This window comes from Thalia democratica, chromosome 4 (genome assembly GCF_965202585.1).
Source record: "Thalia democratica chromosome 4, ktThaDemo2.hap1.1, whole genome shotgun sequence".
Lineage (NCBI taxonomy): Eukaryota > Metazoa > Chordata > Thaliacea > Salpida > Salpidae > Thalia > Thalia democratica.
In genome coordinates this window covers 29,466,102-29,538,130 of record NC_139168.1, presented here as the reverse complement: position 1 = coordinate 29,538,130, position 72,029 = coordinate 29,466,102, and the positions used below count along the sequence as shown (strand labels likewise).

The window sequence follows — 72,029 nt, the reverse complement described above, 5'->3', positions numbered from 1 at the left end:
TTATTTTTAGTATTAGTACATAGTATTTAAGAAACTTTCAATAAAATATTTATCATTCTAAAAAAATAATAGCTACTATTAATAAAATAGATAAATGGTATTTTTAAAAATGATAACATTATTTTTTAATACAGTGTTTATCAATTTATCAAGTAAGCTTATGCTGAAAATGTTTAAATACATAAGTTCTTATATATGATTAAAAACTGTTAGGCTAACTGTAAAACAGTTTCTGTTAATTAAATATCAGCTATATCTTAACACTTGTAGAACACTAAATCATTTGTAACACATTTTTGTAAAATCTATAATTATCTTCAGAAATAACAGATTTTTTGTGCATTAAAGGGTGTTTGAAAAAAAAAAGGGATGTGTTGATAAGTGAAGCAAATCATTAATTATCTGATTTTTCCTTTAAGAACATTTTTTTGATAAAATAAATTTTTTACAGGGTTGCCACTCCTTGAGTCAAAAAACTGTCTTGACTCATCCATGGCTTTTTTAAATCCTATCACAAAATCATAAACTGTAAAAAATTATCAAACTTCTTAGAGCAAAAAGTGTAGTTTTTTAACAAAATTAGTTATAAAATATCAAAACATCATTCAAGATTTATTTAAAAAATTAGACTTAGATTTTCAAAAAGTATTAAACCATCCAAGTTTTTATAAAAAAAAAAATAACTGGCCTGAGTCATCAGAGTTTTTATTTAAAACCAACCTGAGTTGTCCTGAGGTTTAAAAAAAAACTGTTTATTGAGTATCCTTTATTCATGAGTTATTTTGAGTATCCTGAAAGTGTGACAATTCTATTTTTGTTTTATATACTTTAATATAATGTACATTAACTTGGGTGCATGACTATTAAAACTCAGACAATTCAAATTCTTAAAAAAAAAATTGAAAGGGTTACAACTTAAAAAGTAATGTATATTTGTCAAATATAAAATATACATATGTAGATCCTATTAATATCTAAGGATGTTTTTTTTTATTTTGCAACAAAATAAATATTTATTGAGATATGGCTGATATAAAGTAAAAAACATAGTTATTTTTAGTTATTTTGAAATATCTTCAAAAATATTAAGGATTTTGCAAAAAACAAAAAGTTGCTTGTAGAATTTAATAAGATCTACATTCTTTCAAATATTTTATTTTTAAGTTTGAATTATTGGAATTTGAGTTGTCCGAATTTGAATTGTCATGTAACCCATTAACTTAAATCTTAAACGAAAAATCTTTTATAAATGCTTAAAACTTCAAAGTTTAAAAAAGATGTTTGGTTAGCAAAAATTTAGTGGCAACATTGACATCAGCAATGTTACAGGTTTTAAGTAAACTTAATTTATAAATAACTGCCTAAATTTTTTACATAATATATACAATGTGTACAGCATAAATAAAAACTTAATAAATTGCTCTTTTATTTTTTTATCTTAAACTTTTCTTACCATAATTTACTGCATTTTCAATATACAAAAGTAAATATTCTCAAAACTTGATTTAACTGTCCAAGTTACTATTACAAATTAATTAAAAGATTCTATTTGAATAAGATTTTATTTAACTGATGATCTTGTATGATATAGTTTAAACGAGTGAAACATTATTTTGTTAATAAATTTTAAAATTTGAATTGGTAGATATTTTATACAAAATTTAATTTCAATAATTAAAATCCAAATTTAAAAATAACTGTAAGCCATAAATAATGAAGCAGGTATAAATATATTTTGAAATACTTAAACATAATAAAATAAAAATTTTGAGTGACTTATTAAATATACAAGGAATTTCCTAAAAAAATAACTTGATTAAACATAATGAAGTTATAATTAAATATGTTTCCAAACATTACTTTTAAACATTTTTAGTACCTCAAATACTCCAAATAATATTATTAAATTAAGTAAACTAAAACTTATTTGACTATATAAATGTTAGTAAATTCCTTGTACATTTAGCAATGAAATGCACAAACATAATTTATATACATTTATAAATATAGACACTTTTATTTAAACAATTGATGAACTTATGTACAATGACACCTAAACTTATAATGGTATGCATGAAAAATCATATCTCTATACAGTATTCACAGTATACAGAGTTCTCTTATTTTCCTAGATAATTGCTATTTTATAAAAGATATTTCATTTTCTCTAGATTCTTACATAGTGTTGGAGCAACTTTTTTAACTATAAATACAACTGTTTATGAGAATTTCAAATAAACTTATTATTGACTAACTGTAATTGATATAGCACCTTTTACATGTTATTCCATTTGTTTGAGCATCATTGGAGAATGTATTGTTGATGAAATTTTATGTAAGAAGTTATGGAGAAAGTTATGAGCAAAATCAGTCAGCCAGTAATAAAATTAAAACAAAGCTAATACAAATGGCATATGATACTATAATCCTATTTTATTGAAATATTACAAAGCTACACTTACACTAAGCTTAGTGGTGTTTTTAGCAACCTTTTTGTTGTTATAGATACTAAAACCTACAAAATAGTCAACAAAGCCTTTAAAAGCAAAGTTTAAAAGTAAACTTAATACTAATGGAGAATAAATTACAATAATATGAACAAATAAATCTAGCCTTATTTTTTGAAAACAAGAAAATAAAACTCAACATCTCTTTAAAGTTAAATTTTACTGTGCTATTTTTAATTTCAGGAATGCTTAGAATGCAACTTTTGTCTAAAAATATGAAATTAGTTAAGTCAAAAAAAAATTCTTTATTGTGTATGTACATGCATAAATGTGTGTTACAATACAATGTCTTTGTTATCTTAGGCTGTTTTACATTTCTTTAAAAAAAAGTTTTAAAACTATTGGTCAATATTATTCTTAAACCTAGATAGCTTACTTATTAGGATCAACTGGTGAACAGACAAAAACTCTAAAATGTTTAGATTGTTCATTCTTATCAAACAGTTAATCAATTCAATAATTTTAAAAAAAATACTAAGAGATTTTGTTATAGAGAATTAGAACTTATCTTATACTATTTAATAAATGCATTTATACCCCTATCCAAAACTTACCTTGCCTAAGCTTTTGCTTATATTATTTACCTATTCCAAACTATTCTTATTCAGCTGTTATTTTAGTAGCAGGGTAGCCACTCTTTGAGTCAAAACAACTGTCCTGGATGACCTTAAACTGTCTTAGTCATTGTGATTTTTTTAATCTTTAAAAAAAGGTCTTATATTTTAAATTAAGGGCAAAGGGGGGGTAAACACCCTTTTTTGGTTTTTGATCTTATTTTATATAGTTTTTACTAAGCTACAAGATGCTTTTTATAGATTTAAAAAAATCAAAATAGTTTTTGAGATATAGCCGGTCAAAGTCAAAGCCGACAATAGGATCCTTATGGGAGGCGCAAACTAAAATGGCAAAAATAGACTATTTCACTAAAAATCTATCTTCTCCTACGTTTTTTGAGATAACTACCTCAAACTTTCAGGAAATGTTCCTTGATATATTTAGAAAATTCTGTCGGAAGGAATTTTTTTAAAAATAAAAAATAAAAATTTTATATAAAAAATAAACAAAAAAAACAGTTTTTTTTTTGTTTTTTTGTTATAAAATTTTTATTTTTTAATTTTTTTAAATTCTGTTCCGACAGAATTTTCTAAATACTGCAAGGAACATATCCTAAAAATTTGAGGTAGTTATCTTAAAAAACGTAGGAGGAGATAGATTTTTAGTGATTTCTAGTTATTTGACGTTTTAGTTTGCGCCTTCCATAAGGATCCTATTGTTGCCTCTGACTTTAACCGGCTATATCTCAAAATTTATTTTGAATTTTTTAAATCTGTAAAAAGCATCTTGTAGCTTAGTAAAAACTTTATAAAATAAGATCAAAAACCAAAAAAGGGTGTTTACCCCCCCCTATGCCCTTAATACAAATCAAGTTTTTCAACAAAATTGGTTATAAAATAACAAAATATTAAAACTAAATCAAGTAAATTTCATTAAAAATCTATAAAAAACTGTCCTGAAATTTCCAAAAAATCATAAAATTCAGCTTAGCTTTTTATAAAAAAAAAACAACTATCCTGAGGGGAACAAGTCAAAATTGCACAAAGACAATTTTGCACCAAGGGTCAATTTTGCGCGAGTTACAATTTTTCACAGAGGGTCATTTTTGCACAAGAGTAAAAATAAAATAAAAAGTTACTGACTAAGGGTAAGGGTGAAATTTATAGTAAAAATAAATAAATAAAATATACTAAAGGAGAAAAATTAAAAAGAAAAAAAAGATATCGACCAAGGGTAAGGGGTAACAGTGATAGTAAAATTTAAACAAATAATAATAAAAAATCTACCAACCTGGGGTAAGGGTTAGTGGTAACAGTGATATTAAAAAAAGATAAATAAAAAAACTAAATTAATTAAAAAACAAAATAAAAAATTTAACCAGAGCAAAAATGTCACCTTGTGAAAAAGTATCTTTGTACAAAAGTGACCCTTTGTGAAAAGTGTTTTGTGCAATTTTGTCTTTGTGAAATTTTTTCCGCTCATGCAAACTTGACACCTACCCATCTTGAGTCAGTCTAAAAATCAAGCATTATTGAGTTATACTAAGCTGTCCTAAGTCATCTTGAGATTTTCAAAAACTTCAAAATATCCTGAGTTTAACCTGAGTGTATGGCAACCCTGTCAAATACCATGAATAATTTTCAAATTATACTGCGTGGCTTGAGTGTGTGGCAACAAAGAAGTGAGTAATAGGTAAGAATATAAATGTCAACATTGAGATAAAGTAAAAAAAAGTATTGACAGTTAGTTTTTGAGTAAGGTCAGTTAAAGATTGATTTTTGGTAATATTTAGGCAGATTCCCATTTAAAGTGCCCTCATATAAGCACTTTTTAAACACATTCAAGTTTTCATTCTTATAGTTCACTAAAAACTGATCATGTCTAGGTTAACCATTAGTTTATGAGAATTTTTTTCCAGATCTTTTAAATAAAGTCAGGGTTGCAACTTTTAAGTTTTTTCCTGATTTCTAAGTAAAATAGCCAACGTATTATTTCATTCTATTAAAATATAACAAACTACCATTAACTCTTTTTTAAAAACAAACAAAAATATTTCTCAGGAAAACTGAAATTATTGTTATATTTGTTGTCTTTGTATAACTTTATCAAAACTAAGTTTCAATTAAAAAATCATTTAAGTTAAGAAGAAAGTTTACTGAGACTGAACAACTTTAAAAAATTAAAAGAGAACATCCAAATAAGATACCAGTGATAATTGAAAGATACAAGAGAAAAAATCTCTACCTGTGCTTGATAAGACAAAGTTTCTTGTTCCTGAACATGTGCTTATGTGTAATCTTATTGAAATTAAAGGAACGGGTTGCGTCTGTCACCATCTCAGGCATTTTTCTTAATAGCTGGCAACAGGACAATGGTTTTGGTGACCACTCCCATCTCTCAAGTTTATCAGGACAAAGATAGATTCCTATACATGACCTATGCATCAGAAAATATCTTCAGACAAAAGCTTAAGATGACTCTTTCAAGACCTGGACATAACATTAAACTGTATCCATGGTGTACGACTCCATAATGAGTTTTTTTTTTGTATACCAGGTCCCTAGACCAAATTTTTAGAGTGCTATTTTTCTTGTTCAATAAATAACAACTATTTGCACTTATTGAATAATGACAACATTATAATTAGATTTTAAGTTTTATGTAGATTTAACTCGACATTGCATTAAACTAAAACTGTTGCTCCATCTTTTTTAATTAGTTTAATAGTACCAGTACTTTATCATTGCGACATTTTAAGTTTTTTTCTTAAACTTTATAAATAGAAATACTAAGTGAATGTTGTTTGATCATTGAAGATACCTTATTACAACCATGGTTTAAGTATTTAAATTCTATCTTATTTTCATTTCATCTTCTACATTTTAAAATTTCAACTAAACACATTATTCTCTATATAAAATATCTAAAAATTGTTCATAGAGAAATATACTTGCTGTTATAAAGTTAACACATCAGTCCTAAATATATTTATAGAAAATTTAGTTATACTAAAGACCAAGTAAGTTTTTCAAAAGTTTTATACATATTTCTAACTTGATATAACATCAGATGCTTACAAAAACTACATTTACAGTAGATTCAGAGTTGCCATTGACTTTAGGAAAATTTTATACAGGTTTCAGAATTTCTTCCAGGTTTTTAAAAGTACTTGTTTTTCGGTCTATTTTTAGTTTAAACTTAAGTTTAAAGTAAAAACTAAATAGAATAAAAGACATTGAAAAGTAGCTACTTCAAATGTAGTTTTTAATAAAATAATTTTAGGTTATGAAAAAAAAATATCTATATGGTAGATTTTTTGTGTCTAATCAACATTTTTCTACTGAACATGTAAAATTAGCTTAAAACTCCAGTTTTTTCAGTTTTTTTTACCTAAAATGTCAAATTCAAGGTAAAGTGGTAACCCTGTAGATATTGATTGTAGATATTGACTGGTGTACGTAATTTGTTTTGGGCTGATTGCTGTTGGTCTCGTAAACTTGATGTAAGTAGAGCTGGATTAGAATAAGTTGGTTTTATTATTATTATATTTATTTTATTTTATTTGTTTCTTGTATATAAAATTTAATAGTGTTGTTTTGTCCTCATTGAAGGTGTGATTAACCAAGTAGGTGTTTTTTTTTTTTGTTTCACTATATATTAAGTGTTTATCTGTTTAAGAAGATAAACATTCTAAATTTAGGTTTATAAACTTCATATTTTTTAGATATTCTGACTATTTAATTTTATTTGTATAAATTTAGTTTTTTGTTTACAAACAGTTTATAACTCACTTTAAATACTTTTATTATTACTTTATTTTTTCAGAATATTTCTTAAGTTTTATTATTTTATTTTTTAAGTTTAGCTGTTCAGTATTAAGAGTGATTTTATTTTAATTATTTTAAACAAATTTAACTATAGAGTTTAGAACAAATAAATAGGACACAGTAATCTATCCACTAATAGGAGATTGATAAATAATAATTTATTAGTTTTGAGAATAAACAATTACTCAGTTTCACAGCAGAGCGGATTTTCAAATTGTAAATTTTCTTCTTTAATTCTATTTGAATAACAGATTTACAATTAGAAAAATTTTCTCAAGTACATAGTTAAACATCCTACTTTTATCAAGGTCAATTAAATTTGATCAATGAAACTTTAAGTGATGGAAATTTTACAATAAATAAACTTAAAACACACTTGAACTGATCAAGGTGAAAATACAAAGTTTGATATAAGTAGTTGAATAATGGTTTGTTTAGCTAAGTATTACTATTTTGCCCAGGCAGATAGTTACATCATTTTGCATTGTTTTGACATATATTGGAACTTTTGGCTTTTCATTAAGTGAAGGCTATAACAGTATTATAGATATGTATTAGCAAAATGCGTAGTACCTAAACTAGTTGTATAAATAAACTTTTACTACTTAAAATTTTTACTTCAAATTTTAAACATATTTGCCATTTGAGAATCCAAACTGAATCCAGATGATTTTTTCGTAAGCAGAACCATTACAAATTATTTTTTTTTATGTACAGCGGCTTCAAGTTTTTTTTGTATTTAAGCCAACAAGACTATTAAATTAAGAATATAAAAGGGTTATGGATAAAGTTGTTAAATAAAAACAATAAGTTTTTTTATTTTAAACGTTACTAGTATGAATAATTGTACTACTGAACTATTTTATAATTCGAAATATACTTCAATATAGTTTTCATTTGATTTCAATTTTATTCTCATATATTTTCATAATCTTTAGGTATTAGAATATTTATTTTTGAGTTTTATATAAGACAAACCTTTGGTTTAACAACAAAATCGACTATAAGTTGGGCTAGGCTAATTTAAGTTAAAAATAAAAGTTTGTTTATTATTAATTTAGATTTGTTTTTTTAATACCAAGACATCTAACTTACTAGTTTGTTGAACAAAAAAAGCGCTTAAAGTATTTGGTCCTGGGAACTGGTGCACGAAAAGTTGCACTACTTAGTAGGTGCACTACTTAGTTTTTCTTGATTTTTATATATCTTCTACTAGACAATAATTCATTTTGCTAAAATCATTTTGTTAGTTTTTTTTATTATTCATTGTTGATTAACTTTTTTTCACTTCTTACTTAGTCTGGCGGGCCAAGCGCGTACTGACTTCTAGTACAAGGCATCTAACTTACAAGCGTAGTAAATAATAATTAAATACATATAAAAGTTTGGGAATAGTTAGTAACCTTTAAACTAACAAACTCAAAACAACTGTAAATAATTTATAAGAAATACAAAATATCACTTGTTTGTTTTTGTAGACAGTCAAGTTTTTTTTAATAAGTTACTAAACTAGTTAAAAATGTTTATTTAAGCCGGATGTAGCAAGTTTGGTCAGTTTGTCAAAACTCAAACTCCAGCTAGTTTTAAACATTTTTCAAACTATTTAACATTCTAGCTGACTTTAGCGTTTCAAGTTTTATCTTTTTAAATTCTAGGTTAAATTATTTTTGTTATGAACTTCGTGCTAGTTTTTTTATGTAAAAAAGTTTATAATAAAATCAGATGAGGAGTAAACTATTCAAGTTTTTAATAAGCGATTTGAGTGTTGCTTAATTCCTGATTAAGTTTTCAATTTTCTAAGCGCAATTAGTAAAAATTAAGTCTAATCAAAAGTGATTAGCAGTAGTTATAAATACTTTGTTAGTGTAAATTAAGTGTGTTTAGTTCATTAATTAAAAAATAGATAAAAGTTGTATTGTTTTAATTTACCCTCTATTTAATCATAACTTTTCTTTAGACTGGTTTGACTTATTAAAAAAGTCATTTGGCCGTTTACTTTTGGAAATTTGCTTCATAATTGAAGAAAAATCTCTACTAAAGAATTAGCAGTACTCGTTAAGAGTAGTAACTTTTGATATCTCTCTACACCAGTCTTTCTGAAAGTTGTTCATGTGACCCTCTTGGACCATAAACTACAAAAGTACCGAAGGGGTCTAAGACTAATGAAGAGGTCATTAAAGGGATTTAACATTTAGCGAGATATTCGAAACTTACACTAGATACTCTAGGGATTGTAATGATTTGGGGCATTATCATTATTAATTTTGTTTATAAATATAAGTTTTGAAACCCTGTACTAGATACTAAGTCTTTTTATCATAAATGTTATGAAATTATTGGGTAATCAATTTAAATTTAAACTACTTATTTTAGTTTTTAGCTCTTACAAAGTTTTTAATTTGTCTGATAAACAAAGGCTATTTTAATGTAGATCCGACAAGGTTTTAGTCACTCAGGATCTTAAGGATTTTTACTCAAGCTGGCTTTTTTGATTAGAACAATGGAAATTTTTATGTAGTGAAATTAAAACTTGTTATAAATATTAAAACAATTAAATTATGTTATAACTTTAACCAGGATGATTTTGAAGTTAAAACGGTAATCAAACATTAACCATTCAATGCAATTAGTTGTAGGCTACAACTTGTAGCTAAGAGAAGTAGGAGCAACATCTTTGGATGTAAAATCGATTAAGTATGCTTTTTATTTGTAAATTTAATATAGTCCTATGTTCTAAAAAGTTTTTAGCGATATTTTTAGTTGTAAATTATAAAAGTATGTATGTTAAGTTTAGTTTAGTGAAGGGTACTGATAATTTCACATCAGAAAACGACTGGTATCTTTATAAATTTTGTTTTTCTAAAAATGTTGTGTGTTTTAAGTTTTCATCTTAATTTAATAAAACGGATATTTCATTAAATCAGTTAGGTTGAAAACTACAAATTAACTTGTATGAAACATAACTTGTTTTATTTTTTCAAGATAAACATAGGCTATAATAGATGTTTTACTAAATAATGCTGGTTTTAATATCTCTATTTCTTATTTTTTATTTATTAACACTTAATACAAACAAAAAACAGGTTATTTAAAATTTCTTTAAAAGAATGGCCGTTCTGATGTAACATTATAAGACCAAGTATTATTAATTGGTTTTCAGTTTAACAGTAAGTATCAGTTCTGACCCGTTATTTTTGTCTATACTAGTATAAAAACTTCCGTTTAACACTTTTAAAATTTTAATATTTAAAGTTAGATTTATAACAGTGATGTTTTTCATTGCAAAATACTCTTTACTTTCATAAAACTCGAAAAATATTCCTCTTTTTTATTTTTTTGCTTCTTGGCTTTTTGTTTTATTATTTGGCTAGGCTTAAACGCATGCCTCAAAATTTTGGAAATAAGAACCTCACTACCTGAAATGTATAAAGAGTTTCTAAGATCTCTATTCTTATCTAATTTTAATTATTTTATTTATCGATTTTTCAAATTAAAATTTTATTAACATAACCTAAATAAGTTACTAATGCGTTAAGTTTTTTAACCTCATCAGAATTAGTGATGTACCGGACTCACTATCCGGATCCGGTTCCGGCCGGATTCTAATTTGAAAAAAAAGTCCGGGTCCGGTTCCGGCCGGATTCTAATTTGAAAAAAAGTCCGGGTCCGGTTCCGGCCGGATTCTAATTTGAAAAAAAAAGTTCGGATCCGGTTCCGGCCGGATCCTAACAGAGATCCGACCGGACCCGGATCTAGTTAGTAAAAAAGAGCATACTGAAAAGTATTTTTTCAAAAACAAACCCTGTGTAAATTGTTAAGAGTCATTTTCGTCAGTTAAAATTAAACACCTACCGTGATTGGCTCATTTTATACACGTGACTAATTTACATTTGTTTACACTTAAACTATGAAATAAACATTTCATAAAATGCAACTCTTTACGTATGTTGTAAAATTGAAAACTTTGGAATGAATACTTGCATTATTTATTGTTTAAAGTTGAGCTCAGAGAATATTTAGAGTTAATACAGTTGAATGTACGAGCCAATGAGAATCATATGACGAAATGTTTCAAACTAAATACTGATGCAACAAAACATCAGAACATGACAGGCAATTTATATGTAAGCAGTTAGTTAGTTTGGTGTGTAGCTTGAAGCAAAAAAATATCTTGAACGTTTTTGTGAATGCTTATTGTAAGTAGTGTTTTGTTTTAAAAGTGAATACTTCAACAGGTGTTTAAATGTTTTAACTTTTAAGCTAGGTTTTTAGTCTAATAGTTTATTAAAAATTTTACAGTTTCTTGTTTACTAAAAGTTTTATTTAATTTTTAGTTTTTTGTTTTAAGTGTTTTGATATAGATTTTTATAGCTTCCAGTTTTTAAAGTGTTACCAAAGTAATTAATAATTTTGTATATGCTAGTATTTCTTGTTGTGTTTTATATAAAAGGTTCATCACTCAAAACTGTCGTGTCTGATTATAGAAAGTAGTCTCAGTTAGAATTGAATATTTGTTAGATATTGATTAAATAAGGTAGGATTTAATTATGATGGGTAGTACTAATAAGTTAAGTGCACCACAATCAGTCCACAATTTTACTACCAAGTTGTCAACCCTTGCTAGCTGTTCTACTGATTATTAGATTAAAGTATTTTTTCCAGATTTTAAAAACCTCATTCTGACTCAGGCTTGTTTATACTCACTCTAGCTAGTTTTATTGACTTAAACAGTGGCAACCCTGCTAGTTAGAAAATTTTGAACTGCCTCAGGCTAGTTTAGTTTTTTATAAAAACTCAAGCTAGTTTTCTTTTAGACTTTGAATGAGTTTGAGCTGATCCAATTTTCAATATTTTGTAATTTTCTAGTGTATTTTGTTCAAGAACTTGATTTCAGATTTTTAATTGTAAATAACACCTAAATTTAGAAACCTTGTGGCTAGCTGTTCTACTTATTATTAGATTAAAGTTTTTTTTTTATCAGTTTTAAAAAACCTCATTCTGACTCAGGCTAGTTTATTCTAGTGATGTACCGGACTCACTATCCGGGTCCGGCCGGATATTGCCATTTTTGTCTAATATCCGGATCCGGCCGGATTCTAATTTGAAAAAAAGTCCGGATCCGGTTCCGGCCGGACTCTAATTTAAAAAAAAAGTCCGGGTCCGGTTCCGGCCGGATTCTAATCTGAAAAAAAGTCCGGATCCGGTTCCGGCCGGATTCTAATTTGAAAAATAAGTCCGGATCCGGGTCTGGCCGGACCCGAAATTGTGGGTCCGGTACATCACTAATCAGAATCTAAATTCAATTTCGACAAAACCCATCAAAATAAGAGTTCGAAAATATTCAATAACTTTTTATTTCAAATAAGCAGTCAAGAAAGTAAATTCTCCTTCTACAACATCCCAATCTAAAGCTGATTTAAAAGTCTGCAAGTTATTTATAAAACTAAGACACACTCTTGGTTGTTTCAATTTATTTTTATCAGGGTAAAGTGTTATAATATGAATCTTAGGCTAGTTTTTAGGAACTTAAATTTATTTTTGTCGGATTATAAGGTATATTCCACTAAAAAAAATTTCTTTCAATAAAATTACTTTTTTTGATACATTTATATTTAAGGTTTTAATTGAACAAAAATTAGTTCACAACTTATTTAAAAATAAGGAGACAAATATACAAGATTAGTTATCCAAGATTTCTATTTGCAGAACCCATTTCCAAATTTCACCCTTTAAGGGATCTTCAGTCCGGACAGTTACAATCTAAACCTTATTCAAATTTTGAGTATTAAAGACTGGCTAACAATAATTTTTTCAATTTAATTTAGTTTTGCGGGTCAAAAGTTTACTGACTCCTTGTTTAAGGTATCTAATTTACCGAGGCGTTAATTAATTACTAAATATACTTTGAAGCAATTAGAACTAGTTATTAATCTTTATTAAAATTTATTGATAAGAAATGATAAAATATTTCAAAGAAAATACCATAAATAAATATATTTTGCTCCTATAAGAATAAAAAAGATTTAAGTATTTCATCTACTTCAATATTTGAAATAGTTCAAACAAGCCGGATGTTGCAAGTATAATCATTTTTTAATACTTAACTCAAGCTTATTTGAACATTTTAATAGGTTATTTACTAGATTTAGGCTGACTCTAGCCTATTCAAAATTTTTATTTTTAAAAGACTAAATTTTTTTGTTATAAAATTTCTACCAGTTTTAATTATTTAAAATGTATTTAGTAACAAACTAGTTTTTAAGTACATCCTTTAAGTTTTTATTTGTTGTTGACTGAAACCTTATTAAGGTTTCATTATTATAAGCGCAGTTAGTTAAAATCTATTATTATTGATTAGAAGTAACTAAAATGATTTATTAATACTATTTAAACTGCGTTCACTGACTAAAAATTATCTAATAATCTTACCCTTGAACAATTTTAATTTAGCACTTATCTATACCTTACTAATAACTTTTCGACTGGTTAGATTATGCAGGCCGTTTACTATTGAAAATTTGTATCATAAATTAAGAAAAATCTTTAAAAGTAAAAATTTTCAATATCCCTCTACAACTGTATTTTCCAAATTAATCCATGCAGTTCCTAGACATTCCTAGTTTTAAATTTAAATTTTCTGATAAAGGGTAAAAATTCTGAATTTGAATTTTGAAAAATTTGTTCTATATTTAAGACTTTTAAATATCATTATGATTTTATTAGAATTTCAAGTTAAACTCAGAGTACTTTTGTTTAGTTTTCAACCCTTACTTTTTTCTAATAAACACAAGCTAGTTTGATTTAACTCAGACAAGGTTTCGGTCACTCAGCGTTTTAAAGGTGTTTACGCAGGCTGGCTTTTTTACTTCAAAGAATAGCATTCTTAATTAAGTGAAATTAAAACCATTTTTAAATATAGATAAGTTATTTTATATATTATTATTTATTAGTTGGAACTAGCTAAGAACTTAAATCAGGAAATTAAAAAAAAAACGGTAATTTAGCATAAACCACCCAATAGAATAAGTTGTAGCTAAAAGAGCTAGAACTAAATCTATTATGTAAAACTGATTTAATGTAATTTTTTTTTTCAAGTATACTCCTAGAGTCTAGATAATTTTTAGTGATACTTTTAACTGTAAATTGTATGTTAAGACAAGCTTAGTAAACTTACTGATAATTTCACGTTAGAAAAAAACTGGTATCTTTTTATTAACTTTTCTTTGGATAAAATATGGTGTTTTATGTTTTCTTCTGGATTTTAGAATACAGATATTTCATTTAGTCAGTTAAGATTAAATTTAGGTACTAAACTTTAAGAAATATTAAAATTGCCTATACTTATCTTGAGTCCTTCAACAGAAAATATTCAATATCCTAGGTTCATTCTAAGCAAAAAATTTTGGGCACGTTGGAATAACCTAAACTTTACTGACCAAAGCTTGCCAGTTAAAACATTTTCTGGCCATTTTGAAAAGCTTGATTGATTTTTCAATAAAGACTTAAGCTATGTTGGATATCTTGCTAAATAATGCTGGTTTTAATAACTCTGTTTCTTATTTTTTAAAGTATTCAAGCTTGGTTAACATTATTTTTGATAATTATTAACACATTATTCAAAAAAACATTTCTTTTAAATATAAGCAATACTGATGTAACATTATAAATTTACTAAGTACTATTAAAATATCATTTTTATTAAGTATTAATTTTAATTAATAATCAAGCTCTAGTCAGCAGATTTTTAGAATTGAAACTCAATTTTAACAGTAAGTTTTCTATTAAATCAGCTGTAGTTAAGAGAGCTAACGGTTTTAGATTAAAGTTTAAAACTATTTAAAGGGTAGGACAAAACGAAGGTATCAGAAAAGCATAGCGTCAATTTAGCACAGAGTGACACTTTGGCACGGCGTCACTTTAGCATGAAGTGACATTTTAGCTCGTATAAAATGTTCATTTAAATTATGTTCAATTATTTTATAGTTATTAAGTTTACAAACAAACAAAATTTTGCAAATAATAGTTCTAATACTATTAAAAGTATCGTCTTAAAAAAAAAAAATTATTACTAATTTCTAAAAGTTTCAAAACAATAAAAATAATGAAAAAGCTGAACAGATAGAAAAACTGTTGAATTAAACCTATATACCCTTGTAGTAGTCTATACATAATTTTTAAAACAAGTTGAAAAAATAACGAGACTCGTGCATTATAAATAAGAGGAACTTAAGATCTTTATGTATAATTATATTCAAAGCTATATGTATTTTTAAAATGAAATAAGTAAATTTTTCTCAGGCTGTAAAGTTATCAGAGGTTTATGAAAATAGTTTTAAGTCGAAAATATGAAACTAAAAGTGTCATTCAGTAAAAGTTATTTATTAAAATAAATTAACAAATATTGTAAAAATTTTTTTATTTTATCATTAATAAAATCTTAAAGTTGTAAAACATTTAACAACTTAAAAGACATATAATTTAAGCATAGAAAAAAAGGAAAATAAATTCCGTGCTAAAATGACGACAGGCTAAAGTGTCACACTGTGCTAAAGTGTCGCACCGTGCTAAAGTGTCACTCTGTGCTAAAGTGACGCCGCGCTTTTCTGACCCGTTCCTCTTTTTCAATTCTTTTAGAGTATGATATAAATAAAAGCAAAAGTGTCCGTACCTGCAAAAAAGAACAACTTGATTTAAGAGGATGACGAACCATTTTAACTATATAGAGAAAAGACAGTTGTTTGTTTTTTAAACAAAAATGCTGTTTAGTAGTTTGTACATACAGCTACTTATTTCTGATGTATACAATACAAAAATTTCAATATAGTAATTAGCTAAATATATTAGATAACAACAATAAAGTATTTCAAGACTGAAAAGTTTCTTAAAAATGATTAAAAAAAAATATTTTTTTCACGTTCAAAACTTACCAAGAAGCCTGATGAAAAAAGCAAATTTGCCGAAGGTCAGAAGAAGGATGTATAGAGCAATGAAGTAAAAGTAGGAAATTCTAAAACTGCCGCCGCTGATGTTAAAAAACTCTGAAGCATAAAAGGTACATAGTTTAGCTTTGTAGGGAAGACCTTTAATATCCAGAAGGACAAAATTAAAGTATAAAAACAACTATGTAAGGAAAATTTATTAAACTATGATAAAAAGTTATTTCAAGGATTTTGATGAGGTGGAAAAAATATCTTTTTCAACAAATTACATAAGAAAACAAACAAAGTTAAATAACTTGTACTAAAATCTAATAGTTTTTATATAGAACAAAAAAAACATTTGCTTTATCAAAAATTTACTTTTCAATTTTATGTATTTGTTTTATTTTTCCTTAAAATTATGATAATCATTTAGAACAAGAAGATACAACAGATAAAGAGGTGAAAAAAGAGCGTCAGTTTACTTTAGACAAGAACAAAAAATGCAAGCAGAAAAGAATAAGCACCAATTTGCAACAAGATAATCGAATGAGGGCGTTAAAGGTGATTAATGGGGCAACAACATGATGCGTTTAGAAAAATTGAAACTCAAAACTCTGATAATGAAGAAAAAGCTTTTTGGGTGTATTAAATTTCTTAAACACTCATGATAATAAAAAGTAGTTAAAACTAAACTATTTTGAAAAAAAAAAACTTTCTTTCGTGCTTTCCTCTGACCAAAATTTTTTTGAGTACCTTTGATATTCGTTTTTGTTCAGCAATCATAATATTTTAAATATTCAGGTTCCGGACCAGGGCAACAATAAATTTATAAAAATGTAAGATTTAGGAAGAATTTTGCTCCAGATCAGGAAAAAGGTAACTTACGTGATGGTGGAAAAATCAAGTACAATAGCAATAAAATCATACCATTTATGATTTTTTTTTAAGTAGCAAGCTACGTGTTGGTTATATCAACTAGCTCTTAAAGATTTTAGTCAAATTCTTATCTTCGAGTTTCTCATGTAGAATTAATTGTATTAAATCTAAGTAGTATTTACTTCATGTATGTTAATTACATCTTGATTATTAAATTTTTCCTATTGCTTCATAGGAGTTGCTAAACAACGAAGACGAATTTCCATCACTTGGATAAATACATAATTTGTATCAAATCTAATTTTATTATTCAGTAAGATAGTATACATCGTAAATAGTGTTATTTTGTATGTTATTTAGTTCAAGGTTTTAGTTGCTTAAAAAACATGTGAAGCCTTTTTGCTTTTATTTCAGTAAATCTATATTAATAATAAAAACAATTTTTATTGTTTTATTGTTTATGTAGTTATAAAGTTGACCTCAAAAAATATTTTTACCAAAACAATGTGAAAATTTTTTTACTTTAAATAGTAAAAATCATACTTTTACCAGTTTTTAAGAAGTTGTATTATTTTCAAATGTAAAGTAACTACCAATTTGAAAATACAATTACCAGCAATGCAAAGTATTTTTTTAATTAAAACTTAAGATCTCTTTTTCCAAATAAATCATAAAATTTATTTTAATTTTCAAATATACTTCACCAATTTTCATCAGAAAAAAGTCCAACTAAAACGATACAAAAAAAAAACAAAACCTAAAAAATACAAACTATACATAAAAAAATAATTAACAACATGTTTAATAAACAAAAGTACAAGTTAAACTAATATAAAACAACTTTAAATAAATGTCAAACAAAAGATTTTTTTAATGTTTAAAGGGCCACAACTACAAAAATTTTATACATTTGAAAAAAAAAAAACGATTGTAAATCTACCAATTTATGAGATATGATGTTTAAAAATAACATAGACAATTCATTTTAATGTTAATTATGGTTACCTTCTGTTCAAAAAGTACACACTCACCTATCATACTTTTCATTTTTTCCTTGCAGTATTTGTATTTTTTACAGAACTTCTTTAAGATATGTTAACTCGTTTAACACACATAAACATAGTCAGTTTAAACAAAATAAAGTAGTGCACAAACTGTTTTTATTGTATTAAATAAGGAATTTTAGAAAAAAAAAATACTATTTGTAAAGCGTGTTTAAGTTATATCACCACATAAAAAAAATAGTTTGTATAAATTAATTTGGCCTACCATCCCTTTCTAAAGTTTTTTAAATATCTATTATTTTGAGTTGTGGTCCTAACTTGTTTTTTTAGAATTCAAATTTTTCGAATAGTCGTGCACTCGAAAGCAATTAGCCTTACGTAAAACTAATGTGGAAAAGGAAACTAATACTTTATTTACATATACAAGTTTTAATTTTAATTTTGAAAACAACCAGCTACCAAAAATAAATACTAGTTTAAACTAAAGCCAGAAAACTTGACATTTTTCAACTTTAGTTCAACAAACTTATGTCCTTGTTATTAAATTCATCTCAAACAAGTATGTTAGTTTTAATCAGGTTTTCCAAAAGGGGAAAAATAAACCTCATTCAGGCAATTTGAGTAAATTGAAGGACGAAACAAGTGATTAAAGGGGCAAAAAGGAAGGCGGTTTTTAAAAAGTGGGCAGTAAGAGCCGAAAATTAGTAAGACAGTAATTTACACTAGAAATTCTTGGAGTTGAACAATAAAAAAAAGATAAACATTTTTAGGAATAAATTACAGCAGATAACTACACTAGATTTCATGAGGTTATAGAATGTTGGCGATTATTTTAATTTTTTTATCAAAGGTGCAGATACGAAAAGTAGTTTGTGAAACCTTAGTTTGTATCAACAAAATTTTATTTTTGATTACAAAGATGTGCTGATTTTTGAAGTTATTAAATAAAACATTTAAGACTAGTTTAAATAAATATAATTGATATTTGAATAAAAAAATTACAGATACAAGCATTAAAAACCAAAGAAGAAAAAGTTTGTTTAATTATGTTTTTTTGTAAATACTACAATATTTATAATACTATACTAAAATAATATCTTTAACAAAGAAAAAAAAAAGTTATATTAAAAATAGTAAAACCAATGAACAAGTTGTGTCGACAGCAAAAGTGCGTGATTTTACGAGAGAACGTTAGTAAACGATAGATTTATTTTTGCTTTCGTAGGTTTTTGAGTGTTTTTTTGAATTTTTCGAGAATTTTAAATGAGTAACTAAACTAGATTGTGTAACCAAACGAGTGCGTAGATCCACAATTAGTGACTGTATTTTAAAATTGTATTGCTGAAAAATCTTTTAAAAATATAGTTAAGGAAATTTATATTAATCAGGATTAGATAAATATTGATAATAGAATTCAAACTTAATACCTTTTAAATACCAAAGTTAAACCAGATTAATTTTTCTCTGTATTGAGTTTTTTCTGGTTACAGTTCAAAGCTTTAATGGTTGAATTTTAGTCTGTTTTGCCATCGATAGTTATTGATTAGTTTCAGTGCCAAATGACTTAGTGACAAACATGAACAATTTATTGTTTTTAAGTTTCTATATTTTTAATAGAACTAAAGTAAATTATTAAATTAGTGTAGCAATTTTATTTAGATATGGAACATAGATTTTCTATTTTTACACATAACTAAAAAAGTTTTTACAACAATAATCTTTTTAAATAGTCTCAAATGAGCCTTTTGTTATTATTATCTTTTAATATGGAACTTTTTTAGCAATTTAATAAAATTAGAAACTGTGCTAAAATAATATAAATCAATGTAGAAATACTTAAAGCAGCATTAATCGCAACCAACCATTGAACATTAATGTTTTTACATTGAAATCACAAAGTTTCTTGTTAGGGAAATTAAAACTTATTAGAGTTGTTCAAAAAAGCAAATAATGCATAACAAGTGTTTTCTGTTACTTTCTATTTACTTTCTATTTACTTTCTATATACTTTCTAATTACTTTCTAAATTAAGTGCTTGAACTCAGCTTGACAGAGTTTTTTAAAAATGTCCAAACTTTAGACCCAATTATTTTTTTTATCTTAATAGCTAATTAAAACTTTTTTTTTCTAGAGAATGGTCTTTTTTCTTTAGTTAAAAAATCCATTGAATTGGAGTTTGACTTTTTGAGTGAGGCCCCTTTAAAAATTTTGAGTTTTTTTCTATTTCTTTCTTATACAAGCTTTTATCTAAAAATAATAATATTTTTTTTTTTTTTAACATACTAATTTAAATGAGTTTAAAGATATCTTGATTTTGTTTTCAAATTTATATTTTATACTATATGCCTAAATTAATTTTTTAGAAAAGTTCCAATTTTGCACAATTTTTTTTTTTAGATATACAGCTTTTAATGAAAGAATAGAATATTTTTTTAATAGTTTATATTTTTAACATTCTTCTATGTTAAGTTTTGTGATGTTGTTATATATTTTTCTAATTAGTTATTGTTTTTAAAATATTTGACCCATACAAGTTTACCTAAATTTTTAGCCACATTGTTTGAGGGATTTCTGTCTCAAGTGCTAAGAGTTTGTAACTTGTATGGTTCATATATTTTAAAAACAATAATTAATTTAGAAAAAATGTAACAACATCATAAAACTTAACTATAGAAGTCTCTTAAAAATAAAAAGTATTTAAAAAAATATCTTATTATTGCATAAAAAGCTGAATATCTAAGAAAGGAAAATCATGCAAATTTAAAATTTTCTGAAATATTTACTTAGGCTTATGGTATAAAAAATTGAAAAAAACAAACTAATGACATCTTTAAACTCATTTAATAAGTATGTTTAAAAAAAAAATTCATTAATTCATTGATAAATTCTGGAGAAAAGCTTGTATAAATAAAAAAATAGAAAAAAACTCAAAATTTTAAAGGGGCCCCACTCAAAAAGTCAAACCCCAATCCTATGAATAAAAAAAAAAAATAAAAAAAAAAAACTGTTCTGTAGAATAAAAAAAAAGTTTTTAATTAGCTATTAAGATAAGGAAAATAATTGGATCTAAAGTTTGGACATTGAAAAAAAATCCTTAAAAATGCTGTTAGGCTAAGTTCATGCTTGTACTCAAATATTGATGATTATTGAAGCTTTTTCTCAATTTTCAATCCAAAAAAAAATACATACTATTAATTGTTGACTTTTATATATAATTGCTTTTATGTTTTTCATTAACTTCAAAAGTTTATATTTCACTGTTATTGATTATTTACTTAGTTTAAAAAATTTTACTTATCAGTGACATGTCAAAAACTAAAAAGCTTCAACTACTTAAAAGATTATTTTCAACACTTTGGTCTTCAACAGGGTTTCCAAAACTAAACAAAACCCTTCTTTATTGAAAGAAAGAAATAAAAGTGTGAGCGCTCACAACTATGGTCAATGGATTGGTGTGGAGAAAGAACTTTCGGTCATCAAGCTTCACACCAACTATTTTATAACTATATTTGAGCAGTTTTAATTGAAACAATAAAAATGAAACTTAAGATAAAAAAAAAATCAATAATACTATTAATCAATTTTTTTTAAGTATCATTTTTTAAATAAACTCAAAACAAAAATATTTTTAAAAGAAAAAATTGTATGCACTCTTTTTTTATACCCATTTCTGCCAATATTCACCTTGGAAACCATAGTCTACCATGGGCACTACACCGTCTCCTCCCACTAGATTTCAATTTTTACGATCATGTACGTTCACATTTTTTTGTTGCTCTTTTTACAAGAACAACCACAAAAAATGCAATATAAAGTTCCATAATAACATAAAAAGGGAGAAGTCATAGAAATGCAGTGAAAAAAAAACATATATTATATCTCTAAGTATAAAAATAAGAATTAGCACAGTATAAAACAAAAATTATAAATCATACTGTACTTAAATAATATCTGTAAGTTTTCTTAGTATGTGCTTAATTTTATTTAAAGAAAAAAAAAAGTAAAAAAAAAAAAGAGTACTTTTAGTATATGTTAATGCTCAATTATGATTGCTAATTTTCTTAACTATAATTGCTGTAAAAACTTAAGGCAATGTAAATATCTACCTTAGATGAAATCATACTTTTTAATGTACAAATATATTTTAAAGAAAACTTAACAATTATCTAATAAACTTTACATAAAAACAACTTAACAAGTATCTAATAAACTTAACGAAAAAAACAAGTAATAAAGTAAAATATAACTTATATAGTAAACTTGATAATGGATCAAGAAACTTTAAAAAAAATATATATTAAAAAAAAATCTCAATAAAAAAAATAATAGATACACTATCAAATATTACTGTACGTACTTAAAACATTTATTACTTGTATAGTGGACATCAGCTGTTTTTTTCTAAATAATAATATTAATAGACTAACAAGTAAATAAATTCTAAAATTATTAAAGAAAGTTAATATTATATTGTACCTCTGTAAAAAATCGCTTTTCATCTAACTCATGAATCAATATTAGAATTTAGTAAAGTAAAATAAAAACTAAGAAAACCTTTTTTTTGCCACATAGTCAATGGAGACAAAACAGTAACACTAAATCCCAAATTAAAAAAAAAAACAAAACCAAGCCAATATTGCCCACACCCAGTCAAACCACCATCAATTAGCCTAAGAATAGATTACAAATATACCAATAACAAAAAATTATCTTAATTGTTAAAAAATATAGAGAAAATTAAGCTTGCATTCTATCTGATTGATTTTTAAGTAAAAAAAATTTTAGTCCAGATTGAAAAGCTCCAAGGTAGCTCTGATCTTTTAGTTTTCTTGGAATTTCCTACCATACTTTACATCCAAGATAGGATAAGGTGACATTGATTACTAAGGCAGCATAAAAGTAAATTAACTAGTAAAGGTGCTGTATCTGATAAATGGTGGCAACTATTTTTAAATTTTGGTGATAACTAGGATTATGTTGCACTAATAGCAAGCTGAAATTATATTACATTTGATGTTACTTTTCAACCATAATTTTAGACCAAAAAACAATGTTTTAAGCCTAATGTGTTTAATCTAAAAAGATACTTTGTTTTAAATAAGTTATATAAGTATATCATAAGTACTAAATTTATCAATAATAAACTAAGATATTAAACAACTTTGTTTTATAGTATTGTAATCAATATAAATTATTGTTTTTTATAATTGCATTATATTGTAAATAAAAGCGATCAAATGTTTATTTTATTTTATAAATTTTAATTAGTTTATGATAAATAAGTTTAATTTTATTTATATGTTTATTAAATATAGATTTTTAGCCTAAAATTATAGTTAAAAAAGATATCAAGTATAATTTAATTTCAGCTTGATACAGATTAGACAACATCCTAGGTAATTACAAAAAATTCTGCAAAGGGGTTGTTTACAAAAACAAATTTGGAACCCTAATCTACAAACATTTATACACTGTCAGACCAAATTATTTATAATGTAAATACATTAATTTTATGTGATCATTATATCCTATAAACAATAAAAACTTAAATATTTTTTGTTCTCATAAACCGTCAAAAATATTTTCTTCAATATTTATGTAGCAAACATAAACCTAAGATTTTTAAAATGAAATATATTGAATTAATATAACCTTTAAGAAGTTTTACTGTAAGTAAACCATAGTTATTTTTTTAAACAAAATATTGACAAAAAAGTAAAAATTTGTTTAAGAATAGGAATCTAAACAATTACTTGTTTTAAATTTTAAGGCATAGGCAGACTTTTTTAGAAATTGTCTTTTTTACTTAAATAATTCTTATTACCATTTAAATAAGTTCTGAGTAACTCTTGATATATAAGAAATCAAATTTAGAGGGCTCAAACGGCTTTGTCGGAAGCACAAAAAAAAAAAAAGCTGTTTCATAAAATTTAATCTTTTTCTTTAGATTTTGAGCAAATGTTTAAAAACTTTCTCAGAATAATCTTCAGTAAATTTTGAATAACTTAATGTAAACATGGTTCTAAACTGTTTTGTAAGTTTATTTTTTGTAAAATATAAACAAAATAATTGTTTTTCTATTAAATTTTGTCTTAAAATTTTCTTTTGTCTTTCTATTTTCTCAAAAGTCTGCTTTCTACAAGTTGATTTAATCAGGGTCAAAACCTGGAATCCTGGAAAAACCTAGAATTTGACAATTAAGGCAAAAAAAAAACTGGAAAAACCTGGAATTTTAAACTATGTTTACATGTAAAGTAACAAAGTTCTGATTAGATACCAAAAATATTTCATAAAGAAAAAAATTATATCATTGTTTTCATAAAAGAAAACATATTTAAAGTAGCCCTACAATATCTTTTCAATGTTTTTAGACTATTTAGCACAGTTTTCTTTTAACTGAAGTTAAGTTTTATATTAGAAATGAAATAAAAAAATTGTTTTTAAAAACCTTTAAGAAGTTAACAAAAAAACCTTTATCAACCCTTTTAGATGTTGAAACAATATTAACAAGTCCTTAAAATTTGAAGTAAACAGATTTCAGTAAGATATTCAAAATTCTGCAAATACAGAGCTTATTCACTTATTCGGACATGTTGAACAAGATTTTTCTGTATACATGCTTGGATAATCATTTTTCTGGATAGCAGGGTTGCCAAATGTTTTTGGAAAATTTTCTGCAGATTTTCAAAGTTACACGTTTTAGGGTTAATTTTAGTTTGAAATTAAGTTTAAGGTAAACAAATCTGTTAAATAGTATAACAACATTTAAAAAATATCTTAAAGCTTCTCTAAATGTGTTTTTTTAAAAATTTTGATGATGACAAATATTTTTTATTTATACAACAGTTTTTTTGTATCAAATTAAAACTTTACTACTTAATATATAAAAATGGTTCAAAATTCTATGTTTTTCCAGGACACGGTTTTTTAACAATTCTGGGATAGGTACAAAAATTCATTTTTCTATGAAATAATATAACTGCTGTATATTATGAAAATAATTAAATTAAAGGAAACATGCCACACCTAAAAAAAATAGTTTTTATTGGAAGTTTTACTAAATTAGGAAACAATAGATGTTTGTTTTATAGTATTTTCACATTTTTTAGCAGAAAACTCACAGAATTTAACAATCTGTAAAACTTTTTCCGGCTGACACTGATACAGGGTTGCCACAAGGTCAGGAAAAGTCAGAAAACTAAAAAAATGACAAAAGTCAGGAAAGAAGATTAGGACAAAAGTCGGTAAATTTGACAAAATTAAAAAAAGTAAGATTTTGTCAGTATAAATTTACAAAATTCCTTATTTTCCAAAGCCTTCAAATGGTAAAAAAATTATTAAAAATCCTTTAAAGTCAGAAAAAATTGCAAAATTTTCGTAGAAATTTAGAAATTATTTAATTTCTAATGCCTTCATCTGGAAAAGATTAGTAAACTATCCTTTCTAAACTTGTAAAGTTTTTCTATTACATATTAGACAGATACTTGACCAAGCAATTTTTTGTATGCTTTTTAGCATTGATGATCTGTGGCAAGGACACTTTCATAGTGAAACTGTGATATATACACAAAATTTTATCTAGCATAATTTTAGAATCAAAGTGTTTTTTGTATAAGTAAATAGTTGTCTTCTTTGTAATTAAGCAGTTAGTTTAGTATTTTATGTAACAAGTAGATGTGTATACTTTATATCTTTATAATTTTTTAAAGTTGTTTAAATTTGTAAAATAAGTTATAAGAGAGGTGTACACCATATCTTCATTAGGTGAAGAGGTTAAAGTGCTATTAACAAAACGGAGAAAATAAATTTTAGTACGTATTTTAAAAGAAAATAGTGTTTGATTAAGTTCTTTATTTTTTATAGGTTTGAGTTGTTAAAGTTCCTTATATGTCGTTTTGTTTATTCAAATACATTTATATCAAGAAACGCTAAAAAATTATGTCTTTTTTCAGACAAGCTGTGTTTATAAGGTAATAAAACAAGTATTTTGCTGATAGAGCTGTTTATTGCAAGTACATCAATTGTACACAGATGGTTAATGTGATGTAATCAAAGTTTGATGATTGAATTCAGCAAAAAAAATAGTTATTTTAACCTGTATTAAAATTAGATTGAAAGTGTTATATAATTTTAAAAATTTAAATTGTGTATTTTAGAATAAGTTTAAATTGAGAGTTTTATTTAGAAAATTCAGGAAAAAGTCAGGAAAAGTCAAGAAATTTTTCTTAGCTTGATCTGTGGCAACCCTGCTTATAATAAGCTAAATAATCATCTATTTTCTACAAATTGCAACATTCAAATTCTTTTAAACTATAAAATGAAAGTTAACTGAAAATTTCAGATCTCTAGCTTGAAATAGAAGGAGAAGATAGATTTTTAGTAATTTTTTGAATTTCCAAGAAAATTTGCCCCAAAAAATTTGCAGTCCATACGTTTGTATCAGTAACTTTTTAGAAAAATTACAATATCTCAAAAGTAAAATAAAATTTTTCAATTCTTTAAAAACTAGCTTGTAGTTTGTACTTAAAGCTTTCATATTGTAATGTTATTTTAAGTAAAAAAGTATGGACCCCATGCCCTTAATAAGGTCTACAACCTCTTTCTTTATTTAAAAAATATGTATATTACTTTTTGAGATATATCCTTTTGAATAAATTTTTAAGAATTTTAACTGTCCAAGTTTGAATTGTCATGTAACAGTACAGTATGATTACAACATCTTAAAATAAATTGAATCAATGGAAAAATCCTTGAATATTCTTATATTTAATTTTTCAATAGTTTTTTTTGCAATAAAAACTTTAGTATTACATTTAGTATACAGTTCATAAAGTTTCTGATAATTTAGTTTTATTGATACTTTTATTGTGATTATTAAAGATATTTGCAACCATAAAAAGTTAATTTTTTTGATTCCTTAATGAAAAAAAAAAAAAAACTGTTTCAAAATTTTTTGTTCTACTGAAACTATTCACTTCAGTCATGTGTAAATTAAATTTGCTATGGACAATTATTGCCTATAAATAGAATAACAAATGAGAGATTGTTTTAAAAAACAGTTTAAATCTCAGGTTATAAGGTAGTAGTTATTCAGGGTTGCCATGGATTAGGCTAAGTCACTTATTTTGGATAAACTAAAAATTCAGTCTAAGTCAGTTTTTTGGGGTCAAAATGATCAAAAGTCAGTTTTTTAGGTGAAAATGGCAAAATGTCTCAAAAATGCTGACATTAAGATTGTTTATTTTTAATTTAAGATAAGACATAAAAACTTTGAGATCAACTGCTTGAGAACTGTAAGAGAAAATAGATTTTCAGGAAATAAGTATTTTGCACTCTAATTTGGTTCTTACATAGTTCTCTTTGACTCTGCACCCCTTTGTCTCAAAGTCTTATTTCAATTTATAAAAAGCAACTAAAGTTAAAAAGATCTTTAAAATAAGACCAATTTCTAAAATATGTGCCTTATCCCATGTTGAATATTCTTAAGATGAGCTTTTAAGCTACAAGGAAATAAATTTTGACTTAGCTATTGGTTTATATTATGGCCACATAGTAAATCACTTTTTACAGTAATTAAGTCTTATTTTTTACTTTTAGAACTAGGCTACTATTTTTTTTTACTGTGTTTTAAAGTTCAAAGTAACTTTTGAGGTATCAAAAATCAATGTAGAAATATCAATAGGTTTTTTTTTATTGGTGGGGCAAACTAAAAAGACAAAAATTGACTATTTCACTAAAAATTTACTTTTTCTTTCAGTTTTTGAGCAATTATTTCAAAACTTTCTCAGTCTAATCTTTAATAAATTTTAAATAATTTTTAGGAAACAAATTTTTAAATTAGTTTTAAGTTAAAAATTTTTGTTTTATAGCTTTGGTCATTTAAATGATTTTTTTTAAATCAGCTTCTTAAGATATATTTGTTTTATTTAAAAAATCATAACTTTTGTAATCTATACTCTTCTACAGTTTTAAGCAATAGTTCTCAAACTTCCTCAGTTTTATCTTAGCTTAAGGACATAAGATAAACAAAATTTTTACAAAATGATCTCATTTTGTAGAGTTTTAATAAGACAAAGTTGCTTTTTACAGATTAAAAAACTTTAACTAACTTTTAAGATTCAGACAGATTTAAAGTCAAAGAGTATATTAGGTTCTTTATTTAAAGGAAAAACTAAAACAGTGAATAAGTAGAAATTACAAAAAATCTATCTCCCTAATTTTTTGAGATAAATACCTTGAATTTTCAGGAAATGTTCTTTGAAATATTAAAAAAATCTCTTGTAAGCAATTTTTGAACTTAGGTCTCAATTTTTTTTTAAACAATCTTTTTTTTGATTGTAATATTTTAAATAAAAAGAAATATACTACATATTTTAATTTTCCCCTTCCACAAGGAACCTATTGTAATTTTAACTTTATCTGGCTATATCTCAAAAATTAGTTTGAGTAATAAAAATCTGTAAAAATTTAAAAACTTTGTAAATACTCTACAAAATATGATCAAATTAAAAAATTTTTATCCCCTTGTAGCCTAAATAGTATACAACTGTGTTGTAAAACTAAAAAAAAATGAATGAAAAAAAGGTTTTTTTTTGGTTTTAGAATTCTTAAATGTAAATTTTTTAACAACTATCACATATGATTTTTTTTTAATGCAAAGAGCATTTTCAGAAAATTTAAGGTTAGTTTTATATTGAATAACAATTGAGAGAAAAATTTTAGTCAAAAATCTGCTATGATGGTAAGTAATATTTCTAACATTTTTACTATATGAAAAAGTTAGCAAAATATCAGGTTTATGTTAATAGCATTAAGATTGCAGAAGTAAAAATAAAAAGTTAAATTATTGCTTCAGTATACGGTTAATGATTCAGATACAAAGTCTATTCATAAATATATTTCTCTGCAAAGAAAAAAAAAACTACATAATTAGTTTAACTAACTGAATAGTATTACAGAAAACAAAAAAAATCTAGTTAGTTTTACTTTCAAAGTTTCACCAGTATTATGAACTTATTGTTACAAAGTTTTATCAGTTAAACTATTTTATTGATTGTGTTATATATTTATTTTGTTTTTAGTTTACAAAATGTTTAAAATGAAGGCAAGCAACTTTGATTACAAAGCTTTGAGTAGTTATTCTAAAATAATAGTTGTCTGAAATAGTAGCAGTCTTGTGTAAAACTGAAAACTTAGATCTTCATAAACTCTAATTTGAGCTAAGAAACAAACTGTAAATGTTTTCTATTTACATAAAATGCAATTTTACTTGACTAACATCTGTTAAAAAATATATAAATTTGTTCAAGTGATATCTTAAAATTTAGAACACTCATATACTTGAATGTTTTAGCTGAAAATTTTTTAATTAAACTTCTTTTTAACTTCTTATTGTTAAAGTCAGATCACTAAATTTAAAAAAGTGTTTACTTTTTTATCAAAATAAAGAGTAAAAAAGTTTTTATACTATGGTTCAAGTTTATAAACATTATGAGGTATTTCAGATTACAAAACCCTGTTTCAATCTTACAATATTAAATATTTTATCATTAGTTTAAAATAACCATCACATGTAATTTATAATGTATTTTGAAAAAGCTCTAATTAAACAAAATCAAATATTCTAATAAAAAATATTAGAAATCTTAGGTTCAATATATAAATTACTTACATTACAATTTTGATGCTTTTATCAAGTTTCGTGATATTTATCATAGAAATCTAACTTTCTTTACTACATGTGTTAACTATTAAACCTTGATAAAAACAGTTGTGTATCTCTTATTCACCAAAAATTTAACTTCCAGATACTTTTGGTAGTATAAACTTCAAAGCAGCCATGAATCAGTTCATCACTAAAGAAGCCACCGCCGAATCCGAATACGGAGTAAAGTGCTCGATGAAGAAGGGGCTCCATCAAGACGACAAAGTCAGGAGGTTCGTCCACCCGCTTGAGAGCAGACCGGCCAAGCTCAACGCTCATCAGAAGCAGATGCAGAACTTGAGAGCCACACAAGGTGCGGCCGGCCCGATGAAGCTGAGCATGGAGAAGTTCGCGGTCAACCAGGCCATGCTCAGGCTTCCCTGCTTCCACGCCAACAACCTGGCCCGCGACATTTTGAACGGCGAGGACTGTGACGTGACGCCGGAGCACGTTTTCAGCGATCAGGCGAACAGCGAGGTGATGGGAAACCCCCACGTGATGATGGAGCACAAGCTGGGGTTGAAGCGCTTGTAAGCGTTTTGTTTGAACACTCAGTTTGGCTTTTTACAGTGTTGATTTATGATTTAAGTTGTATAAAGTTTAATTAAACTATTCCGTTAACAACTGTTGTTTTCTGTTTGTTGTTGATCGAGTATGGTAATTTAGTATTAAATTTCAATTTTTTTGAACACCTTGTTTTGCTTTTTCATTGTTTATTTGAGATATATAAAATTTTTGATGTAGAATGTTCATAAAATTTATATTAAACTAAAGTTTGTTACTGTACCTTTCTATTCTTATTTTGAAGTTAGTTAAAAAGTAGAAAATTTTGATAACCTTTTATAAACAGAAAAGTAAAAAAAAAATTTCAGGTTCTAAAAAATGTAGTAAAACGCGTTAATAGATATAAAACTTAATTATATCAGCAACCAGTTTAGATTTAAAAATTGTATTTTCAAACGATTTATCAATAGTTATAACTAGAGGTGTATACAATTAAAAACACTAATTTATTTTAGTTTTTTTTCTCTATTGGTACCAAGCGTATACCAGGTGTTAATTTTTAATGAGCATCTCTATCTCATATACAACTTAGTTCAGTTTTAAAGCAGAGCCCTCATAAATAAGGCAGTACTAAATCTACACTTATATTTTTGTTTTGTTCTAAAAAAGATGTACAAAGTGTAAGAATGCAATAAAGTTCAAATCACTATAAAAATGTGGTAGCCCTGAAACCATCAAAAAAGTTAAGGCAGCGTTTTTAAAATTAAGTGTGAAATAATTTTCAAATTAAATTCTCTATAAATGAAGTTACTTTTAATATTAAAAATACATTTAGAATATAAAAGAAGCAAATCTAGCGTACAAAACCGCCAGCTTAAAAACAAATTACTGTATGAATACCGGTCTGGGTTGCCAAAGATGAAGAGTTCAGAATATAAAACAAACTTAGTTAAACTTAAAACTTCATGCCCGAGTATTTTTTGCGCTCGTAGCCACTGTTGCCATAATTTTGCTCTTTTTTCGCTCTTATGTAAATCACATGCTAATTGACAAAAAAATTAAATTATGGCAACTGAGTCATAACCAATCTCGCATTTGTGCTACCAGTATATTGCCAGAGAAATAGCTAAGAAGCTTTTTTGTTTAAGAAATACCTTATGTTTAAATCTTTCTCTTCAGATGATTTAAAATACTAAACCTTATTATGTTACAACTAAAAAAAATATTTGCTTTTAATCTAACCATTGTTAAGAAAAAGTTTATGAAGCCATGCATATGTGAAAGTAAAGGTTTATTATTTTGAAGTTATAAAAGATTTAAAGGAAGTATTAAATAGCTGAGTTGTTAAGTTCTTTTAACAGCTACTTGATAAATAGTTTTAGAACATGATGGGTAATTTTAAACATAGTTATGTTTTTACAAAATGGTTTTTAGACTCTGTAGATTAAACATTTTAACTGTTATGTAGTTGAAAAATACCAACACCTAAAAAGTCCAACTTTATAAGTAATAATTTATTCAGATTTTAAGTATAAAACCTTGAACACTAGTTAATTTTCAATGAATTAGATTTTTATTTTGCAACAAAGATTGGCAACTCTAATTTTTATAGTACACAACTTTTGTACATATACTTGAAAAGCTAATACTTATGTGCTGTACCGTTTATACTGTTTTAAAAAATAGTTTCTTTTAAATTTACAAAGTTTTATTAAATTTATAAACTATTTTGTACATCTTCATTGTCTTAGTTAGATTTAATCTTTTAATATATATAAGTTTATTATTTGTTTTAACAAGCTAGCTAGTTTCAGAAGCATTCAAATGTGTTTTTTTTAAACCATTAAAACTTTAAGAGTTAGTACTAAATAGTATTCATTCTATAAAACAAAACCTGTTAATAATCTTGATTAATTTTAAAATTTATTGACAATACAATGTTTCATTCGCTTGAAACTAGTCAAACGAGATCATCAGTTGAATAAATGCTTAGTTGGAAAAAAGAATTTGAATAAGATTTTAAAGATCTCGTTTGACTAGTTTCAAGCGAGTGAAACATCGTATTGTTAATGAAATTTATAATTGATCATTCTCCTTACATTTATGTTGAGAACTTTGATTGTCATCTTTAAAGTAAAAAATATACAATAATCTTGATTAATTTATTTCAAAACGCTTTACTTATTGTATTCAATTTTGTTCAATGAAAAAAAATGTATTACAACTTTAATTTTTATAGTTTTTATTATATAGCTTTTAGTTCCATTTAATATTTATCAGGACAAAATTAAACTTTTGTTATGAGAGGAGATGTATGTTATGCTATAACCAACAAGTTTCTTAACTTAAGTGGCTAATAATAATTTAGCAAGGCTATTTATTTCAAAATTCCAAGTTCTGCAAGTAATAGTGAATGTGCGTGGTCCAGAGTAGAGAAGCCTAAGCTTTGTCATGGTCATAGAGCTTGGACAGTGAATAATGGAAAGAAAATACTTATTTTAGGTGATGCAAATAAAGGCATGATAAAGGGAATTAATGTAAATAATACAGTTAAAAATTGCTGGGTAGTGCGAAACGAAAAATAAAACAGTCTTAAAGGAATTGCTTCTTTCGGTATTGTGAATGATGGATATCGCTTAATTATTTTTGGTGGACTGCAAGGGTATGGCAGACTTTCAAATAAAATATACGAACTTAATGTCACTAACTGGGAGTGGAAAAAATTAAACCCTGGTCCTCCGGAAAATGGGAAGTATCCAAAACCAAGATTTGATCTCAGCTTTATTTTGATAGAAAACAGAATTTTTTTGTTTGGAGGCCTCACAGTTTTCAGATCAGATGAAACATACGCGGAGTACTTGTACAGCATTGAGTTGCGAAACTACGACGTGTGCAATTGGAAGATTCGAATACGTACGGCACTCCGCCTACGCCGCATTGAGTTATTGAAACAAAGACGGTAGCAAAAAAAAAACGCTCATATACGGAGGAATGATAAAAACCCCCCGACTAAGCGATGTTCTTGTGCTCGATGTTGACTCATGTACTTTGCACCTAAAGTAGGCGGCGTGTCACCGTTGCCAAGATAACTGCTCGCGAGCACGCTTGTTGACGAAAAGTCTTTCGTTTTCGGGGGTTGGGTTCCACCCGGCTCGCCTGTGCCGTCGCAGAAGTCAAAATGCACCAGCTGTCGATTTTTAGTGTTTTAAGTGGCAAACTGCAGACTTCAGAAAGGACCTCTAAGCAAGTGAAAATCAGCAACGATGGCGGACAACAGGCTGCACGTTTGGGGTGGAAGGAAGGACGATCCATGCAATCCAGTGTGCCGTGATGACACGCGGTTTCTTGAGCTGTTCAGACCGTTAACTCCGAACAAGCTTGCGCTGTCTGAAGCAACGTCTGGAAGCCTTGGTGTGTCGTGGAACGCTGTTGACAATGCTTCGTTTTACCAAATTCAACTGCAGTTGCTGGAACAACCACCAAACGAGCGAGGTAAAGAATTCAAAAGCACACTGAATTTCAACCAAAGCCACCGCTACCCTCACCACCAAATGCTCCAACCGCCGCACTGCCACCAATGGAAGCGCAACTTGACAACAATAAAGCTGGAGGCGGAACATCGGTTTCTGAAAACTCGCCAATAATTCCGGAAAGCTCTAATCTCACTCCAAAGGCTCTGTCCGACAAACCTCTGGACAGATTCGATCCCACCGGTCAGTGGTACCACGCGTGCACCATTTTTGTGAAAAATTGCTGCAAAATCACCAAGTTTATTGTCAAAACTCCCAAAGTTGATCCGAAGCACAAAGTTATCGATTTTGAGGGAGGCAAGTATGTTGAGAAGACGTTAGACACCGTTACGGGCTGAAGCGCGTGCTCGAAACCAGCTGATCGGACTGGAGCGAATGTTCTGTCTTCGAAACTCTAAAAGTTGATTCCGGTATTTACAGTGCGCCATTTGCTGTGAAAATATTCAGGAACGCCGAAGAAGCGGCCACCATCAGCTGGAGCCCGCAACTGCCGGCAAAACCGAGTAATTGGCCGTCAGTTCAGCTGAGATTCCGGGCAGGAAATATAATATTAATTTTGTCAGGGTGTGTTACGGAACTGAGCCAAGTTGCCAGCTAGGCAAAGACCATATTAAAAATGCTGTTATTGACATAAGCTCTAAACCAGCCGTTATATTTAAAATCGCTGCTAAAAAAGGTTTTGGTCACAGCTAAAAGCTCCAAAAAAGACCAGTCGCTACAGCTATTAACTCTCAGTCCAAACTAGTGAAGTTGTCCACAGCTAAATTTTCATAAAAAGAAATATTTTATTGTCGTGACAAAAATACGTATTGTTTATTAAACTTTTTTCCTATTTCTATTTATAAAAATTTTTATTACTTTTTGTCGCATAAAAGGTTTATATTTACGTTAAGGTGATCTTTATTTTAGGTGGATGCATTATTAAGTTTAAATTTTTACACATGCTTTGTATACATTTTACTTAATAAATAAAGTATTTACTGTAAAAATTGTTTATTTTTTCATATAGGCATACAGATAATTATTCGAAACATACTGTAGTGCTAACATTAAAAACTAGTATTGTGCGTAAGTAAAAATATATAAGTCAAAATACTTAAGTAGAAGATAACACGCGACCATAGATACATAACAATTAAAGTTGTCCTTTAAATTAATTAGGAAAGTTGTGTTACTTATTAACTAGAGACTTGTCTAACACAAAGTATTAATAAGTGTATTTTGTTTTATGATATTTTGAATAAAATCTAATAATCAAAATAGTATTAAAACATAAGCTACACTAGGCTTAAGGTACGTAGGATTAAGTATTCAACGAAAAGAAAATTACTAACAGGTTTAGAAGCTTATTTGAAGTTAATTATCAGAAATAATTTGAAGCTTATTTGGGTTTATAAACTTCTATATTTTTATACTGTTAAAAACATTTAGTAGAAATTTGTACCTGGTACTAAATAAGTACCGAATATCAAATCTAAAGAGTTCTGTGAACATAGTTGAATAATGTGAGGACTGATTCGTGCTTATTACCACTTTTTCTACGGGCTATAGGAACTTTAAAGTTAATTCGATATAAAAAAATAATAGTTTACAAATTACACACATTGCTCTAAAATATGCTGTATATAAAAAAATTTTGTAAACTATTTAAATAATATGTTAAAAGTATGATAGTAATAAAAATATTGGATCTAGATCTCCAAAAAGAAACAATTTTTTGTATGTTTTTATCTAAACCTAAAAGTTGTGAATTTATAGGAACAATATGAAAAAAGCAGAAATTAATATTTTGTTTAATTTTAAAATTTTGTTATGTTGCACTTACAAAAAAGTTCTTAAGTAAAAACTATTTGTTTTTTGTAAAAATTTTTCTATTTATAGAAAAGTTGAAAATATGTACCACTTTATCTACGGGCTACAGCACTATTCATTCTGACCCAGTAACTAAAAAAGTAATATTTCGGAAATTAAATACACTAAGGTAAAAAATTATTAATAAAATAAAGATTAATAAAACATTATTGAAGAAGTAAAAAATAAGGATGTAAGTAAGCGTGGAAACTAAAGAACTTTAAACAAAAACCGTAACTAGAACGACGCTGGTTAAAAGTACCCATCCTAAAGTTTATCTTTTTAAACTTGTTTTCGTGGAAAATTGAACTATTTGAATTACACTATAATACAGGGTTTCCCAAACTCATTTTCTAAATCGCCCCCCATGACTTATAAAGTATTTTTCTCTTCAGGAGTACGCACTTTTGAGCCAAAAAAATTGTATTAGAAATGTAATTTAGTCTGGAACTTCTTATGCACGCACTTTGGGCTGTGCTAAAAGTAGTTTACAGGGCTTGAGAAATTAAGTTACATTTGTTTTCTTATAAGCCCAGTAAAGTGTATTAAAATACTTAGTTATTAAAAAGCCTTGTGTAATCTGTAATCAATCCTGTTTAGATATGAATTGTTTTGAAACTAATGAAACTTTTAGGGTAGTGGTGGACAATTTTTGTAGTCAGCAATTCATATTTACTAAAAAATCTTTTCTAGTTTCAACTCGTTTAAAAAATGTAATTGCGGGCTGCATAATTTAAAAGAATAACATATATGAAAATTAAAAAACTTGAGCAAAATTGTAATAAAATTATATAGCATTATTGTGATCTATGAAATACTATTGTGAACGGAAAACCAAATTGATAGCGTATTTCAAAATTTTAAGTATCAAAAAACTAAATTTTGTTTATTTTGCACAAGTAGTTTTCAAGTTACTTAGCGGATCGAAATTTGACTGGATCTTAACCGTACGTTACCCATCTGAAATCTTAACTTAAACCTGACATTATAATAATCTCTCATATAACGAATTTCGGACATTTAGAAGTTTATACTAAGTAACTTATTTAAGCCGCACAAAATACTTAAATTATTTTTTAAATAGGCATGTTCGAAAATTACTATACCAGAGATTAAAAAACTGCAAAAGAATGAACAGTTTATTTTACACATAATAAAATGAATATTAAAATATAATTTCTGATCTAGTTTGAGGAAGTTTGACCGACCGGTTGATTTACCCACATGAAAAGTTAATGCAGTAAAAGTTAATGCACATGAACAGTTAATGCAGTAAAATTATTAATTTAAATGCTAAGATATATCATAAGCAAGTTAGTTGTAAAGTTGAAACTTAATTTTAAACTATATGTTTTTTAGTAGAATACCATTAAATAGTATTTGACTTGGAATAACCTTTAGGAAACTAAACCTTAATTTAAACATTTTCTTTTTTCTTAATTTAAATTAAAAAAAAAACAAAAGTTTTACAGTTAATTCTGTTAACAGAAAGTAATCAATTATAAATTCTCTTTATTAGCTAAAAATTTTGTTTTGTAACTGTAGCAGTCTTTTTGATGGCTTATTTAATACTGTTTAATTTTTTTTTTCCTCTAGTTATTAGCCTATAATAATTTACCAGAAGAAAATAGTGAAAAACTAAAAGCTAGTGTTGAACTATTAAAAAAAAAACACATTCTAATAACTAATATATTAAAAATTAAGATAAAACAAAAAACAGTTGTATTAACAGTTTAAAATTCCTTGATATATAGATTTTTTAACAATAATAAATCCAGGTAGAAAAAAAAATTGAGTTTAAGAATACTTTAAATGAAAAATTTGAAGTCATTTCAAACAGAGACATCAAATCTATACAATCTTTGAACAAAATCAAACAGTGCAAACTTAAAAATAATACCATTTTTTTTACAAAATGATAAATTTAAATATGTTATATGCAATAACGTTATGCATAAACATGAAATCAACTAAAACATAATACGAACATTTACTAAAGAAATAGATCTATATAAGCTATTAAATATTATGTATTTTTTGTTTTATTAATACTTAGATAGTAATAGACTTTATTTAAGTTAAATTTTAGAAAATATAAATTTGCACTTTATTTTAGGTAAAAAGTGCGAACTCAAAAGGAAGTCTACCGTAATTAATATTTATTAGGCAATATGTTGTAGAATAAATAAATTAATAAATTTTTTATTATAAAAAGACTACTTAAATACAATACAAACCAGGTTAAATAAGAAGTATTTTAAAAGATCAAATAAAATAAATTTAAAAAATAATGTCTGCTACTGAAGTCTGATATAATCTGAAGGATGAGGTTCATGACTGTTTGCAAGTTTTTCTAATCTGATTCTTAATCAGTAAAATACAGCCTCCTTTACAAATATATAGATTAGATCTTTTGCTCAAGATGTTGATAACTGAACTTAAAGCTTTCTCAACAACATAGCTATAAGAAAAAACTATAAACAATAATCTAAATTCCTCTCAAATGATTGAATACTTTTGCCTTAGTTTTTGTTGAGTCCAAAAGCTTTCATATCGTTCTTTGGAAAAAATTACTTTAAGTTCAAGGTTAGTTTGTAAGTCTGAGGAGGTTTCCTGTAAGTCGTTTACTTCAAAAAGATCTGCTTTATAGGGATCCATATTTTTATCTATATGAAAGTTTTTTTGTGTCAAATCGAAACTTGACTACTTAATATGTTGATGTTAAAAATTCTAGAATTTTTAGGTTTTAATTTTGGCCTAAATTGTCAAATTCCAGGTTTCTAGGTAAATTGGCAACCCTGAATAGTTTTATTTTTTAGTCTAACTTAGTGACTTTTCAAAAGACAATTGGAAATAAAAGTATACAGGGTTGCCAGTTTACCTAGAAATTTAGTAATGTATAACATATATTTTTAGAAACCATTTATGATCCCAAATAACATATATATCAGGTTATAAAATGGTGAGAGGGATTTCGATCGTCTTTGATCTATGTAATTGTTAAATAAGAAAATGTATGTTAGAAAATATGTAATTTACTTGAAAGTAGGAGTCATAAACACTTGATTTTTTTTTCTTTATATTTTACATAAACAAAATAAACTTTTTTTGTTTAAGTTTTACCTCAGGGTCAAATATTTAATAGCAAGCTAAAATTAGTAAAATAGCAATATAAAAAGTAAAAATTTTATGACAGCCCAAAATTTAAAAATCGCCCCCTTACTAGTTATCGCCCCCCGACTTACTAAAATCGCCCCCAGGGGGGCGATATCGCCCACTTTGGGAAACCCTGCTCTAGAATTTATTTGTTTTGACTATTAAATAAAAACTTAAACAGTAATTTCATATCCTACTTCAACGAGAATACTGTACATCAGAGGTCGGCAAACTGCAGCCCGCGATCAAACATAAATTTTGGTTAAAAAACAACCAATACAGCAAAAGCAGGTTCAATCTTTTTTATAATAAATGTTTACAAACACGAGCGTTTATTTGTGAGTAAACTGCAAACAAAAACACCATTTTTTTGTTGATTTCCAATTTTTGTAGATTTTTTGTAGACACCACATTTCAGTCCGGCATAGTGTAGTTTCAAGGCTGTTTTGAAAACTGACTGATATTAATTATAAGTGTTATTATACCAATGTTTACTAGGTTTCTAATTCGATTTAAGTTTACATATAAGTATAATTTAAAAAGAAAAATAAACATAATTAACTAAGCAAACTATTTTAATCTTTGCTTTATAAATTAAAAAACGTAAAACTAAAGAATTAAAAAAATGAATAGAACAATCTTAATAAATTTTAGTAAAAGTATACATGAACTCCATACATCAATGTATTCTAACAAGAAAAATACATTACTTTATAAAAAACAATAAAAAAATAAGTATTAGCTAGCATTAATTTAAAATAAGCATTACATATGAAGCTTTTAGAACTACATTTTCCATTTTACAGGGTTGCCAAAGGCTTTTAAAAAATTTCTTCTAGGTTATCTAAATTTCCTCCAGGTGTTTTACAGAACAAGTTTTTTTGGTCCATAATTAGTATAAAATTAGTTTAAAGATAAAAACTGTTTTATATAGTATAACAAAATTTAAAAGATACTGTAGAGCTACTTCAAATCTGTTTAAAAAAAAATTTTTTTGATGATGACAAAAAATTTTGGTCTATATGATAGATTTATTGTATCTAATCAAAACTTCATTACTTTACATGTAAAAATTCTTTAAATACAAATTTTTTAATGACTTTTAATTTTTAACTAATTTTTTAAGTTTTTTTTTTCAAATATTCTCAAAATTTCAAAGTGTTTTTTTAGGTTTAGTTACCTAAAATGTCGAATTCCAGGCTATTTTGGCAACTCTGTATTTAATCGTAGTGATGACTAATGTTTAAAAATTACCAATAAAGTATAACAAGCACTTATCAAGTAAAAATTTATTAACTTTAAACTGCTATTATAAACATGGTTGACACATGAAAGTAAAGAGACAATTATTTTTTTATTTAAGTACAAATTCTTCTGCTGTGAATTCTCAACGCCATTGACTGAAAGATGTTGATTTTCTGAAATAAAAATTAACAAAATTTACTATAAAAAATAAAGTTTTAACTTTTAAAAATATTTATAGTAATAACTAATATATATTTTTGGGGTAGCTGTCAAATTTGCACGAAGACACTTTTGCATGAGCACACAATTTTGCATTGGTTGAATTTTTTATTATTTTATTAAGTTATTTTTTTTTTCAACTTAATATCTTTTTTTTTTATTTTCTTTGTTGCCCTTAACACTCTATCGGTAGATTTTTTTTAAATTAATTAATTTTTATTTATAAGTTTTAAATTTTTTTTAATAATAATTTTTATTAGTTTTTTTTTTATTTTTGTTTTTTCTACCACTGTTACCCCTAACCCTTACCCTCGGTCAGTAATTTTTTTTTTTTAATTTATCTTTTAATTTTTTTATATATACAAACACATATTTTTTTTTACTCTCGTGCAAAAATGTAACTCCTGCAAAATTGACCCTCGGTGTAAAATTGTCTTCGTGCAATTTTGACCCGTTCCCTGCAAAGTAAAAATTGCAAATACTGAACTACATAAAAACTTAGACACAAAATACTAACGTGGTGTTGCTGCTCCCAAACACGCTGTTTGATTGGCTGTTAGCACCGAACGCGTTCGATTGGTTGTTGGATCCGAACGCGTTATTTGATTGGTTGTTCGCCAGATCACCGAAACCTCCACTGCTCTGGTTGTTACTTGCAAACCTGAATACAGGTGGTATACTTTTGCACTGGTTGAGTTAAATTAACAAAATAGAAACACTATGATCCAAACGAGCTAGTTAAACAAACAAATATTTATTTACGTTGATTATACAGTAATTGCTCTCAATAACCAGTTGACTGCTAAACTATAGGAAGCTAATTATATTACTCAATGTCAGTGATCCACGGAAGAAATAAAAACTCAATTTTTATTTAAACTAACTAATAAAGAACTAGATCTTTTAATTAAATATTTAGTACATTTTTGAATCAAAAAAAAAAAAAAAAAACGAACGATCCAAATCCACTCGAGGTGTTTCCCCCAAACCCTGAACTCTGTCCGAAGCCCGAACTCCCGCCAAAAGTCGCCCCTCCTCCGAAAGTGGCGGCGCTTCCGAACGTCGGGGCGTTCTGGTTTGCTGCTGAGCCGAAAGTCGAGCCCTTATTAGCTGCTGAGCCGAACGTCGAGCCCTGATTGGTTGCTGAGCCGAAAGTGGCCGCACCGCCGAAAACCGAACTCTGTTGAGGTCGGGTGCCGAACGCGGACGGGCTTCCAAAAGCTGAAACAAATGAAAGCTACATAAGAAATGCATAAGCTGTAAAAAATATTTCAATATAGTTTTAAAAACAATTAACGATCTACTTAAAACAGTTTTAACTTGGTAAACCTCATGTTAGATACGGTGAAAAGAGCAGAGCTCGAAATAAGCGACTGATAAACTTTAAATACTTTCTCGAATTCTATGAGCGTCATGAAAAAAGATAAAAAATTAACAATTTTTATTTGAACAAAACCAACTTGGTGCCGCGCCGAAACCACTGGACTGCGCGCCAAAACCAGTGCTCTGGCCACCCGAAAACGGTCCAGAACTGCTCTGGCCGCCAGAAAACGGTCCTCCCGCCGAAGCAGACGACTGCCCAAAGGAAGAGCTTCCGAAAGTTGATTTGCCGAAGGGAGAGCTCGCACTGCTGCCGAATATAGACTTGGAATCTGCAAAAAATCAGCTACTAATACGCTTATGATGAGCAAGATAAATGTTAGTTTGAATAACACGTTTAAAATTTTTATCAGAACAATAATCCAATTTTAAAACCCTTTTCAACGCTCAATAAAAGCCCGATACATACTACTAACCTGTAAAAAGTTTCACGCTTATAATGAACAAAGACAACACTTATGTTTTGCAGCTTAAAAAAATGTGAGCTCGTTGCAAAAAAAAAACAGTTCAAAGCTAAAATACCTTGCGCAGCGGTGTTGTTGTTGTTGGTGGGTGAGCCGAAAGGATTGGAATTGTTAGAGGCGTTGGTAGGTTGACCTCCGAGTCCCGACATGAAACCGCCGCCACTGCTGCTCGTGCCAAACGCCGAAGACGTAGTGTTGCCGAACGGCGATGTCGCTCTGAAAAAATAAAGTACAGTGGAGTAGTTTTTGGGTTGAACAGCTGTTTTTACGGCAGAAAGATGAAACTTTGCTGCTTCTGTTCAATGTTTGTTAATAACTATACATACCAATTAAAATGAATTTACAGGATTTATTTTGTCAATTGGTTAGTTGTTAAAAAGGAAAAGTTTTACGCAATTAAAAGCCTGTTGAATTAGGAAAGAGATTGTATTTAAATAAGATTTAAACTATACAATTTATTGTATTTTTTAATGAAACCTGTTTATAAAAGTACATTGATATCACTTCATATTTTTTCCTCAAAATAGAAAATGATATACCGTATAACTAAGATACATTATAATTTGAATAAGATAAATTATAATTGTCAATCTGTTCAAACATTGAAGCCTGTTTTAAACCACTAAACATCTAATAACATTCAAACTAACGGTTGCGAGCTGCCGAACACATTGCTCGACTCGGTCGCCATTCCCTCCGAATTTTCCTTGTTTCCGAACACCGAGCTCGTGTTGGTAGAACCGAACGGGCTGCTCTTGGCTCCTCCCCCTCCGAACGGATTGCTGGCAGCCGTCGACGCCGGAGTGTTCCCGAATATCGATCCGGAGCCGGACGTGGTCCCGAACCCGGTCGAACCGCCGAAAACATTTCCGCTCGATGGCGCTGTCGTTGTGCTGCCGAACACGCTGGCGGTGGATGCAGTACCGAACGTTGACGAAGCGGCGGGAGTCGTCGACGAACCGAAAACGCTGGGCGTCGCTGTTGTGGTTTGGCCGAACCCCGTAGATGTCGTGGCTGCGGCTCCAAAAACACTAGAGGTCGTTGTCGCGGCGCCGAAGCCGCTGGAAGTTCCGAAAACACTAGGTGTCGTTGTGGCCGCCGCCCCGAAAGACGACGTGGTTCCGCTGGGTGCCGCCGTGTCTTTAACGGCCGTGTCTTTGGCGGCGAAGGAGCCGAACGAAAGCGAAGCGTCCTGGGAAGAGCTGCAAGTCTTGGACGCTCCGAAGATGGTGGACTGAACGGGGGCGGTCGTCGCAGGTGAAGCGCCAAAAGTGGGAGCGGCGCCGAAAATGGTCTCTTTCTTGGGTGGCTGCGCGGGAGGCGCTTCGTCTGCTTTCGGTTCGACTTTCTCCTCAACCACGGGAGGAGCGGGAGTTTCTTCTGCCGGAGGAGTTTCCGTCTTCGCTTCAGGCAGTTTCTCCTGAACGGGCGGGAGTTGAATTTCGGCCGCGGGCAGAGTCGGAACCTCCAAAACTTCCGGCGGCGGGGTAGAAATGGCGTTGTCAAGGAAACTGGTGACGTCACCCACCGCGAGCACGGGCAGCTCTTCGATTTTTTCCTCGACTTTGGCGTCTTCAATAACGTCTTCCTTTTCTTTTGTGACATCATTTTTTACGACGTCATCGTGTTTGGGCTCGGCTGCGGGTTCCGTCGAAGTTCCGAACAGGTTTTTGGCAGCCCCCGCGGATGCAGCGGCGGGTGGAGCTGAAAACAGCGAAAACGCCGGTTTCTCTTCCGGAGCTTTTTTGTCTGAGGCGAGGCTGAAGGTGAACGAGGTCTTCTGGTTGGCTGTTTCTTCCTGGGAAGTTTTCAGGGAGAAACCGCCCGTCGCCGGCTTGGCAGCTGTAAAAGTAAAAGGTTCTGGGAAAGAAAAAAAAAAAACGGAATTAGAACTTTTTATAAGTTACTGCACTGTAACTGCATTTTTTTCACTACAAAAAACATTATAACAGTAAAGTGAGCTTGAATACGTAACAAAAAATATTTGATTGAGATTTATTGTGTCTGTAGCAAAGGTTACTGTAAACTGTAATAATAAAATATGCTTTACTTATATTTTTGTTTAACTGTATCTTATCTTTTCTACAACTTTTAAAAGCATAGTTTTTTATTGTTTTAACACAATTTTCAAGTTACTGTTTCTTTTAATCAAACAAACTTGTGCTGCTGGGTAAACTGAAATTTCCAAAAAGTCCTTTACTAGCAGTTGTTGTTTCCTGAAAATTTTTATTTTATTTTATTATGATTTCAGTCAAAGTCTATAAAACGTCTGTAATTTATTTTATAGTTTTTTTAAAGTGTGAAAAAGACAACAAGCAATAAATCAAACTTTTAAATGAATTTAAAACAAAAATAGTACATTCCTATTTTTCGTTATATTTAACATTTTCAACAAGAACAAAATCAAAAAAAAAAAATCAACAGGATTGCCAGATATTTTTGAGATATTTCTTCCAGGTTTTTAGAAGTACACGTTTTTGGGTCTATTTTTAGTTTAAAGCTATGTTAAAGGTTAAAAACCGTCTTAATTATTATAACAAAATTGAAAAGATATTGTAATGCTACTTTAAATATGTTTTTTGATAAAATCTTTTTTTTGATGATGACAACTTTTTTTATGTATATGGTAGATTTTTTGTGTCAAATTAAAATTAAACTACTTAACATGTAAAAACTGTTTAAAATTCCTGTTTTTATTGCATAAATAGTCAAATTCCACGTCTTTTCAGAACTCCAGACTTTTTGGCAAACCCGTATCAAACACCCTTTATAAAAAGCAAGCACTAAAAGTTATAAAAGTAAAATTTATAAGTAATGTGAATTAAAATTATAAAAAATCAACAAAATTGAAAACTTAATGATGATATGACAAAAAATTAAATCAGTAGTTATTAAAGCGTATACAATCAATATCATTAAAAACAATAATGACATTCACACAATTTTATGATGATTTCGCATTTGTAAAATTTTAAAACAATTTTAGTAATAGCTTTATATTTCCTTTCTGTATAAAAAAAGGACACTATGTTACTTAAATTCCCAAAACTAATTAACCACTTAATTAATGTTATAACATATTTATTTTATTTCACAAAAAATAAAAAACTAACTTCAGCTGGTTTTTTATCAGCAACGGCAGATAGCGGTGAAAGTTTTGTCTTTGGCAATTCAGCTTTCGGCTCTGTTTAAATGTTTAAATATTTTACACAGACTAAATATTTGAATTTTATGTTTAAAAAAGTATATGACACGAATTAAAGTATTTGCTTAAATTGTTTATAATTATAAATTTCCGAACAAATTTTATTTTAATGATGTCAGTTTTTAATATTAAGCTATTTTCATTACCATTTGTTTTCTCAAAAACATTAGTTTAAACTTATGATTTTCTTTATAAAATATTATGCATTATAAATAGTTTAAGTGTAAAAAAGTTGTAATATTTTATTGAATGTCAGTCCAGTGATGTATTTTCTTCAACAACTTATTCTCACAAATTTATAGTGTCAACACTTACAATTTTTTTGTATAAAAGTAAGCATGCATAATATTGTTAATTTTCAGTTTGACTAACAAGATCGAAAAATAAGATGAAATAAACTACAAAAAATGTTTTATGATGAAACTTGGGAGAAAAAAAAAATATTGTTTTAAAACGGCTTATTATTATAAATTAACAAAAATTTGATAAAAAGATAACCAAACCTGCAAACGGAGCCACGGATGATGTTTTCTGCTCATTGACGACTGTATTGAGAACCTTCTGCACCTCATTGGCTACCCCTGGTGGCACATCGGCGTTCCTATTGGTTCATTTTGTATTTAGTTATTATTCGTAAAATAAATGAGCTGTTTACACGACAACAAAATATAAATATCTTAACTTATCCTGTTTAATTGTTAAATTTTAAACTCTTAAACTAATCGTGCGCTACATAACAAACTTAAACTATTAAAAATAATAGTAAATATTTTACGTTACCAAAAAACTTTAATGAAATCTCGTATAAAAAAATGGACTAAACTACTTAAATTCATATAGAGTGATAGTAGTTTGATTTTGAAGAAAGTTTTTCGAGAACATTGAAAGTTAAACGTAAAGACCACCAATAAAACTCACGTCGGCTTGAACTGGGGAGAAAACTCGGGTATTTTTGGCTGGTTTGCTATCGGGGGGTTTTCTTTTAAATTTTTCACGTTGACAACCTGAGCAGAAAGAAAAATTTGTTGTACTAAAGTAATTTCACAGTAAAAAAAAAAGTTCAACATTTGAATAAATTTGACTGTTGTAAATTTTTTAAACGTTTGACAACTTTCCAAAACACTATGGAACTTCAACCAAAACTTTTATTCAACAAAGTTAAATGCAAACTACAAAACACTCATATGCGTGCGAGTAAATTTCATTTGCTCTACAGATTACTAAAACTCAATCAAAAAACTATACGTATATAAAATTTATATAATGTCAAAAATCATATTTATATATATAAAACCACTCACAAGCGGGGGGTTGTTGAGGTTTGAAGCGGCCTCCTTGAACCCCTTCTTCGAGTCGAACATCGTGCTCGGAGTCTGGTGCTTCGGTTGGTCAGGGGCGCCGTACGTGATGGTGGACGAGCCAATCAGAGATTTGAACTGGTTGGAAGGCGGCGGTGATTGGACGCTTTCTTGCGCTGCGCAAATTTAAAAACCTTTTTGTTGTTCAGGGAAATTGTCAGTTTTGAAAAGAAATATTTTAAAACGCTTGATTGTGATTTTTAGGACTGATACTACACACATAAAATGCATTGACATTCAACTATTTTTGATTAGGTTATACAAACTAGTATTAAAGTTAAAACCAAACTATATTCTTTGCTTTTTCTTTGCATAGTAAGTAACGAACTTTAGTACTAAAACGAGATAATTCTTACAAAACAAACGTTTAATTGAAGCAACTTGTTCCTGGCTGACTTGCGAAGACTCGGATAAAAACGAATCGTCGCCTTCCGACTGAACTGCTTTCACTGCCGAGAAAAAAATATTTTGATTTCAACGTTTTTGAGCGTGTTCCATGGTGTTAAAATAAAACTTAGCAAGCTTCCAGTTAGGTTTTACTATTTACATTCGCATAAATGTATATTTTTTGTAATATGACAGTTAGTGTAATTGGATAAAAGAATTAAAACATTTAAATAGTTATACTAATGTTTGTTCTAAAATCCAGTGGTCTTCAAGCTAATCAAAATCTGTGCACCCTAATATGCAAAATAAAAATTCTGTGTACCCCAATGTGCTAATATCTAGTATAAGTTTCAAGTTTCCCGTAATATCTAGTGCAGGATTTGCCAAATTTTTTTTCACCTTCCAACAAGATTTTTCAAAAAACACCTAAGACCTTTTTTTGCTCTTCATTATCATCTCTAAAATATCTAGTGTAAGTTTCAAACTATGGCCTTGTGGCTCCCCTTTTACGGCTTGTGACCCCCTAAATTTCTTAACTTATTCATAATATATAGTATAAGATTCAAAATTACTATTAAGAACACCTAAGACCTTTTTTTGCTTTTCATCATTAACTCAAGATTAACTAGTGTAATGAAAATGGGATGAAGGTAGTCTTCCTCTTTTGATTTTAAAGACCGGACAGGATTGAATTTTAGATAAACATAAAAAAAATGGTAAGAACCATTAAAAAAATCAGTCACAGTCTTATACAACCACTTTGAAGAGATCTTTCGTTTATTAAAAAACAAACATTTTCAATTCTGTAGAAAACAAAAAAATATACTAGCAACTAGAGAAAATTAAGTACCGTAAATTAAATATTTTTAGCAAAATTTAAAATAAAACTAAAAACTACCATATTATTAAAATACTAAATTTCATACTTTTACTTTAAAATTAATGGAACACTTATATTTGAGATTAGTCAGTAAAATTTGATATAATTTTTCAATTTGAGAAACTGAGAAAAAGACACTTTGGAAAATTATTTTTGTTTACTGTAACTAAGAAAAACTATTTCTATAAACAACAAACAATTAAAAAAAAAAAAAAAAAAAATCCCCTAGTATTGTACTTGATAAAAAATTTTTTTTTTATGACATTTTCAATTTTTTATTATTAAAACTATTGCTTAAAAACACTGTTTAAATTAATTTTTGCCTTAGTTTTTTTAATCCACCATTGTTCTGTGTAGTCTAAATTAGTTCTTATAGGGCTTTCTAAAATTCACAGCAAAATTAGCAAAATTTTTAAATGGCAATTCTTACCATCCAACTCACGTTTTTAGAGGAATAATTTTATCAGAAGCTAATAGACTTAAAAAATAAAATGAAAAAACAGAAGATTATGAAAAGGCACTAATTAACTTAAAAATTAAATGCAGTAGATCAAGTTTCAGTAAAAAATCAATAAATAATACCTTTAATGAATTAGATGAAGTATGTAATAAAGATCCTAGTACAAATAACATAAAAAAATCAGAACAAAATGAAAAAGTGACTTGGGCAACCAGCTTTAAACAATTTATAAATTTTAGCAAAAATGAACAATGTTACAGTACAGAATTATTAAGATTAACTTATAAGAGACCAAAAACACTGAGAAATATATTAATAAACAAAAATAATTTTACAAAAACAGAAAACAACAAAACAGCTGAATGTGGAAAGTGTGCTTTGTGTGGAAATTTTGGAAACTATAATAAAAGTATGATAAGTAATAACAAAACAATACAAAATATGAAAATTAAACAACAATTAAATTGCAAAAATTATGGAATTTATGCAGCTACATGCAACATATGCAAAAATTTATACATTGGACAGACTATGAATAGCTTTACTAAGAGGTGGAATGCCCACAGAAACATATGGAAAAACAATAAAACTGAACTAAACCATGAAATAAAAGACCAATTTGCTCTAATTATACATTATAATAAATTTCACAAAAACAATATACCAGAAAAGATAGAAAATGCCTACACAGTCCAATTTTTAGAAAGCCCTATAAGAACTAATTTAGACTACACAGAACAATGGTGGATTAAAAAAACTAAGGCAAAAATTAATTTAAACAGTGTTTTTAAGCAATAGTTTTAATAATAAAAAATTGAAAATGTCATAAAATTTTTTTTTTTTTATCAAGTACAATACTAGGGGATTTTTTTTTTAATTGTTTGTTGTTTATAGAAATAGTTTTTCTTAGTTACAGTAAACAAAAATAATTTTCCTAAGTGTCTTTTTCTCAGTTTCTCAAATTGAAAAATTATATCAAATTTTACTGACTAATCTCAAATATAAGTGTTCCATTAATTTTAAAGTAAAAGTATGAAATTCAGTATTTTAATAATATGGTAGTTTTTAGTTTTTTTTTAAATTTTGCTAAAAATATTTAATTTACGGTACTTAATTTTCTCTATTTGCTAGTATATTTTTTTGTTTTCTACAGAATTGAAAATGTTTGTTTTTTAATAAACGAAAGATCTCTTCAAAGTGGTTGTATAAGACTGTGACTGATTTTTTTAATGGTTCTTACCATTTTATTTATGTTTAACTAGTGTAAGTTTAAATTTTAAAAACAATTTTTCAAGTTACGATTCATGCACCCCGAAATCAATAAATTTCGTGTACACTAGTGTGCACTGGTGCACACTTTGAAGACCACTGCTTTTTTCAACAAAAATTTAAAGTGACTAAAAGGTCAACAAAGAATACGTATATCACAGTGAAACGTTCTGATTAAATATATCATATTATTATATTGAATATAAAAACAACATATTAGTTGAAATCTTAATAAATTGATATATTTTCTCTTTATTTTTTATAAGTATTGACTAGCAAGATTTATCGAGAATAGTGTTAATTATGAATATAATTAATAATTATTACTTTAAATCGAATATTTAATAATTGTTAAATAGTTATATACCTACATATTGATAGCCAATCTCATAGAGTAGATCGAGTATTTAAAAAAATCATTAAAATATAAATTAAAGTTAACATAACTTAAAAAAAACATCAGTTAATATGTATATATATTTATATATACCACATATGTTTTTGTGTTAAAACTTTATTCCAACTAACGGCGTTTCACTGCTCTCAAATAAATTTAAGAACAGATCTACAGAGTCTCAAAACAGCTCTAAGGCTTTGAGACTCCGTAGATCTGTTCTTAAACTTATTTGAGAGCAGTGAAACGCCGTTAGTCGGAATAAAGTTTTAACACAAAAACATCTGTGGTATATATTCCCATAAACTCAGCCTATCAGGATCTCTAGGATTTAACGCCTTTTAGTGTTACATCTTATATATATAACTTAGACGTCTAAAAACGTTGATACAAACAAACAAACCTGCAGGGTTGTAGCTGCATTCGGACTCGGTTGTGACGTCATAATGTGAAGATTGCGACTCGATCGGCGAGCTCGTTGAAATGACGCTCTTCTCGTTTTCGACTTTGTCGAGCTTGGTGAACATCAGCGAAGTGCTGCTCAACGCGTTCTTGTACTTCCGCACTGAAGTTGTAACTTTGTTAGATTTTTTTCCAACATTTGAAACGCTGCGTGTTCGGGTGAAACTGCTGAGCTTAACAATTTTTTTTGACATTGTATAGCACCGGGTTGCTAAAGCATTTTCAAAAACTTTTTCCAGGTTTTCTGCATTTCTTCCCGGTTATTTAAGGAAAAAGTTGTCGTTCTATTTTTAGTATAAAACTAAATTTAAGGTTGAAAACTGTCTCAAGTAGTATAACAACATTGAAAAGATGCTGAAAGCTACTTTGAACGTGTTTTAAATAAAGTAATTTTTCAGTGATGCAATTTCTTAAAACTTTTATGAAAGATTTTTTTGTATCTAATCGAAGTTTCACTACTTTACATTTAAAAATAATTTAAAATTCCAGGTTTATTAGTGAAATTCTAGGCTTTCGCAGGTTTTTTTTTGCTTGAGTTGTAAAATTCCAGGCCTTTTGGCAACCCTGATAGCACCTTACACTGACAATTACATAAATCTTAAAACTAAAAGCGATTTTCGTATAAAAACTTTAAAATAAAAATTTTAGCTTTGAATTTTCAGCTTAATTAAAAAAGTTAACAGCTTCTAGCTTGAAAAATTAGCCGTATTAGTCAAATAAAACATATATAATAAACATTCTTATTCATTCAAAAAAACTCCATACCGGTGGTTCTGACGGGAGTCCTCGTTCTTGCGGCCAACCAACTCGCCAGTTCGCTGTTTCTCCTCCCCACTCCCATGTGTGACGTCATGTTGAGGTTTCTCTTGCGCGACTGCTGGGGAGGAGTTCGGTGTGACGTCATATTCAATTGTGACGTCACACTCTTGTTCAGCGTCATGTTGGACACCGACTCGTTCACTTTTTCGATTTCCCTGCGAAATTTAATTTAAATAATTTTTCCAATGTTATTAATATTTTCACTAAAAACTGTGAGATTTAATTGTGGATTTGAAATATTTAAAGTTCGCTAAAAAAAAACAACCTAAAAGTATCTTAAAAATACAATTATTTGAAAAGTTTACTTGTACAGATTAATTGCTATTACAAGCATAGTTTTCTATTCTAAAAAATCATTGATTTAACTATTTTTTAAGTTATAACGGCGTATATTAAAAATATGGAATAAGTGGTTTGCAAAGTTAAAAATTTATAAAAAAAACTTTTCAATTTTTTCGCTCGTCTTCGAACTGTAGTAAGAGCTGAGTCCCGTGGTTCGTTGTATTCTTAGCCTGTTATAAAATAATAACATTCGAACACGAATACTGTATTAATTATGTATCGCTTGAGCTGATAAAATTTAAATGTATAATTGGATGAAATATAAACAGTTTTTGTAAATAAAAAACCTAGGACAACTACCGCTTTAAAACCAATATAGTGTCAACCTTGAAAGAAAAAAAAAGCACATTTTAAGCTCTAAGCTACTAATAACTGTCAACCTTAATGATAAAAAATAGCTCAAAAACTTTAAACACAAGACCTGTCAAGTTTTTGTGAAATGTTTGTCAGTTTTGTTTCTTGTCCGTGCAAAATATTAGTCTGGTTCATGATTGCCTTGTGAAGCGATTCCCTGCCTTCGATCTGAAAACAAATTTTTAAATATTTTCTGTCCTTCCAAGACAAATGCAAAACATTAGTAGATAAAACGTTTTTGAAATTCCAAAAGAAGACATGGATAATTAACGTTAATGTATTTATATGAAAATATATTTGTAATAATTTAAATCAAACTTAATAAAACTTTTTTATCTTTAGATGCTTTGTGAATGCTACAAAGTATTTAATATTCTTGAATTTTCAATAATATTAATTTCAAATTATTAAATTGTCCTTAATAAATGTTTTTTATTCTAATGGATATTTATTACCAATATCCATAAAATAATCACACAAGTATAACGATTTAATTTACTTACATTTATATTTTTATTTATTGTTATTACATATCTTATATAGAAAACCAAATTTGAAAACTAATTTTAAACAAATTTGATAACAATAAAATTAAAAAATAAATTCTATTTAAAATCATAATCAATTTGTAGACGCTGCTGATCAAATAATACTCAGCTCATTCTTACTAATAAAGTTTAATGATTCTTCTTGAAGCATATTTTCCTGAAAAACACAAACCTCTTTTTGTTTCTTCGACTTTTTCGTTTTGCTGATAAACTCCTGCCACTGATCGTTCAACTTGGCATCGGCTTCCTTCACCGAATCCCTCACGTACGTGTACAAGTGTTTTATCTCCTGCAAGTTAAATTAATTAAATTTCTGTAAGTCAACATTAAAACAGTTTGATTAAATTTATTGACAAACAGTTATTAGAGGCAAAATCATCAGTTTTGCTGACAATGCTTTAGTCCAAACGTACTTTAAACAAACAAACATAGTCCACTTTAGGTTTTAAAAACTTGAAACTTAAAGTTTATTTTAATTAGATAAAAAAGTTAAAACAATATTTTTTAATTTTAAGCACTGTTTTAGAAACCTTCAATGATTTTTGGTCGTTGACGTCCAACGGCCTCGACAGCATCGCCTCGCGGAACTTGTTGTCGCGTTGCCTGGCAACGTTGTTCTGGTGCGATTTGAGAGAAGAGAAGAGTTGCATGCATGAGTGGTTCAGCTGGCAAACTTCGTCTGACTGGTCACGCATCGTCGCTTCCATTTCCCGTTCAAATATGGCCAGCTTGTTGACCTCCTGGAATAATTCACTTATAACTACTTTTATGGTTTTAAATAATGATTAGTGTTTAATAAATTACTAAAAGATAAAGAACTAGTAGTTTTTTGATGATGCAGATATTTACATCTTATACAAAAAAAAATTATTGATTTACCTCAATAATAATTATTATTTTATTTTAAAATTCACAAAAGTGCTAATTTACAATAACAGCTGTACACATAAAAGAGACTACGTTGGTGTTTGAGGTACAAAAAACTGTATTTCATTGAGCTAAATTTTACACACACACATTATTACAGACAATTAAATTAATACATCCCATGCAACCAACAGTGTTGTGGTCGTGCCTGAACTTGACGCTTCCCAATGATTCGATTTCCTTCTTGACGACGTCTCCTCCCTGCAGGAACTTCGCGAGCTCCCCGTCGAAATCTTCCGCCTGCCTCCTGATTTCCGCCGCCAGCTCGCTCTTCGGTTCCCGCTTCACCGGTTTCGCTGTTTGTTGGAGTGTTTTGTTAAAAAAATATAAAAAGGCTTAATTTGAAGGTATCTTGCGTTTAATAATTAAGACTTAATTCCAGTTTTAAGTGGTTGCTAAGATCCTGATTAATAAAAAAAGATCCGTTTTTTGGTCTGATGCTAATTTGTAGATGCTAAATAATATTCAACATCTCAAGCTTAAGAGGCAGTCATAAATTAATTTACCTTGAGGCGCAGGAGTCACGGGCAAAGTGTGAACCTTAACCGATTTGGTTTGCAGTGCGGGCTGAACGGCAGCTACGTTTCCAGCGGAAGGAGCAGGAACCGATGGTGCCACAGGAACTTTTACTGGCGTTACAGGAACTTTTACTGGTGCCACAGGAACTTTTACTGGCGCACTTTTCGGAGCGCTGAAGGCTGGTGCCAGGTTCAATGGTGCAACTGGTTTCGCTGCTGCTTGCGGAAGCTTGAAGTCCAAAGATGGTTTGGGCGCAGCTGGTGCCTGCGGCTTTGCTGTTTCGTTTACTTTGTTAAACTAAAAACTTATGATAATAAAACTTCATTTGAAAAACTGAATTTTTTATTTGTTGCGATTTCTAACGATATAATTAAGATTAACAAAAAAACCAACCGTTTATATACATTTTTACGTAATGGTTTTTCAAGTTCTTTTCGTATTTAAAAAGCCAAGTGTTTTCTAGGATGCACAAAAATTTATATTATATTATATATAATTTCAACTGACCTCCAAACAGACTGGATGTCAACAAAGGATTCACCGGTTCGCTTTTAGCTACGACAGCTTCTTTCGGAGCTTCCGGTATTTTGATCGCAGGCGTTGGTAGCTTGAGCGGGTTTGCAGCCTGAAATTGAAAGGAAAATTAAGAAGATTGCGTGTGTCTCATATTAAACATTATCCAAAAAATATTAAAAAAAAAATATTTGTAAATTGTCTTAATTCACATCAAAAATTTAAACAACATGTTTGCTTGATTGTATTACTTTCCAATATAAATATAACCTGTAAAACTAATTAAAATGTCACATTGCTTTTGGAAATCAACCTACTTCGAATATTTATATTTCAGCTATTAGATGCTTTTTATAGTTTGGAAAAACCCAAGATAACTTTTAAGTTATAAGAAATTAAACTTTAGCATTTTGATTAGGTTCCTAATGAATAACGGAATATTAGAGGTAATAATCAATCTATCGACAACAAACAACTGAAGTGGAACAATGAGAACAGTTTAAATAAAGAACAGCAGATCATGTACATTATAAACTTTATACCACAGATAAATTGAAGCCTTTTCCTAATAGGTATCGTGGTAAAAATTACGATCAAATTAATATGAAAAAAGTACATATTTAGTCAATTAATTGATTTTCGAAACCAATAATTAATTTGATATAACTAATGTATAATGGAAACTGGTGTAAAACTTCAAACAAGTAAACACACAACATTAAGTATGATGTTGTTTATAAATCAAAACTTTTTGATTTATTATTAGTTTTTTTAACTTTAGCACTTATTTAAACGCATGTTTGTGACTGGAAATTTAACTCACTTTCGGGGTTCCCCCGAATGCAGTGCCACCAAACAGGGAGCTGGAAGGCTTCACTGAGGGTTTCGCGGTGAGCGTTTCCTTGACAACTGGGGCGGCTTTCGGCGGTTGCTGGGTTACTTCTGGTTTCACCTGCGAATCAAATTGTTTTTAAATTGTACTCCAATAATTAAAGTTACAGCAATTATTATAATATTTTTTAACTCAATAAAAAACACTTATTCTTCTTTGGATAATTTGACTATAGGTAAGCAGACTAAAACTTATAATAAACAATAAAGACTAAACTGCAAGCAATGTTAACTGTAATATACTAAATAACTAAAATTCTACTAAATAGAAAAAAACTATTTATTTACAATTATTGCTAAAGTTCACGTTTCAATATTTAAAAAACACATTATCAAATTATTTTCAAATTTCCAACCTGCTGCTTCACTGTTGGTGTCTTGCATGCCCGCTCCCCCGTCAAGTCGATTTGCGCTGCTTGCCGATGCACGTTCGGGTAGTTGGGCTGCATGTTTGCCACGTGGTAGTGGTGAAGCTGCCCGTCAGAAGACAGGATCGTCAGCACCGGCATTGAACCGTGGTCCTTCTCGTTGTCTCCCACTAGCGGTTAAAGTTTAATTAAAAAAAAAAGAGACTGTAATTTTTTGTTTTTTTACTTGAATAAGATTCTAAAACGTCGATTGCGTTAATTTACTCAAATTGCAGATTTTTACTTTGAAAATGTTTATTTTAGAATGACCTAAATACCATTTACACAATAAAAGTTAACAACTTTTAATGAAACAAAACTAAAATGCTATCAACTAACATTGTAAAAATAATATCAATATAGTTTTTAGTATTACATTAAATTAACAATATGATTATTGAAAAACCAAACAACATAGATGAACACAAGACGCTAACAATCAACTTTAACAGTCTTATAAATTTCGAAGCTTACTCTCACAGTAACAAACACATTTGAAACCGACCAACTACAGAATGGTCTGGTTGACCGAAACAACAAAACTACTTAATTCAAACAACAAGCAAACTGACGGACGACAAAGTGCTTGCCGCAGTTCAGGTTGAAAGCGCACCCGGCCACCCACGTTTCCTCCGTGTAGTCCGCCTGTCCTTCCTGGTAGGGCAGTCTCAGCTGGCAGTGCTCGTCCAACGCCCACAACTCGTACAAGTTCTGTCCGTAGTAAAAATAATAAGAACAAATATAAAAAACATCTGAAATTTGTTAACGGGTACTTTGTTGAGTCAAGCAAAAGTAAACAAAGTGGTATGTCTTGAACGAGGCATGTTGTTAAATAGTTGCGAATATTATGAATTAGAAAAAAAAAATCAACTTCTGAAAATTTGCAAGTTAATGTTTAGGAACGGATCAGGTTTTAGCTTTTCTAATTACAGGGTTGCAACTGGTTTTTGGCAAAATTTAAAGTTTTCAAAATTTCCTCAAGATTTTTATAATTTTACGTTTTTGGATCCATTTTTAGTTTAGAAATTAGTTTAAGGAAAAAAAACTATGTTAAATCAAAATTTCATTACTTACCATGAATTTTATTCAATCAATTCATGAATTCCAGAATTTTCCAGGGTTTTTAGCCTAAATTGTCAAAATTTTGTGGCAACCCTGTAATTAAGAACTTCTTTTTTTTTTAAATTAGCTTTTTAATAAGAAAATAGAGCTTTGTTAATTCATTAGAAAATTAGACTTTTTTGATATAAAAATTTTTTACCCCAAAATTTAGACCAGTATTTTTCAAAATTATTTTCAATCAATATTAAAATTTATTAAATCAAAAATACCCTTACTAGTTATTGTCCCGGAAATACTCCCATAAGAGGCGACGCGGCCAATTTTTGAAAGCCTTAGGAATTAGACAAACGAATCAAGAAACAGTGGTTTGTGTATTAATCTTGTTAAGGATGATTTTTATCAAAGTTAACAATGATACTAGCTTTAAAATAGAAATTTACAGCATGACCTAACTTAATAGCTTTCAAGTTAAGTTTTTGATACCAATTTATAGCTTTGCAGTGATTTTCAATGTTTTTTTTTTTCAAATATCATCATGCTGTTTTCGACACGAACCACATGCATAAAGTAAACAAAAAAAATTAAATTAAAACATTTCCGAGCAAGGCTTTAAATATTAAAGTAAAAGAATACGAGAAAGCATTGATTTTGGTGCAAAAAAAAACCTACTGTACTCACTTAAACACAAAGCTGTATAAAAGTTCTGCCGAACACAAATACAGAAAACAAACTTTTTCAACGTCTTTTCCGATCAACGAGGTTTCGGCGGAGGTGGAAGTCAGGTAGGCGAACAAGTTCCACTGATCCAAGTGAAGCATGAAGCTCCGGGGAAGACACTCCGTCGACGTTCCTGTGCAGGTTGCAATTTTAAAATGAAAGTAAAAATTCTAAAACTTTTCAGCTTATTTTTATAGTACTAACATACACTGAACTTTTTTTTTGCAGTTTCGCCGACTTGATAACTTTAAAGAACCCACAATTAATATTACAACCTCAAACAAAATTTATGAATTACGAGTTTTCGTGTTAAACAATGTCCAAAATAAAAACGAGCTGTTGCCTCAACTGACGATATTAGTTTAATAAAAAACAAAAGGTTTCTACTCTCAGCGCATGTAACGCTTTTAAAGCATTTCAAAACAAAAACTACCAACCGTAGACGGGGTCCTCGTACAGCTGCCAGTGGGGCTTCTTGCCCACCTCCTTGTTGCTGGGCAACCTGACCACCAACAAGTTGGGCGAGTCGTACGAGGTGGACTCGGTGGGCAGGGCGGTGTAGGTGAGAGCCACCTGGTAGGTGGACAGCCACAAAACGTCCGACACCCTGACTTTGCGGTCCAAGGCCTCCCACGCCGGCACCAACCTTTTCTGCTCCAACGCCTTGAAACAATTAAAATGATTATTTTTATTAAATATTTTTTATTTGTGCATGCTACCACTTCAGAAGTCTGGTACTTTTTTTTGCGTTGTGACAATAAATTAAATCAAAAACCCACTTACTAGTTATTTTTGTTTCGAATAAATTAAATTATTTAGACAAAATAATTTTTACTTTTAATATTTGCAATATTTTCTCTTTCTAGGCCTTTATAAAGGTTTATTCAATTACTTATTTTTATTGGATATTATACTATTTACGGTAGTTATAACTTACAAATTTATCGATTCGTGAATTTATGTAAAAAACATTGTTTCGTTCAATTAATAATTTAATGAGATCCTCAGATATCAAAAATATCTTGTTTAAATAGAACTATAACCATTGATGTTCTTATGAAACAAAAAAAAAAATTCACGGCAATATAATTATCATTTTAAATGTTTGCAGTGCTTGAAAACTTTTATGTGTACTGCTAATAAAACTTCATGCTTTCCTTTAATAACACTGAATATAACTGCTACGCTGCAGAACAATTTTTTTTTTTTAACTTTGCTGAAAATTATCAAGAAAGTTTTCTATAATTTAGTTATAAAATTACTTTTAAAACTAAGTACACTAAAGATAGTCTACTATCTTTTATGTTGAAAAATTCTATTATCTAATAAACGCAACACTGTTATCAGCAACTCACAGGAGTCAGTTGCTGCAGGGAACCGTCGACACTCCCGACCATCACTTGCTTCCCTTTCGGACTCCAACAAGCTGAAATTAAAAAAATATTAATACAATCAATCTTTACAGTTACAATAGTGTTTAAAACAATCAATCTTTACAGTCACAATGGTATTTAAAACAATCGATCTTTACAGTTACAACGGTATTTTTGAAAAATTGACAGCATCTTGTTTGAAAAGTGTTTGTTTTAATTACAATAACGTAAATTTTACGTTGGACCACACCAAAAAGTTATTAAAAATTCAAAAAAAAACAGAAACGAACCGGCGGAAGCTCCAAAGGCGGCGGGCTTCTGAGCGTGAACCTTCACGTCGTCTTCCACTGTCAGCATGTAAAACGCTCCCGAAGTCAAACAGCTGTAAAATTGTTTTGTAGTATTTTGATTGGAAAGATCATGTACTGATACTAATAAGTTATTTTCGTTTTTAAATGATGCGTTATGAAAAAAATAAACATGATTTAGTTATAAATGTCATTAAAAGTCGTGTTTAATTTTTGTTTAGAGTTCTTGTATAAGATAATTAAAAAGTAAATACCAACTTCAATGCTTTATAAAAAAAAGTCTTAACATTGAAACATGAAAGAAAAATTAACAGTAAAACAAAATGCTGTTTGTGTATAATACAATACTTTAAATTAATATCATATATTAAGCTTACAATTTACATAGGGTTAAAAAATATACTTAAATGTTTATGAAAAAATTTAATTCATTCAACTGTATTATTAATAACATAAGCTGATTACACTACTTGGTAATCTTTTTATTTTATTGCATACTTACATGGCGAGATATTTGTAGAAGTTTGGGTCCTGAGATGGGTTCCAGTGCAAATCTGAAACTGAAATGTTTTCTCCGCTAGATGCCAGCTCGATGTCTGCAAACGCTAACTTTGTGTGCTTGGTCTGAAGAATATAAGAAACAGCGTTTAAAATAATTGGGTAGTTATTAACAACTTGCTCAAGTTGTTACAATTATAGCAACAAAATAATTTAAGGTTGAAACTCTTGGGAAGCAAAAAACCCGAGTCATTTTGAGTTTTTGGACAGTAACACAAGAAATATTTTTTGGTTAAAATTACTTTGGAAAGTAGGAAAACTTAAACTTAATTAACTGCAATAAATTTGAATTTCTTAAAACTTTAAGTTTTTAGATGAATTTATTTGCACAGTTATAAAATTAAAACACGTCTTCATCATTTTTATAATTCTAAGATTGTTTGTAAATTTTACAATGTTTTCTTTTAATTTGGACACATATGTTACATATATCTTTAATGCTTATATTAGTATTTATAATGTTTTTTAAATAAACTCATGTTTTATTTTTGCAAACAGAAACAACTACACTAGAGTTTTGCCTTTCGGCTCCTCAATATTTAATACAAAATAAAACTCTTGCAAATAACAACAAGCTGTACAAAAAGAAACAAGTAACACTATTACGTAACTGTATATACTTGAATCATTGGGAATAAGCATACAGTATTTTGTGTACTTTAAGTTAACATTTGTACATGAACTATAATTAAACACTGAAAACACTGTGAATATAAAACTTTTACAAGTATCTATAAATAAAGTAGGGGTAGCTGCAAGGCGAAATATTTAAGTAATAACTGAGATTGAAAATTATAAATGAAAAAAAACTGTAGAACTTTTTTTAATGAACGCAGCAAAAGTTTTGAGAGAATTTAACTTCATGTCATTACAATTAGATCAATTAGTTAGAATCTGGTTCTTTTTTTAAATCAAAAATGGGCTGGATCCGAATTAGAATAGTTGCGACTAATTAAAAAGTTAATGCTAAATTAATCTCTTGAAATAACATTTATTCTTTGTTTACTAGCTACAACAAGGTATTAGGTAATACTTAAATGAATAACTTCTTGTTTAAAGCTAATCAATTCAAACGATAATTTTCATTATAGAACACTTATCATTATATCCTTATCTGAAATTCATAATCATATCAGGTGAACGAGTAATTACAATAAAACAAAGTAGGCTAGAGCTTTAAAAAACAACTTCAATTAGACTGAGAAATAGAAAAATCATTAAGGCCATAAGGGGGGATGGGGGGGGAGGGTCCAAAATTTTTTTTTACAAAAATTAACTTTGGCTTTTATATGAAAGCTTTAAGTACAAACTACAAGTCAGTTTTTATAGAATTCAAAAATATCATATAACTTTTGAGATATTTAATTTTTTGTAAAAACTTTCCAATATAAACGTATGGACCGCAAATTTTTCGGCGTCAATTTTCTCGGAAATTTAAAAATTCACTAAAAACCTATCTCCTCCTTCATTTTTTGACCTAGAGACTTCAAATTTTTAGGAAATGTTCCTTTTAATATTTTAAAGAATCTGAATATTGGAAATTTTGAAAAATAAAATTTTATCCACAAAAAACTAAAAAAAGGGTAGTTTTTTGACAATATTTTTTTTTTTACTCAAAACTAAAAAAATTCATACAATAGATCTCTTTAAAGTTTAATGATACACATTCTGTAAAAATTTGAGAAAGATTACTCAAAAAATGAAGGAGAGATAGATTTTTAGTGAAATAGTCTTTTTTCGCATTTTTAGTTTTCGCCTTCCATAAGGAACCTATTGAACGCCCTTTCTTTGATCGCTTATATCTCAAAAGTTACTTTGAGTTTTTTTTAACGGTTAAAAGTGTCTGATAGCTCAGATTAAATTCTACAAAATAAGATCAAGTTGTAAAAAACAAAGTGGACCCCCCCTCCTATGGCCTTAAACGTTATAAAAGTAAAATTTATTTATAATTAACATTAGTATTTAAGACTAATCTAGTAAAAAATTCTATTTTCATGAATAAAAATCATCTAAATAAAAAATCTGAACTTATTATAACCATTTAAATATGCTAACATTTAAATATACAATGTTCTAAAATTACCAAACATGAATTGTGAGAAAATATTAAAAGTATAAAGGGGATAAAATGCAAAATACATCCAACATGCAAGTTCTGGGATATGTTCAAAATTTGCGGTATACTAAAAAATCCACCCCAGTCAAATTTGAGAACCGCTTACCGATCGAGGGTAAGGGGTAACAGTGATAGTGAGAAATAAATAAAAAAAGATACCGGTACATAAAAAAAAATTGGGTGGATTTTGAAAGTATACCGCAAATTCTACATGTACTTGCAGCACGCTTTGAAAAGAATGCAACAACTAACAGGGTTGAGCAGGTGGCGCATGTCGAAGAAGAGAGCTTGCAGGGAGTTGTCGGGCTGACTGGCGCACACTGCCAACGACAGGTTGTCGGAACTGATGGCCACCCAGCAGGGACTGGACTGCAGGTCGACTTCGAAGTGGCACGGGGGCGCGGACGTGCTGCCCACCAACTCCTCGCTCTTGTATCCCTGTGATTTTAAATATTAAAATTAGTTTATTTAGTAAAATAAACATTATACTACTAACTTCAATAAATGCTGCAAATATTTATTAGTTATTAATTTAGGTTGTACAAAATAATTTGGATTATCGCTTTTGTATCCCTGTGATTTTCAATACAAGATAAATTAATTTTAGTTAGTAGGATCAACATTTCAAAAAGTGTTATTGACTAACTTCAATAAATGCTACAATTTTTTTAGTTATTAATTTAGCTTATACAACATAGTTGAATTATCGCTTTTTTATCCCTGTGATTTTGAGTACGAGATAAATTAATTTTAGTTAGTAGGGTAAACATTTTAATAAATGTAATTAACGAACTTCAATAAATGCTACAAATATTTTTTAGTTATTAATTTAGGTTGTACAAAATATTTTGAATTATCGCTTTTTTATCCCTGTGATTTTCAACGGATGATAAAAAATAGTTTATAAATAAAATATTATAGCAACTATTTACTGACTGTTATTAAGTAAAAAACAGCTACTTTCAAGAAAACTAATAGTATTTTATTTTATTATGTAATTAAAGTAAATTTATTTAGTATATGAAAACATATTTAGATTAGTTTGCAAATATTGTTAAGCTTATACTTAACATAATAGATCCGGTTCAAAGTTGGCAGACATTAGTTTAAAATATACTTCAATTTTTAATCTTATTCTAAATAGCCTACCATAACAAAAAATTGTGTTCAAAAATATAAAAATATAAGTCAATTTAATTCAACCTTTTACATTCGCAACATACAGGTTGTGCATTATTTTCAAATTAAAAGACACAAAACACTAACTTTGAATCCGTTTTTACTTGCAACAACCGTGCATCCAAACTTGTTAGAAATTGCAACCAAGTTTAGACGTCTCTTTTCTTTTGTGAAGTCTTCATCGACTATCTTGTAAGATGATAGCTTCTTGAACAAAACTTCTTTTTCCTGGGGAAACGAATGCAGCATAATGTTAATTACTCAAAAAAAGTTTACAAACATGAAATCACAAAAAAAATATTTAATTCAACATTTTTTATTCATAAAAGTTTTCATAATTAGTTAAAATTAAAATAGTTATTACGCTTAAAAGCTATTTTATATATGGTATAATACTTGAGATTTCTATAAAAGTCTGATGACTCTAGTGCTGCTTTTTAATGTTGTGCTTTTAAAAAATTGTTTATAAAAAATTTACTTTGATTTTTTATTCTAAACAAATCTTTTTGAAAACGATTTTATTGGGTTGTAGCTGAATAATATCCCTACAAATATTGTTATCTGTGTAAAACTAAAAGTACTGCCACTAAGCAAGAAGCAATGTACAGAATTCAAACATGGTAGAAAAATTTGAACGAGATAAAAATAAAACTATAACCCCATCACAGAACTAAAACAAAAGTTTACAAAGCCTGGGTTAAGTTTAGGGTGATAAAATATAAAACAACTTTAATAGTTAAACATATTGTCTTATAGAAGTAGAACTTAAGGATTAAAAAAACCCTCCATCCTAACTATTGTTTGAATTTTAGCTATTAAAATTAGTGTAGAGATTTAATAAAAAAAATGCTTAAATGTTATAAATAACAGGCTTTTTGGTTCTTTTTAAAAGTAAGCTAAAACTTAAAATAATAAAATAGTTTTCAAAACCAAATAAAATTTTAATTTGAAGAAAATTTTTAAGATTTCTTATAGTTTATTATACTAGTATTTCCTTAAAAACAATTAAAAAAATGCTGTAAAATCAACTTCTTAAAATTTCAGAGAAAAATGCATACTTTTAAGCTTTATTCCAATTTAAAATTTCTTATAGTTTATTATACTAGTATTTCCTTAAAAAGAATTTAAAAAATGCTGTAAAAAACAATTTTTAAAATTTCAGAGAAAAATGCATATTTTCAAGCTTTATTCAAATTTAAAATTCAAATATACTATGCAAGGAAATTAAAAGTACTACACTATTTTCACTTAAATTGGATAAATCATAAAACCTTTAAAACTTCACAGACCATTTACTTTTTCTTAGTATTTTAGTTTTTAGAACATTTTATATAATCCAACAAAAATTATTAACTGTTTAGAAATAAAAACCAAAACATAAACCACTAATTTCACTGTTGAATTAATTTATATATAAAATTCAAAATTGCAAGGGCTTAAAGTTGCCTGCAAAAAAAGGAAATTTTAAAACGATTAAACACCCATAAAAAGTGCATTTACAACCCGCACTTTTTTGTGAGAAAACTTTAAACCCCTAACTCACAAGTATCTTTTTTGTTTCTAAAGTTACTTATGTAATAATATTTTTCCTTAAAATATTTAGTCTGACTTTTGTAGTTTAATATATTTCGTAGTTCTATTTACATATTCTAAAATTTCAAAAGTATTATGTTTGAAAAGAGATCCAAACAAAACAAGCTTGTTGGAATATACAATAAAAACAATCAGAAAAGTACTAGCTTCATAAATACATAAAAATATTGATGAAAAACTCTTTTTCTCCATGTTGTTAGTTTAACCCAGAAAAATGTACAACAACTTGATAAATCAAGTACTTAGCAAACAGTTGTCAACGTTCACATATTTTATAATTTAGAAATTTAAAATTTTAAGTTAAACACTAAATATTTAGCATTGTAAAATATTTTTATACTTTTATTTAAAAGATAAATATCTCTATAAACTTTTACTTTGATTTAATTTAAAAAATATTGGGTTGTAAAAGTTATAAATTGTATAAGGTTAAAACTTGAAATAAAGCTTGTTTCATTATAACCAGTTTGAAATTAAAATAAAGTATACTTTAAGAGTGTTTATGACAAATCAGTTAAAAATTATTCAAATTATAACAATTACTTACAGTTTTGTTTTGTTCCGGTGGGTAATCTCCATCATCAGACATTTTAATATAATATTTTAAATACTTCTGAAATGAATATTTTTTTAAACTTATTTAGATTAAACTTTACATACAAGCATAATGATATAAACCATAGTATATCAATAATAACCAAGGACTAAAAAAAAATCTTTCTAAAAATATGGTTGAAAAAAGTTGAAATTTATTGATCTAACATAAATATATAGAAAAATGTTTTTGCTCAAACTTCTAAAAAACTTACAAAAAACAATAATAAAATTTTTTAATAAAGTTCTTAAATATCAAATTGTTTAAGTATTAACAAAATTAACAATAAAATAATGTCTTGTTATAACTTTAAGCCTAGAATACTTAAAAGTATTAAACAAAATCATAGTAACTTCCGAAACAAAATATTTTATATCATTCATATAAATAGAAGTAATAATGCACTTCAAAAGCTTAAATAAAAAATATCAGAAATTACCTAATGTTTTTTCAAATGAACATATTTTTTCAAAGTTATGAAGCTATGCTACTATAACTCTTTTTTAGATATTTTATTAGATATTTTTACCCAAGGAAAATAAAATTTAAAATATGACTTAACAACCTTGGTTGTAAAAAATATATAGTTTTTATAGTCTTTTCTAAAAGTAGGTAGTAAGTAGGTTATAAAAATTTTTTAAAACTAAAAATTACAAGTTCAAACAATAACATAAGAGATTGTAAATTTATTTACTTATAGTGATGTTAAAATATATAAGTTGACAAAGGAGTTTACCCAAAACTCCCATCCGCGCACAGTTCCACCCATTTTATTTATTTATTTTATATATTGTTTGAATTTACGTTTTATTTATTTTTTACTGTCACTGTTACCCTTAACCCTTTGTTGGTAAGCAGTTTTTGGATTTAATCAGGTGGGAATTGTGCGCGGGTTTAAACTGAGCGATTTCCAACAAAAGGTAAACATAAAATATTCAACATTCGAAAATGTAAACAAGCTTCGTTTAAGATATATTTAAATAACCAAGACTTTGAAAATATGATTAATTCTTAAAAAAGATTTATTAAACAGATTACCCTTTTTTAATGTTACCAACATTAAAGAGTTTTAAATGCTAAAAAAAAACAATTTTATTCTAAACTATTGATTTCAATTTTTTAAAAACATAATTAAAAATCAGTTTATTAATATAACCATAAACTGTTAATTTTTAAAAAATAAAGTCTATTTACAATACAAAGCCTTTGCTGTGTGGATTTTTTAAAAACAATTAGCCAGGGTTTTCTTCAAGTGAGTAATACCCCTTTGAGGAGATTTTGACCATCAGGAGACAATAACTAGTAAGAAGAGAAAAAAATTAATAGGTAAACATGTGATATCTAAAAAATGAGTAACTATTTTTTTTAAATTCAGTAAAGAGGGTGATAATTAAAATGTGTTAGGGAAACCCTGAAATAGACCAACTCTTTAAAAAAAAAACAAAAACTATCTAAAAACTCACAACTATGTTTCAAATATTTTCAACAGTATTTAATAGTAATGTTTGAGCAAACTAAGTACAGGGTTTGTGTGCGAATTTTTTTTTCATTTAGCCTGGCTGAGAACAACTTAGCCTGACATTTTTTCAAAGAACTGTAAGGAAAATCCCTTTTATAAGTCATTTTAGGTATTGGGGGGGTCTTGATTAGTACTATTGTAGTCTCTGACTTCAACCAGATTTATCTCAAAAATTTCTATTTTGAGCTTTATAAATCTGCAAAAAGCAACTCATAGCCTAGTTACAACTTAATAAAATAAGACTAAATTGTGAAAAAGGTGATTGACCCCCCTATGCCCTTAATATAACAAATTCAGTAATAAGTTTTAAAATAAGTGTTATATCTAATCTACTACTAGTGTAAAAATTTAATATATGTTACTAAACACAATTCTTCAATTTAATTAAGCACTAAGTAAAAACATTATAAATAGAAAATTTATAATAAAACGACTGCATTGTTGTGTTTTATTAAAATTAAATTAAAATGCTTAAACGAGTATTAAAACGAGAAAAAAAATATTATAGTATTTTGACTAATACTTAAAATTGATACATAAATATAAATCATAAACTCTAAATATAAACAGTGATTGTTGACGTCGTATCAGATTTAAAAAGCTTACATTAAAAAAAAAACCATTAACGTTTTGTTCATGTATAGAAAAACGAATTGTACCTAAAATTTGTACTCCCACAAAACTTAGTACTTATATCTTAAAGCTAAGTTTTAGTGTTGTGAATATCTCTGATAACTTAAAAAAACAGTAAAATATATGAACAAACTGCTAAGAGTTTTAATCTAAAAAGTATTTGGTATAAAAGCATTTAAACTATAAATTAAAACAGTTCAACCAACTAAGCTCTGAAAAACATAGCTGAAGTAAACAAATTTAAACAAATAGCCAAGTTGTTGAACTAAACTGTAATGTTTAAACTGTATTATTTTATGAATTTTCATGATTATGACGTATATAATCTACTCAAAACAAAATAATGAAGATTCTTAAATATTTTTAGAGATTCAACAAAGGGTTTTAAGCATTTATTCTTACAAATACTGACTGATTTTGTCTTTAATAACTAAATCTTTATTTAGAAATAAATTAACATTTCAATTTGATCTTAAAAAGATTTCTCAATTTTTTTTGATCAAAAATTTTCAAGCATTTGAACTGAGAAAACTGAGATTCTCAAAATTTTAAATAAAAAAACAGATTTAGCCTGACGTTTTACAACTTAAAAAAAAAACTCATTAAGCCTGAAGCGCACGAACCCTGTAAGTATATACATTCACTACCAGCTTTCTGTAAAAAAATATAATGACCTTGTCATGTTTAGATGACCTATTTACATTACAGTAAATTGAGCAATTTTTTTTAGTCAGACAAATAACTTTATTAAACATTCAAAAAAAAAAAAAAAAAAGAACAGATGAAATTCACAAATTTTTTATTTAACTGTTGTTATAGGTTAAAATATAAAACAATTAGTTGTAATATAAACAGGTTAATTTTGTTTGCTTCAAAACACTAACCCTACATCCTAGTTGTTTATAACTTCATAGTTTATAAGTTTTTGTTTCAACTAGTTGTTTTAATTTAAAATGCAAATATTAAAATTTTGAGATACAAACATAAGCTTCCAGACACAAGTATAGCCTTAATAGTTTAAAAACAATATTATTTAATACTTTTTTAGTTAAAACTTTATAAAAGTTTAAGTTTTCAAAAAATAAATAAACTGTTTTTGTATTATTTTACAGTAGTTTAAGTTGCCTTTTAAAATGACAAAGAAAAACTTTAAGAGGTTGTTTCAAATGTCTAAAACATTAGTTATGTAATGGTCTTTGAAGGACTTTTATTAAATTTTATTGAAAAAATTAAAATATAGTTTAAAACACTTTGTAATACATATTTAAACTAATCAAAATGTACAATTTGTCTTATGTAATACTGTAACTAAGATAACAGGTATTTTTTCTTAAACTAATTGTGGATTTCTAAAGTTACTCAAGTATTTTTAAATTATAAATTTTCATATCTTTTTTTAAGTCAAATTTAAAATTAATAATAAATAAATGTAAAAAAAAGAGGTTTTTTCCTTAGTATCTAAATCTATTATCAGAGTAATAGAATGTTCCAAAAGACTTAATTATAAACAGTAGTTAAAAAGTTAAGAAAATAATAAAAAATTATGGAAAGTTGTGAATGATATCATTTCCTATAAATCTACCTCTACTTGTGGAAATAAGGGTGTGCTTGATGAGTGTGGTAAAATTGAGTATGATTCAAAATGTGTGGGCAATCTACAGGGTTCCCACTAAAATTTCAAACAAAAAATATAGGTAAATCCATTAAATAAAACAAATTTATAGGTAAATTATCAAAAAAAAATTTGCTTGATAGATAGTGTTAAAGAACAACTGTACTTAGCTTATGTTCATAATCTTCTTTAACTTAATTTTGATATCAATCATGTGTTTTTATTACTAAATTTTTATCATCTAAGTTTTTAATTTACATTTATTATAGAATAGAGTTTGATGTTTTACAGTCTTTATGTCTTCTTTATATAGCTTATACTATATAATGAAAACTTTATGCTATGGAAAGTATTTATACTACGTGCAAGAGTAGTATTCTAGTAGATCAATATAATAAGGGCATAGGGGCATCCACCTTGATTTTTACAAAATGATCTTATTTTATATAGTTAACCTGAGCTATCAGATATTTTTAAACGCTTGAAAAAATTCAATGTAATTTTTGAGATATGACAGATCAATGTTGGTGACCTCAATAGGTTCCTAATGGAAATGCAAAAAAAAAAGACCATTTCACTAAAAGTCTATCTCCTCCTTAATTTTTCAAGCAACCTTCTTCAAACTTTCATAGAAAGTCTATTATTAATTTCTAAAATAATTGAATGCAGAAACTTTTATAATTTTGAAAAATAAACTTTTTATAAAAAAATCACCTTTTTTTTTTTTGCTTTTTTTATCTAAAATTTTTTAAATTGCAACATTCAAAGTCTTTTAAACTATAAAAGGAACGTTTCCTGAAAGTTTGAGGTCTTTAGCTCGAAAATAATGGAAAAGATAGAATTCTTAAATTTCTGAGAAAATTGACCCCAAAAAATTTGTGGTTAATATGTTTTTATTGGAAACTTTTTATAAAAATTACAATATCTGAAAAGTTAAATAATATTTTTTTATTCTATAAAAACTGGCTTGAAGTTTGTACTTCAAGCTTTCATACAAGATTCAATGCTATTTTTAGTAAAAAAAATGTTAGACCCCCTATACCCTTTGGATATAAGAGGCATTTTGAATAGATTTTAAGAGGCCTAATTTATTTTATATAGCAAATTAAAAAATCAAAAACACATTAGTTTTTTATTTATAAGTAACAATATAGTAAAACTAAAAAGTATCAAAAATAATATACTTTAAGTACTTTGACAACTACAATATTCTTTTAATTACGCATCACCCAATACAACCTTAAACTAAAATATAAACTAAACTAAAAACTACTTGAATGTTAACAAAACCTAACAAATAAACATATATCCTAATAACATCTATCCCAGCAACAAAGAGTTGAACTTACTGTCTCTTCAGTTTGTCAACACAGTTTTTCCGATGCTTGATGTAGCTACTGTACAAAATCTAACACTTGTATCATTTTAATAATTTATAGCTTTAACTTATTTGAAAACAAAAATAGGTAAACAAAAACTCTTAAAAAGTGTTTAAAAAACGAATGTAATGAAATATGTAATGTTGTAACTTTAATATTTTCTTTAGTTATCAACTATTTGTTAATTTCAACTTATACTATTAAAGAAAAATGTATACTACAAACAAGGTTGACACTTTTTGAGGAAAAAAACAGCCAGTCTTAATAATTGAAAACTAGCTTGAGTTTATAAAAAAAATAAGAATATAAGTTTTATGAGCAAAAATTAAAAAAAAAAGGTTACTATTAATCAATCTTTAATACCTAAAACCTAATTTAATAACAAAAGGAATTAGTAAAAACATAAGTTTTAGGAAAATAAATTGAACTTAAATGACCTAGTCTGAGACTTAAAAATCATAAAACTACCCTAAGTTTTTTAATATTTCAAACTAGCCTGAGTTAATCAGAGTGTGTAGCAACCATGTAAAAAACAATTACTTAAATAACATAATTATCTAAAAATACAAAATATATACTTTATGAGATTAACAATACAGGATGTGTGCTGTGAAAAGTTAACAGTAGCAGCTAAGTTAGACTTTCAAAGTATATTTTAACAAAAATAAAAGCTGAAGATATATTCAACTAATTTTGGGAAAAAATATTGCTCTTACTAACTTATTATTATTTAATGTTTCCATTAATTTTTTTGATATCCTCTATTTCAGGCAATAGCTCATTTGCCTTTTCTTTCATTGCGCTTGCTTTGCATATAAAGCAATGTCAAAATTGCAGATGTATGACAACTTGGTAGATTTAATTTGGGAGTTTTTAGCTATCAAACTATCATGAAACATAGTTTTAAATAGTCCGGCAACATCATCTGATGAATTAAATAAAATAGTTGTTTTCCACTGTTTTTAATACCCAACGAATTTCATCTGCTGTACTATCTATGAAGAAATCAAAAAATTTAAAGGGAGATGATTGAGAACAAGAAGGAGAGTTAATAATTTTCTCTACACAAATTTCCAATTTTTTTTTTGGATTAGGCATCTGATGCCGTTTGGAATTTATTTGCTTAAAAATAACTTGTTTGCCTGTGGTTGACAAACTGCTGGTAAATTTAACCCATTGGCAAAATAATTTAATATCATAATCAGGAACTTTCTTTATCCAGCCTTTTTAAATCATCTTTGTCTAGCCACGAATCACTAAAACGGGTTTTATAATGTACTATGGAATAATTTATATCAAATTTGAAATTTTTTTTAGTAAACCTGCAAAATTTCATATTATTATAAAAAAAAAAGATTAATCATTGGCAGACTTAATAAATTTGTATATAAATTATTTTATTTAAAACACTTTACTTCTAAATTAAAGCAATATTGTATTATTTAACTCTTCGAATCGTTCCTTAGGTATCTCAATTTTCGTTTAAGATTTTGTTGTCTTTATCTTAATTGATATATATATATATATATATATATTATTATTCTTCAAAAAAATCAACATTGCACTTTTTTACACTCATTATATTGCTTGAAGTACTTTCAAACGCTTCCACAACAAGTAAGTTGAATACAGCTACTAGTTAGTTAATTTAGTTGAACTTCGAAAACGTTTGTTTTTACTCAACATGCTGGCTGAGAAAGCATTTGAAACGACTTCAAGCAATATAATGAGCACATTGAAATAATGAAACGTTTAAGGTAGTTAGTAAAAAAAGAGCACAAAAAAACGTTCAATAACTACTAGCTCTACTCAAAGTAAATTTTCAACATTAAATTGCATTTAAAATTTTAAGAACAAATTAAAAATGTAAGACTTAAAAAATGTTTTAAATTACAGTTTCGCAAAAA

At 27.7% G+C, this 72,029-nt stretch overlaps 2 protein-coding genes and 1 pseudogene across 2 annotated transcripts; 2 read left to right on the top strand and 1 right to left on the bottom strand.

The window, feature by feature from the left end:
• Positions 1-28,380: 28,380 nt before the first annotated feature.
• Positions 28,381-30,147, top strand: LOC145834562 (proteasome maturation protein-like). The gene is made up of 2 exons (XM_082942014.1): positions 28,381-28,431; positions 29,498-30,147. Exon 2 carries the CDS (start codon positions 29,530-29,532, stop codon positions 29,926-29,928), a length of 399 nt encoding a protein of 132 aa, XP_082798140.1. The 5' UTR covers positions 28,381-28,431; positions 29,498-29,529; the 3' UTR covers positions 29,929-30,147.
• Positions 30,148-30,612: 465 nt separating this feature from the next.
• Positions 30,613-33,107, top strand: LOC145833221 (host cell factor 2-like; annotated as a pseudogene).
• Positions 33,108-39,757: 6,650 nt separating this feature from the next.
• On the bottom strand, positions 39,758-64,992 carry LOC145834000 (uncharacterized). Its single transcript, XM_082941301.1, has 32 exons — positions 64,932-64,992; positions 62,879-63,019; positions 61,865-62,050; positions 59,441-59,562; positions 58,921-59,012; positions 58,613-58,683; positions 57,695-57,920; positions 57,272-57,390; positions 56,051-56,189; positions 55,428-55,609; positions 55,004-55,132; positions 54,175-54,292; positions 53,655-53,942; positions 53,281-53,444; positions 52,752-52,961; positions 52,394-52,510; positions 51,741-51,841; positions 51,421-51,489; positions 50,924-51,132; positions 50,100-50,261; positions 46,672-46,755; positions 46,250-46,422; positions 45,867-45,952; positions 45,452-45,549; positions 44,857-44,927; positions 43,902-43,959; positions 42,394-43,585; positions 41,802-41,959; positions 41,360-41,551; positions 40,856-41,120; positions 40,417-40,560; positions 39,758-39,853 (listed from the first exon to the last, which is right to left on the bottom strand). The coding sequence occupies exons 1-32, from the start codon at positions 64,971-64,973 to the stop codon at positions 39,823-39,825; spliced, it is 5,439 nt and encodes a 1,812-aa protein (XP_082797427.1). The 5' UTR covers positions 64,974-64,992; the 3' UTR covers positions 39,758-39,822.
• Positions 64,993-72,029: the final 7,037 nt, after the last annotated feature.

Excerpts from the sequence above, each read along its gene's own strand:
- LOC145834562 (XM_082942014.1), top strand. The coding sequence starts at position 29,530 with ATGAATCAGTTCATCACTAAAGAAGCCACCGCCGAATCCGAATACGGA.
- LOC145834000 (XM_082941301.1), bottom strand. The coding sequence starts at position 64,973 with ATGTCTGATGATGGAGATTACCCACCGGAACAAAACAAAACT. Across the intron at positions 63,020-64,931 it reads CACCGGAACAAAACAAAACT|GAAAAAGAAGTTTTGTTCAA; the intron begins GTAAGTAATTGT and ends TCGTTTCCCCAG. Across the intron at positions 57,391-57,694 it reads GTACGAGGACCCCGTCTACG|GAACGTCGACGGAGTGTCTT; the intron begins GTTGGTAGTTTT and ends CAACCTGCACAG.